Raw genomic sequence first — 60,616 nt, 5'->3', positions numbered from 1 at the left:
TCGAGAATTTATTATGGCGACCGTGAATTCGTCCGTTGCTGTCGTTAGTGTTGGAGTTTTGGCTCTGAGACGACGTACGAGCAATAGGAAGAAGAAGCGGACCTCCTGGACGAAAAATTGGTTGCTTAACCGTGATCAATTTTCTCATATGTCCTTGCTGAGGGAGCTCCAGGAAAATAATCCTGATGACTTCAGGAATTATTTGAGGATGACGGATCCCATCTTTTACCGTCTTCTTGCCCTGGTGTCCCCCTATATTCTGAAGCAGGATACTTGTATGCGGCTTGCAATTACTCCTGAGCAAAGGTTAATTGCGACGTTGAGGTATCTTGCAACAGGGAGAAGCCTGCAGGATCTGAAGTTCACCACAGGCATCTCCCCCCAAGCTCTTGGAGTCATCATCCCTGAGACCTGCTCTGCCATCATCAAGGTCTTGCAGAAGGACTATATCAAGGTATGTTTGATTTTTTACATTACATTACATGTATTACTAGTTTCACCCGAATTATGATGTTTTTGGATGTACAGCAATTGACACAGGCCATTATTTGTAAACTACCCTCTGTCCGCATGCACATAGTAGTAAAGATGTAGATTATCTTTAACCATTTGTAAAATTACCCACTAACCACCCCACCATTCTCTCCTATGTGTCCCTAAACGCATTGCCTGTTAACAGTATTTTGAATTTGGGTCATTTTATTGCTTTCCCTCAAACAATTATTCCTTGGCCAATGTTTTAGTACCTAGTTAATGATTTATCTAAAATACATCAGTCCATCCATTCCCACCTATGATTCTGTATGTTTATGTAATGATGTTAAAACCTTCACTGACCACAAGCCCTAATTGATGTATAAATGCCCAGTTTTACTTACCCATCCCCCCACCCACATGCTAAATCTCAAAGTCAGCATATACCAAAGCTCAAGTTCAGAGGTCTTCAAACTATGGCCCACCAGTTGTTCACGAACTTCAATTTCCATCATGCCTAGTCATGTCTGTGAATGTCAGAGAATTACAAGGCCTCATGGGATGTGTAGTTCTGCAACAGCTGGATGGCCGTAGTTTGTAAATCTCAGCTCTAGCTGGTGAGTATAATGGGCCATACACACTAGAAGATTGTCAGAACAATTTATCCTTCCGATTTACCAAAACCAAATAATATGAGGTCCAACAAACACTTTCAAATCCTATGCAATCTGGTAGGCCCTTGCACTACATAGAAAAGGTAAATCTGCACGAAAAAGTCTTCAGAGAATCTTCTAGTGTGTATGGCCCTTTACAATATAAGAACAATAGGAGGTTGAAAATAAATGTATGTAGATGTTACATCCCCATATCCAAACCTTTGCCTTCCTGTTGTATATTTTTTTAGCAAGTTGCATAAGCATTTAACAGACAACTGTGTGTGTAATTAATAATGTGATGTGCTCAAGCACTAATTTTTTTTTTTTTATTTTTTCCCCACAGTTTCCTTCAAACGCAGAGCAATGGCTGGAGATTTCTGATCAATTTCTGGAGAAGTGGAATTTTCCCAATTGTGGGGGTGCTATTGATGGGAAGCACGTCCGCATTGTCCCCCCTCCGAATTCCGGCACATTTTATTATAATTATAAAGGTTTTTTTAGTATAGTCATGCTAGCCATAGTTAATGCAAACTATGAGTTTATTTTTTTGGATATTGGCAAAAATGGCCGCAATTCGGATGGGGGAGTTATTGATCAGACGGAGTTCGCTCGTCGTCTAAAGAACGGCACTCTGAACCTGCCATCCAGGGAGCAAACTGTTGAGGGTATGAGCTTTGTGTTTATCGCAGATGAGGCTTTTGCGCTTGGGGAGCATCTCATGAAGCCCTACCCTCAGAGGAACCTCACCCCAGACCAAAGGATTTACAACTACCGGTTGTCCAGAGCTCGCAGAGTTGTGGAGAATGCCTTCGGGATAATGGCCAACCGGTTCCGGATATTCCTGACGTCCATAAACCTGGCACTGTACAAAGTGGATAATGTGGTCTTGTGTTGCTGCATTTTGCACAACTTCCTACGCAGGAATGCACAAAATTATGTCTTGCAGCAACTGGATACTGACCCTGCTATGCCAGGTACAAGTGGAGAGGCCCAACCTTCTAACCAAGTGGAGTCCATGACGTCAATGGAAGTTGGACGGTCAGCATTGGCATCACACAGGGCCCGTCAGATCCGCCAGGAATATCTGGACTATTTCGTGGGGAGAGGAGCTGTGTCCTGGCAGCAATCACTGTCACACACCCATTAATCTTGTTAAAGATTGGACACACAAGATAAATGTCAGAGATATATTATTTTTCAACACATTAAACAAAAATTGCAATGATTCTGTATTGTGGATTATAATCATTTGGGCACATATGCCAAACACAATTATTTGGGTTAATCATGTGTTATATATGTGTGACTTTGGAAGGGTTAATACATTCATCAGTGTGTTTCTTGACTGTAGTCTCTCACCAGCTGATCCAAAGTGATGATGGCCATGTGTTATTTTTTAGCCAGTGGTGTAAATACAAGGGCCTTCTGCACCCCACAAAATGTACACAAACCCTGTCACATTGAGAACTAGGTCACACCCAAGGTTCATCTAATGTCACCTTACATTGGTGTTCATTGTCCAGAAGTTGCCCATACTATATATTTCATATAATACATTAGGGTATTAACAAAGTACCTACACCTGTTATGTTGTGTTCATTTATGACATCCTTCTCACTGCCCACCAATGTTAGGATATGTCAGTGTTATGTGAAACTTGATCATTGTTCATCTCAAAGTGTTATATATATAGGTAATGGAAAGTGAACTAGAGCAACGAACAAGCAATACACTATAGATTACACTGATCTCCCTACACTGATTGCTACTGGCAATATCAATGCCATATTGAATCCTAGGACTGCTAGTACCTTGAGTGTTGAGTCACACTTATGCGATGCGGGAAGTCTGCGACTTTGCAGCCTTCCAGCATTGCATAAGGGTGACCCGCCACTTACTTTTTCCACAGGATTGTATTCCACAAGTGTTAAGCACTGTGCGATCCAATCCAGATACATCAGAAATAAAGGGTCATGTGCGACTTGTATGCGTGTTCAGTGCGAATGTAGCCATACAAAGTGTATGTCTCAATTCACACTGCACATCTGATGGCATGTAATATCGTAGCGCACTGCTCCTTTATTACATGCGATCAGATGTTCATGCGAAAATCAGCTATACAGTTTGTATGGCTCAATTCGCACTGCACTCGCACAAAAGTCGCACATGATGCATTTATTCAGCCGCATCAGGATAGGATCGCACAATCGTTCAAACTTGTGTGATCCGATCCTGTGTGAAATGTCAGATCGCACTGTGATATGCGTTAAAACTGGGGGTATCTTTAACATTTCATTGACACCTCCAGCAACTCGCATATGGCAGTGACCAAAATGCTTTCATTAACATGTAAATATGGGAATAGGACAGCCATCATACATTTAGTGCTTCTTTACACAGCTTTAGACCTCGACCCCCCAACTAAAGTCTAATAAAGAATTGAACACACATTGTTGAATGTAAAAACGTTTTAGTATCAAACATTCACAGGGTTAGGGTTAGGGTTAGGGTTAGGGTTAGGGTTAGGGTTAGGGTGTTGTAAAGTGCTTTTCCCAAACTTGGGTACACTCTTTAACATCTGAGTGTAATTAAAATGCCATAAAACATCATAAAAAATTTGTAACATCAGGAACATCCCAATACAAACATTAAAAACCTAGTAAAATTGTGGCTTAAAATTTGCCAATCATGTCCACAAAATTGCGCATTTTGATTTGTAATGCCGTTGCAGTCTCCTTTATTTGTTCCAGGTCTGCGCAGCATTGGAGAGCCTCACGGGTCAATTTGGCTAATGTGCAACTATGTAAAACATGGTCTGTAAAAATTAAAAAAAAATGAGTCAATGTGAATCACCTACATGAGGTCATAATAATAGAGAAACATTTGGTGTCCAGGTAATCTTAAATTCCTCTCGAGTTAATACCTACCCTGTTCTTATGCTCTTTTGCCCTAGGCTCTTCTTCTTCCTCCTGTCCTCCTCCGATGCTGTTGCTGATGATTCTGCCGGTCTCCTGAGCTTACTATATATTCATTAGGGGTGTGAACGCATGATGACGTCATTGTGAGGGCATGGTTGTAATGTATATATATTAAGATGCAGAGACCAGAGACGGGCAGAATGCACGGCAACAGCATTGGAGGAGGACAGGAGGAAGAAGAAGAGCCTAGGGCAAAAGAGCAGACAACATAAGAGCAGAAGATTGGACAGCAGAAGAGTGGAGAGGAGAAGATCCAAAGAGCAGAGTGGAGAAGACCGGATGAAGATATTTAAGAACATTTCATAAACGTCTCCTGTCGTTATTCACATACACTTCCATTTATGTGGTTAATGTGTAGGGGTACTATGTACCCCATACCCATTCACATAGTGATTGGGGTCTGGGATCTGGGGGCCACCCTTTGTTAAAGGTTGCTTCCAAAGTCCTAGGAACCCCCTGGCCGCATGACCCCCCAAAACCACCAGACAGGGTTGTGGGGATGAGGCTCTTGTCCTCCTCTACATGGGAGTAAGGTGCTTTTGGGTGTGCGGTGCAGAGGCCCCCTGGCCCAAAGCAACAAAACCCCCCCATGTTGAGGGCATGTGTCCTGCTGTGGTCCAGGGGGTGTTTGGTCCGCTTGCTCGTTCTCTTTCCTGGCCTGACAAGCTGCATGCTTGTATAAGGGTCTGGTAGGGGTTTTGGGGGTAACCCACGCTGTCTTTTTGTTGTGGGCATACCCTCAAACTCAATACCACACACAAAAGGCCTGGTTGTGAACTTGGGGGGACACCCACGGTGGGTTGTTCAATTTTTGGGTGTAGTTCCCCCTCAAAAATCTTCACAACGCAAGTGGCCCCGCAAGTCAGAGCATCCTGATCCGACTTACGGTGCGACTTCCATTCAAATAAAGAGGCTCCCATAGGGAACTAGTGTTGTAAATTGGAGGCTAAAAATAACACTGATAAAAATCATTATGAAAAAACCTACGTGGGCACACAATTGGCTCTTGGACACTTGGTCCTGGTTCCTCCACAGTTTCGGAAGTGGCTTCCATGCTGCTTGGCAAGTTGCCAGGAGATCGGGCTTCTGACCTGGCTGGGGATGCCACATCCTGGCATGATGCAACATCTGCAATGTAAATTTGCAAGGGAATACAAGAATATAAGGTTAAACAATCATTGCAAATACACATATTTCTATGATCCCACTACACAAAAATCTGTGACTACCAACCTTCTTGTTGCTCTGGTGTCTCATCACTTGTTGGCTCCACCAGGATAAGTTCAGGAATAATGTCTTCATCTACATAATACAAAACATTGGCCATATCATAAAAGTCACAAGAGGTACATTTGTTAGGACATGGTGCCCTGCTTGATAGCTCTTTTAGTAACAAATATGAAGACATGTACATGGTTATCTACGAAAAATATGGTACATTAATGTTTGACAGTGCATAGGAACCAATTACCTTTAGTGGAATCTGTGCCACCTTCTGTGCCCATGTCCTCATCTTGTTCCACAACTGCCGATGGAGCTGCCAAACCTCTCCTCCTCCTTTCCCATTGTTTGGCACGGAGTTTACGTTTTTCTCCTATTTAAAGGTTTGAATAATAATCTGTGATTAATAGGAATGTTTGCTGAGAAGATTCGTGCAGGAAAGAACGTTCGTTGCAACACAATACATATATTTTTCACTATGGCTTCCTGACTTTTAATGTCATATACTAAAACATCAACAATAGATCGATCAAATCACGACATGACAACTAAAATGAGTAATCTAACTTTTTACATAGACATTATAATCTAGACATGTTAATACAACATACACAAAATTATAAAAAACATATTGCATGATTAAAAAAATAAAGAAAAAATAAAACTTACTTTTTTTCAAAATCCGATGGATTTGGGAAAGCTGATCCTGCTCACGGTGTTTGAGGTCAGACCACCGTTTCCGAATCTGATCTTTCGATCGCTCGACACCGAATTTTTTGACCAAACAGGCCACCACCTTGTCCATGATGCCATCTTTCCTGGCATTGGGCCGATCGTAATTTGCCAACTTTCCATCGTAATCCATTTTTTCTAAAATGGAGACCATCTCCACCATTTCTGGCTTTGACATGGGTGTAGCCCTTGATTTTCGGGTGGCCCAATCACTTCGGCCCCCACTAATTGAGCTCCCAGATTGTTGAGACATGGTTCCTAATTAAACAATGATTATTCCACTGCCTCAGGTGTGAGTGCCGCATGTAGGCCTGATCTTCGGCACGTACACACCCCTGCACAAGCCCGCCACTGGAGGAGGAGTTGACGCCTGCGCTGTATTTAAAGGACGCCAGATCGTTCGGCCGACGATTCGCTAGCGGACATATCGAGAGTTGGAGCACGATCGAGCGGCGAATCACGACTTTTCCCCACAAACAAAGGTACGACTCTTTTAATAGAAAGTGTGTGTTTTGGGCCCTATACAGCTTTTATTAGGAATATCTTTATTATGTGCCAAAATACATGCTATTTTAATATGTTTTGTGTTGTTTTGTGTCTTGCAGGCATATACTGTCCTGCAATATGGTGGACAATTTCACCACCCACAACTTTTTAATAAGTTTTATTGATGAGTTCAGGCAACTGCCGTGTTTGTGGCAAGTGAAGTCCGCGGATTATAAAAATCGAAAACTCAGAAAACAGGCCATGGAACATTTGGTGGCCTTCTACAAGCCCGTCTGTCCTGGGGCAAATTTTGATTATATCCGCAAAAAAATAAACAGTATTCGTACTGCCTACAGGCGGGAGTTAAAAAAAATAGAAGATTCCACCCAGTCTGGAGCAGGGGCACGGAATGTATATGTACCACGGCTGTGGTACTTTGATAACATGCGGTTCCTGGCAGACACCATGGAATCCAGGCCGTCAATTTCAACACTGCCTTCTACTTCGGCAGAGGGCTCAGTGTCGGTAGATCCAAGCCAGGATGAGGATTTCCTGGAGGAGAGTTTTACTCAGGTATGGCATTTCACAATATATTGTCTGCTAAAATGTAATCATGTAACAAAATTATAAGCTAAACCATAATTGACCCTTTAGGTAAACGGGCATAGCAAGGGGTTGGCATGACAGGCAACCGCCAGGGGCGCAGGCCAAGGGGGGTGGGTCACAAAAACATTGGCATTGTTTTATTGTTTATTTTAACAATCCACTCAGCCTGCACACCCCAGAACCCCCAGTTTGCAGGCGGATTCATGCAGGTGTAAAACATTGAGAGCAGCTTCATGCAGGTGTAAAACATTGAGAGCTGCTTCATGCAGGTGTAAAACATTGAGAGCTGCTTCATGCAGGTGTAAAACATTGAGAGCAGCTGAGCCAAAAGACCAGGAGACTGAGACTGCCTCTCACTGCATCCCCAGCACCCCTCCGGTCTTACAAACACTGCTGCATCCCCAGCACACCTCTGGTCCTAAGAAACACTGCTGTAGCCTCAGCATTCCTCTGGCTCAACCTTTTTTAATACAAAACTAACAGCTCCTGCAAATGATCCATCCATCCTTGCTTCCATGTCTCTGGTCTCTCACTCTGGGTCAGCAAGGCAGGTGGCTTCCTTATTCATGTTTCCCTGCACTGCTTCACCCTCAATGCCCTACATCAAGTCCTCTGCAAGTTCAGGCCCCTCTCTCTCTGCAACCCCCTCCTCTCTCTCTCACACCCCCTCTTTCTCTCCCTCTCTCTATCTCTCAACCCTCTCTTTCTTTTTCACACCTGAGACAATGATTGCCCACTAGAGAGCTCTACACTGGGCAAACAAGGGGCAAATTAGAAACTTTTAATGCCCTTTAATTTTTTTTTGGGGGGGTGGGTTACAGTTTTACATTGATCTTGGGGGGGGGGGGGGGGTTGTTGCCAAATACAGCTCCTCAACAAGGGCACTGGAGACCCTAGATATGCCACTGTATGTAAAGTCTGCTATTTGTTCACAATAATATAACAAACATGCATTTTTATATACACTATAACATTCTAATCAATTGTTCATTTCATCAACAGGGAAGTGTCACTGAGGAGGAGCCAGGTTGCAGCCAGGAGCCTGGGGAGCCTGTGGAGCCTGAGGAGCCTGCGGAACTCTTTCCACCACCACCTCCTCCTGCCAAACGGAGGCAAAAGAGGAAGCACGTGGATGACATCACCGACGAGTTTATCCAGGAGGCCACCATAGCCCTCCGTAGGAAACCGGAGGCCAATGAGTCCTTCGGGAATATGACTGCCAAAATCCTGGATAAGGTGGACCTCAGGCAGTGTCAGTATGCCAGAAAAATTATTCTGGATGTGCTGCAAAACGCAGAAAACGGCATACTTAATGAGCACAGCCACGCATGCCAGGAGCACCCGTGCCCTCCACCTCCACCTCCACCTCCACCTCCACAACACCCACCACCTCGCCAAATGCCACATGGCCAGTGGCAATATGGCCAGCAGGATCCAAACCTGCCCTCATGGCAACCTGATTACAGTTACCAGCAACTTTAATTTGTGTAACCCCCTATTATTTATTTTACCCCTGTTTGCCAGTTTCTAGTTTAATTTTGTCCAAATGGACCTTTTTTATGTTTAGTTTATTATACAGAAAGTATTGATGTTTGCTTTGTTTTTTTTTTGCTGAGATCCAAAAAATAAAGAAAATTTAAAATAAAAAATGGCCTATCTGAATTTGTTAACATGTTTAATATTGTGCATAACCTGAAAAATATGTTTTAGACATTAATTCATACAAGAATAAAGGGTCATATCAATAGTTAGATCTTTGGTGTGAAAATACAAAAATAATGGTGAAGAGTTCAAATTATTTAATTCTAAAATTTGATAGAACAGATAGAATAGACAAACATTATCTTCATCATAACAGAACACATGCCTTTTTATTAGAAAAGTATGGCATTATGAGCAGCATCTTCCTTCTTCTCACATTTATCAAGATGAGCATGTGCTCCGCATTTCACCTATTTCTTGGACTTCCGCGAGCCGAAAGTTCTTTCTGAATAAAATGTTGAGTTTACTAGAGAAAATTCTTCCGGGAACTCATTTGGTTTGATCATGCGTGTTGGGATTTGTAGCTGTGTGTCGGCAGAATTGTGTACTGACAGGCGAACAATCGTCCGTTCTGGTGTCGGCATACAAATATTTTCATGTTTGCAAGAAAGACTTTTGTCCGCGGATTGTGCGCAGACATCTGTCGGAGGCACCATACTAACACGCGTACAATCGGCAGATCCTTCGTCCACCGACGTTTGTATGCCGACGATCGGTACGTGTGTACGGGCCTTTAGTGTAGCACAAAGTTCTCCTACAAGTTTAGTCAGAGAAAAAAGGCAACAGTGTCTGCATGCAGTGTCCTTTGTTATAGGAAGATGGGCAAGTGCCCGCTCACCAATCCCATCGACCTTAGGTATTGAAGAATGGCATGAGGGCTCCGCAGCAAGCCTCTACTGAGTCTGGCTCAAGGGACATCGCTCAACCTTGTGTCACACCACGCCGCAGCCCAGCTTGATCTGGCGTGGATGTGATGAGAGCGGCCTCCAGGCTGCCGCTGAACGACCAGAAGTGGCTGGCAGTGGATGCTCCCGCACCTGCTTGCGATGAATCTCTTTCTCTATGCTGCACAAGCTGCAACTTGGGCGCAACACAGTCTAACACTGAGTCACTGTTTGCAGATCTAGGCCGTGGTCCCAAGTGGGGGATTCTGTCCCCACACAGGTTTTTTATTACCTCTCCCAGCATTCTGTTCTACTTCCCCAGCCATCTGGAATCTGTAGTCCATAACAGTCTGACATAATATAGAACTTGGCTCTTTGGACTACATGTCCCAAGATGATTTGCTCTATTCTTAGTTCTCATTCAACCTGACTTCAGGATGTGATGACATGGAGTCCGGGCTGGGCACTAGGAGAAAACAGTCTCCCTGTAGCAATACTGCAGAGTGTCTCCTGAATATGCAGGCAATATTATCCAGCTCCTGGCTACACTGGCTAGAGTTTCTCTTTAGGCAATCAAGACTACCTACATGTTTTTTGTTTTCTCAGCCATCTTCTCCTCATCCAGCAAATAATGAATAGTGTTGCGCCTTAACCCATAACCCTGGCTGGTTGTGATCAGTCTATAGGCGCATTTTTACTGGTTTCTGGTAAGCAGATTACTTCTTGGTCGTTCGTTGTGTATATTTCAACTTACCTGCATTGTGCTGTGCAGTCTTACCAGAGAGCAGGATCTGCTAGCGAGGTCTACTCATGATGCTCAGGTGCAGCTCAGTTTGTGTAGCTCAGTTTGTCTGAAGTGTTTCACACTGGTCCAATAGGGAGGCATATGGGACAGTGGGAGGAAACCTGAAAAATTAGTACATAGGCATTTGGTACAGCCCTGGTGATTGCAAGAGGAAAGTGCTGCGGTGCATGCTGGGATATTGTATAAATGAAATGGCCCATGTTCTCGGGATCCTTCAGCTGGAGAGCAGGGTCCCTGAGGGAGGAGCCTTAGAATCAGAGAGGAACTGAACCCAGATGTCCTGCAGAGCTGACTGGAAGGGAGACACTGGAGAGGATCTGATTCTGCCTACAGAGAGTAAAGATCTGTGTCGTGGGGCCTGTTCTGAGAGGGCCACCGCTTCTGTGGAAGAGTCAGTAAATAGGTGTCAGTCAAGGGGATGCTAGAGAGTGTCCTGAAGATAATGTAGTTGCATCAAGTCTGCTGCTAGAGAAAGTAAGAGGACTTAACTCCTCCATACAAGTGGCAGTATGGTTAAAGCAGTGTGTCTGCTTCCACAAATAACCTGGTGAGGCCAAGTGAGAGTTGGTTGTCCTTATAAACTGTAAATAGTTCCAGTTGGAGTATCCCACTATTCCCTTCTTCCATCCAAGTTCCACAATAAATATAAAACAAAACCCCTGGACTGTTTATTGCGTAACGAGCAACTGAGAATAAGAATGTATGAGTGAACTGTCCCTAAGTGACTGTCTGCAGGTAATCCAAGGAGGCCCAAGAAGTCAACACACTGCAAGCCCTAGGGGACAGTGCTACAAAAAATGAAATGATTATGATACAGGCTAGGGGGAAGGGAGAGGATGAAGAACATATGCGAGTGAAAGTTTTCTCTAAATTTAGCACATTGTAAGTTACATAGCAAGATTCATTAGCTCACATCGGCGCAGTTCTATTCTGATACCGAGTCGAACTTCTGTGCTGTAAAGTACGCGGATAACTCACAGAAAGCAGCACAGCCCGTCTCCTGGGCAACAGTCCCAGGGAAATGCATCCTCCTAATAAGAGAGGCAGGATAGGAAGAACATTGGGTTGTAGTTTGAGAACAGTCCCTAACATATCTGTGGGAGTGCGCAGGGTGTGTGCCAGGTGTACCTGGGCACACCCTAATCACTATAATCGGTGCCAATTCCCACTGCTGTCCAGGCTTCCCCTGTGTTTGTGGGGGATGTTTCAGGATGGAGAGCAGGGAAGGAGCTAGTAAGTATGTCATTTACTGGTGCCTTCCTTTTCTAAATGAACACAGTGAACACACTCATTCACTGTGTTCATTCATAACTGAAGCAAAGTAAACAGTTTACTTTGCTTCAGTTTGTGAATAAACAGGAAGTCATTCAGCACAGATCACTTCCTATTAACCGGTTGCCGACCGCCGCAAGTACATATACTGCGGCGGTCAGCCCCGGCCAGGCAAAGTGACGTACCGGTACGTCACTAGCCTGGGAGCCAATAGCGGGCAAGCGCGCGCCGCCGGAGGCGTGCTCCCACCTCGGCTCGTTCACGGACACCTCCGTGCGTGTGACCGGCGGACCCAATGTCCGCCAGTCACTCACGATCGTCTGCTGTGAAGGGAGAAAGGCAGGCGGCTAATGTAAACAAAGCTGCCTGTCATTCTTCCCTGTGTAAAAGCACTGATCTAACGGTCCTGCTATGTAGGACCGTTGATCTGTGCTGTTACACACACAGCCACATCCCTGCACAGTTAGAAGCACGCCCCTAGGGATACACTTAAGCCCTCCCTCTCCAATAAAGTTAACCCCTTCCCTGCCAGTGTAATTTTTACAGTAACAGTGCATATGTATAGCACTGATTACTGTAGTAATGTCACTGGTACCCCCAAAAGTGTCAAAAATGTCAGTCAAGGGTCCGATCTGTCTGCCGCAATGTCGCAGTCCCGCAAAAAAAACGCAGATCACCGCCATTACTCGTTAAAAAAAACAACAAAAATGACAAAAATCTTTCCCTTAGTTAGTAAACGCAATAACTTTTGCGCAAACCAATCAAAATACGCTTATTGTGATTTTTTTTTACCAAACATAGGTAGCAGAAAACAAATTGGCCAAAAATTTAAAAAAAAAATAGATTTTTACATTTTTTGGGGGGGGGGGGGAATTTCATATAAATAAATGTGAAAAATATTGTTATTTTTGCAAAATTGTCGCTATTTTTTTGGTTATAGCGCATGATCAAAAAATCGCACAGGTGAACTAATTTAAAAAAAAATCGCACAGGTGATCAAATACCACCAAAATAAAGCTCTATTTATGGGGAAAAAAGTACGTAAAATTTGTTTAGGTACAGCGTCGCACGACCGCGCAATTGTCCGTTAAAGTCAAGCAGTGCCGAATCGCAAAATACCCCCTGGTCAGGAAGGGGGTAAAATCTTCAGGGGCTTAAGTGGTTAATTCACTGTCCCATGCAGCTGAGGCTGCAGAGAAAGGTATGTTTGTTTGAGCTTTGGGGTGCACACCCTAATGCAATAGGCTGCGCACACCTATGCATGTACCAAGTGTCAAAAGGGTCTACAGTTGCCTTTAGGTCTATAGAGTTGGTATAGAAAATAATCACCCCCTTTAAAATAATCACATTTTGTTGTTTTGCAGCCTGATAGACACAGTTTTTTTTTTATCTAGCTGTATTTACTCAGTGCAACGTTTAACATCCAAATAAAAGATACCGTATTTTCCAGCATATAAGACGATTTTTTTACCCCAGAAAAATCTTCTCAAAAGTCGGGGGTCGTCTTATACGCCGAGTATATCATTTTCAAGGTACCTTCAAGAGAGGAGATTGGAGCAATGCAGGGACTTTTTCTTCTATTTCGGGCGCATGTACATTATCGGCGCCGCGTCGCATGTTTAGGAAGTTCTGTCTGGTGGCGGAGTAATCTGACTGTCATGCACTCGGTATACTCGGACTACGGTATGTGAGGTGACTCGCAGGGAGCGGGAGATTTAAAACTAATCCCGATGGCGGCGGGTAGCATGGCACTGGCAGCACACAGTGAGTAGGGACTAAATGGATATTGTAATGTCTAATGTCTTAAGTACCGCACTGTAGAATCCTCAAAGTGTCTTACGATGATTAGCATTAGGACACAGAGCACTAGCTGTTGCATTACTCTGTCACAGTGTGCTACATGGCTTTTGGGTGCTAACTTTGTTAATTTATAGCTGTACTGAATGATAGACTATAACACAGTTTAGCAATAACAAAATCGGTACCCAAAAGCTATGTGGCACACTGTGACAGAGCCATGCAGCACCTAGTTTGCTGTTTGAATGGTTATCTCACTTTCTTACAGTACCTTGGAGACATACAAGAGATCTGAGAAAATGTTTTTCAATGGTGTTGCCTTGCTTCGGAAGGGGGGTAGTCTTATATGGCGAGTATATCCCAAAAGCAATATTTTAACTTGAAAAGTTGGGGGTTGTCTTATATGCCCAGTCGTCTTATACGCCAGCAAATACGGTAGATAGAACACATGTCAGGAAAAAAAATCCAAAACAATCACTGATTTGGAAAAAGGATCACCTCCTTGTGTTAGTACTTTGTTGAACCATCCTTTCCTTTAATTGCAGCCTTTAGTATGTTGGGATATGTCTCTACTAATTTTGCACATCTAGACTTTGCAATATTTGCCCACTCTTCTTTGCAGAACTGCTCAAGTTCAGTTCAATTTGATGGTGACCATTTGTGGACTACAGACTTCAAGTAATTCCACAGATTTTCAATGAGGTTTAAGTCTGGGCTCTGACTAGGCCATGCAAGGACCTTCACCCTTTTCTCCTTCAGCCAATGTGTGATCATTTTTGCTGTGTGCTTTGGGTCATTGTCATGTTGGAAGGTAAACCTTCTTCCCATTGACAACTTTCTGGCAGAGGGCAGCTGATTTCCCTCAGGAATGTGACAGTATTTTCCCCTTTCCATCGTTCCTTCTATCCTGATTCCTGATAAGTGCTTCAGTCTCAGTTGCAGAGAAACACAGCATAACAGGATATTGCCACCTCCATGCTTTACTGTAGTAATGATGTTACATGGATGGTGACCTGTATTGGATTTCTGCCAGACATTTTGTTTGCTGTTGAGGCCAAATAATTCAATTCTGACCACTTTTTTCCATGTGTTTTCAGAATCTTCAAGGTGCGTTTTGGCAAAGCTCAGTCGTGACTGCATGTGCCTTTTTTTCCTGCAACCCTCCCATACAAACCACATTTGTGGAGAACTTGTGATATTGTTGCTGTGTCTATCTTCATTTGAAGCTGATGCAACAACAAAATGTGATTCTTTTCTATACTTGCTATACTGTATAGCCTTTATACCTAAAGATGGCAAAGATCCCTCTCAATGCTGCAGCTGTATGCCTACTGCCTTGCTAAATGTAGGCTTGAAATTGTTCTCCAAAATATTGGCAAACAGACGACTTCCACACTTACATAATCTTGTATATACTAACAAGGCATGCTTCATGCCCCATCCAGAACCCCAGTACAATACAATCAGAGTCCAAAACCTTACCCATGCTGCCAGGACAGCCAAAATATTTGATAGGGTGGACTGGCAGTTCAAGCAGGCCACCCCCTGCCATATCAGCCCAGGGGTAAATGTGTAAAAAAAAAAAAGTAAAATCCTCCCTAATATTTGGCTCCATCGACGGGCATTAAAGTGAAAGAACTCTGATCTGATTATTTCCATATTACGAACGATACAAGGCAGGGGTGTCCCCTTTCCCCAATCATTTTTATTTTAACCCTAGAACCACTTCTATGTATGATACGTTATAACCCTGACATTGCATGATAAACCTTCAGTTATGCACAAGATCGCTGTTTTCACTGGCGACTCGGTTTTCTTTGTTTCAAAACCCCTCACCACGCTTACTAATATACTACATTCAGTAAAGGAATATGGTTCCCTTTTGACCTTTAAAATTACCCTTTCCAAATCTATAGCCCCCTATGTACTGTATATCAAGCCTTTCAGTCATCATACAACTTCTCCCTCCAAATTTCAGTTCCATTGGGCTGAGGAGGCTATATGTTACCTTGGAACAAACAAAACCAATAATTCTGCGACTCTTTATACTGTGAATTTTAAACCACTTCTCCTTAAAACCACAACTGATTTGAACACTGGCAATCCCTTACCTTTATTTGGTTTGGGAGGAGTAATTCCATTAAAATAACCATTTTCTCCTTTTACTATTCTAAGCCCTACTAATTATAATACCCTTCACCTTCTTCAAACACATCCAACGTCTTTTTTGGGAATTCATGTGGTCCCATAAAAGACCTAGGATCAGATGAAAACACTTTCTTTCCCAAAGATACAGGGCTGCATACATCTGCCATTAGTTTTTGCACATTACTGTGTGGCTCACTTAACCAGTATTGTGGACTGGTGTTGCAATGGGGCAGCCAAATGCTGGGTATCTATGGAGATGGAGGACTAAAAACATGGCTCAACTCCTCCAGTGGCTTTCCTCACCACTACCCCCTGAACTGTGAGACCATCCTACCCGAAATAGGTCCATCTCAATTGTTAGATAAGCCTTCTGTTCTTCCATGAAATCTCACTCTCCACCTCCTGAGTTCAGTCCCAGTATACTTAGCAAAAACCTTTGCAGACTGTCCTTGTGCAGCAGGATGCAATTTATGGATCTCCTGTTTCCAAATAATATACAATCCCACGCAGACTTGGCGCAGTCTTCAAGCCCCCCCTTTAGTTTTTTTGAGTTTTTCATAACTATGCCACTTTTTGCTTTTACTTTCAGAAAGGGAGAGGGATAATGCAACCTCTGATGGCATTTGAATTGCTCTACCATAAGGGGGAACCGTTTTGCCATGACCTCTCTGACATTTATGCATCCCTGTTAACACTAGGTACCAAGTTCATTACACTCGATCTCCAAAAATGGGAATTTGAACTTGACAACCAATTTACCCCCAGCAACGGGAGAAATGTTTGTTTTTTTCAACCATAGATCGTCTATGGCTAATGGGTTCCAGGAGATGGGGTAAACGATTTTACCTAGGTGGTACCTACTTCACTCTATAAAATTTTCCCTCAAGTTCCAGATAAGTGCTGGCAGTGTGGCGAGGAAAGGCTCACTATGTTGCACTTTTTTTTTTTTGGAAATGCGCTAAATGTCAATCTTTCTGGAAAGATGTCACTGACACAATTAAACAACTCACCTCTGTACACTTGAGCAATAAGCCGTGACTTCTACATTTAATGGAGTGGCCCATTATGAAATACAAGTCTTCTCCGACTATCCACCTGATAAATGTGGTGAAGACTTGTCTCTCTACAAAGGTTCTATAGTAATCTATAGTCAACGAAATTCTAAACGTGGAGGACTTTACTGCCACTTTGCACAACTCAGGGCAAAAATTTTGACCGTCTTGCCCTGGCAACACTTAATTTCACAGATGCTTATTTAAATACTCTTTCATGGACCACAAACCCCTAAGTATAACAGCTGCATTCTTAACAGCTTTATCCAGTGAGCCTACCTCCCACCGCCTCCCTCCAAAGGAGGAACCTTCACCCACATCTGCTGCTCCTACTGGGATCTTCTCAGTAACATACCCACCTTCTTTTCTCTTCCCCCAGGCCCCAACAGGATGCTTGCTTTACTCTTCATCTACCTCAACAATTTGTTTCTATCATTTTAGTTACTGCTATAATCATGCAATGGCTTACCACCAGCGCCCTTGTCTATTTTTAGCCAGTTCCCTGGCCAGGCTGGGGGAGCAGAATGGCATTGCTCTCTGTTTATTTTTTTTGTTTCCTACTTCATTGCATTCATCAGCTAAAGTGTGCATTTCTCACAATTATATTTGTTTGAGACTCTGCAAACCTTTGTCAAATTGTTCAGAACCACTATATGTCCTTTGGATCCGTATAAGATTTTACTACTTTTTTAGTTACTGTCTGCATCTGTACAGTCTAATGTGACACTAAGAAAAAAATAAGAAAAAGAGTCTACCATGAAGTTAGTTTAAGGATTTATTAATTCAAACATGCATGTAAAACACTAAACTGCATTAGCAAAAGATCAATGTAAAAACACTGTTCACTATTTTTTTGAAATATTCTCAAATATTGAATTTGTTCTTTGTAGAAAGGTTAAATCATATGTAATGTCTCATAGTATTTAGGTAGGAGTGTGCATCATTAATACTTGCTTTATAATTAAGACCTCGCAGACCCTATGGGACAGAACTAACAGAAGAAAAAAAAGATAATTTCACTGGAGGGGTGTCAAGATGACAGTAAGAATTAGCTACTAATCGTGTAAAGTACGATTTTATAGACTAGGTGAACACAGAAGTAACCAAAGGGTCCAGGCCTCATGCAATAGGCTCTTGAGTAGGGTAAAAAGACCAACACTTTCCAATTACTAATGGAAAAAGTTGCTGAGCAATACAGTTTTTAACCCACAATTACTTTATCATGTTACCACAATTACTTTAATATGTCTATACCCTTGATAAGTCTGAGACATCGCTTACTGACAGCCCCCCCCCCCCTCCAAACTGGTCTCCGGACAGGCTTCAAAGTCAAGCTTAGGCTTCACACAGACCCCAAGTCCCCAAACTTAACACGCCAAGGGCTGTGAAACATTAAAAATCCTTCTTTAGAAAACGGAAAGATTTTAACTGATCTTTTTTTAAAGTCTCAAAGCAGTAGTGTCACTTTTAAATACTGTTGCTTATGTTCGCTAATAAAATCCTGACACCTATTTTACATTTTTGCCTAAATAGTTTTTGTCCAAAAGAGCGGATTAGTACCCTTTAACCAAAATTGTATTTCTAACCCAAGCAGTAAAAAGATACATAATTCATCTAGCATTGCTAAATTGCAATTTTGATTTACAATGCAATACAGTAAATTAAGATTATTAAAGTGTTTAATGTATGCAGTAAGGCTCCTGCCTAATGTCAGGTTTTTTTGTTTTGTTTCCTCCATCCAGAAAATCAGATCTGAGTAAAAGTCTCTAACAGGTTCAATGGCTCATGTTTGTAGTAGAAAATATAGAAACTGAGCTAAGTGGGTGTTTTGGCAACATTTTATTTTTTTTTTTAGAAAAAGAAGGCTAAATAGACTGATCTATCATTCAGGAAAGGGGATTGGCATTTTTTAGTCTGAGACTGGGGTAGGAAACGGAATGCAAAGATTACAAAATTAGGCACTCTCTCTTCTTTTTCTTCATTGGTGGTGGGTTGTGAACAGCTCTTATTGCTTCATCAAATACAGACTTCAGTCCTCTTTGTGTAAGTGCTGAGCATTCTAAGTATTTCATGGCACCTGTGTCAGGAGAAAGCCAAAGTAAGACAAATGTTTTCTCTATGCATAAAATATGAAATATCAGTTCTAGGGGCAACTAACCACATCCGCATCCATATTGGTGCATAAAACTATAAAAATAGAGAGAAAACAAGGAGGGGCCAAATTGACCCTCCTGTTAACCACTAACAGTAGGAATTTTTAGGATGTGGAGTTGTCACAAAAAAGTGAGCACCATAGACTTGATTGAATTAAAAAGTCAAATTGTATTAATACAATGTTGAAAAAATATTTCATAAAAGGACTATACATATAAGGACAAAGGTACCATCAACATCAATACAAACTATCATTGCTGATTATAGAAACATGATGAGGCAGTCCTTTTATGAAATATTTTTTCAACATTGTATTAATAAAATTAGACTTTTTTATTCAATAAAGTCTACGATGCTCTCATGCTCACCTTGTGACATCTCCACATCCTAAAAAGTCCTACTATTAGTGGTTAACAGGAGGGTCAATTTGGCCCCTCCTTGTTTTCTCTCAATTTTTATAATTGTTTCCTCTATCTCTGGGGATTTCCATTTGGTATTGAAAAACATCTACTTAAATCCAAGGTTAAAGGTAATATTGACAACCCCCCCCCCCACCCCGAGCTATGGCAACGCCTTTACAGTGGTCAATGACTGTAAAATGAACTTCCTAGTTCCATTGACATCTTAGAGAAAAATAATCTTTGGCCATGCTAATGACAAAGTCTAAAACTTTGTTCAGGACTTCAAAAAATGAAATCCAAGCATTTACCAGAGAAAATATTAACCTATTCATTTAATACACCCATAATCTATTCAGCTACAGAAATCTTAAACAGTTTGGTGTAGTGGTGAACCGAGAGGGAAGGAAGGAAGGAAGGTCCCGCTCTGTGATGTAAGAAACCTGAAGCAACAAGGATTTAATCAATATTGGTACCGACTTGTAATTGCATGATCAAACTGATCTTGGAGGGCAGGGCAGAAAAAAAAAAGTTTTAAATAATAAAATTAAAAAAATCAGCCCCTGTCCCCTCATACCCAAAGTAAAAGCAAATGCATACATAAGCCCTGCACGCATATATAATGGTGAACGCACTACACGTGAGGTATCGTAGCAAACATCATACTGAGAGAAATAATTCTAGCGCCAGACCTCCCGTGTCACTCTAAAGTGGTAACCTGTCAAGGCTTTTATAAATGTTGTCTATGGAGATGACATGTTAGGTATGTTAGGTAACTTTACTTGCCGCAACACCATCTTTTATATTGCGTTTGTGTGCACTAAATTTAATATTTGTGTTTTAAATGGCTGGGCATATATTGTGCAACATAAAAAATGGTAACAGCCACCATTTTAATCTCCAGGGTCTTCACTTTCAAACAAATATATAATGTTTGGGGGGTTTCTATTTTTCTAGCAAAAAAAGATTATTTTTATGTGAGAAGTGTCAAAATTGGCCCAGAGTTCAAGTGGTTAAGATAATGGACCTAAACAGTATAAAACACGTTTTACAGGTTTCTAATTCCACAAAAAGCAAACATAAGTCAGAACTGAAATCCTATAAAATGTTATCTTTCCTTGTAAACTGACAATGTACAAAACGAAACTGTTCAAAAGATATGAGTCATAGGATGTGTATTAATGTGTTTACCACTGCAAAGTAGATTCTGTACCATGGCACATTATCAGCTGCCATTCAGCTGACTTCTGCTCTGCTGTCCTGTCCAAGAATCTGAAATGTCCCCTCTATTAGCATTCACTAGGCTCATAGATATCTATCTAGACAGTAAAAAATCCCATAATGCTTACTGGATGCAAGGGCCTCTAACTGCCTTTGGGCTTTAATACAGATTTTACATTACAATGCAAAATCGTTTGTCATCCAAAATGTCTAGGTGATTTAAAAAAAAAAAACTTGATTATAATTCTTCTTTCATTAGAGGGGGGCTCTGTGGAATAAAAATATGGCAGTTGAATTTTTATATGTTGTGCGAAGATTTAAAAAAACCCACACATTAAAAATGAATTTTAATGCACATGAACACAGCACCCACATTTTTTGTTCTAAATAAAAGAGGAGGTTGTGTTGAGTAAATAGACATCGAGTTGCTCTAAATTGCGTGGGCCTGCGAAATGACAAAGTAATGGTATCCAAAATCACTAATATGCAACACTTTAAATGTCTTTACAGCTCATCAGTTTAGAGTTTTTTTTAACAAAACAGGAGTGCTTCATTGCAGTCAAAAGCATTTTACAGTATACAAACGCAAAAAAGTGATATGTAGATATATCCATATAGATCCAAAGAACAATTACAACAGGAAATAAAACAGTCCAACAAGGGAAGCACAGTAGGAGCTACGTATGTCAATGCAACCACAGTTTGCATTTAACAGTAACAAGCATAATAAATGCAACAGTCCAATCCTTGGAGAACAGTGGGTAAAACTGGTATGTACCAAAGGGGGAGCAGAAGACAAAAAGGCAGGGTACAGTGCCTTGAAAAAGTATTCATACCCCTTGAAATTTTCCACATTTTGTCATGTTACAATCAAAAACGTAAATGTATTTTTTTTGGGATTTATTGTGATTTACCCCGGGGCGTGACCACGTGACCTCTGAGATCGTATGTTGGACGGAGCGGTATCACCCGGGTGTCACTTACGGCAAGTGAATGAGAGACGGAGCTGCATCGAGTGGGTGGGAGATGGGGTGGGTGAGAGACTGAGCGGTATCACTTACGGCAAGTGGGTGAGAGATACCGATCTGCCAGCAGATCTGCTAATGTGGAATTGCTTATATCTTTTGTACATATGTGAGTGGCATATTCAATAACATTTGCAAACGGAATTATGCTATGTGACATAATTTTACCCTTACATGAGCATCACCACCTAATGGTTGGAGGAGAAGACTAGTCTCAGACCCTGACATAGGATGTACAAAATATGTACAAAATATCGGCTGATACCGATACGTCATGACCAATATATCGTATCAGTATCGGCCCTGAAAGAACCATATCGGTCTATCCCTACTTTGAACTAAACTATTCCATTGTAGCTCTGGCTGTATGTTTAGAGTCATACATGCTGGAAGGTGAACCTCTGCCACAGCCTCTAGTCTTTTGCAGACTCTAACAGGTTTTTTTCTGAGATTGCCCTGTATTTTGCTCCATCCATCTTCCCATCAACTCTGACTAGCTTCCCTGTCCCTGCTAAAGAAAAGCATCTCCACAACATGATGCTGCCACCACTATGTTTCACAGTGGGGATGGTGTGTTGAGTGTGCAGTGTTAGTTTTCTGGCACACATAGCATTTTATTTTTAGGCCAAAAAGTTCAATTTTGGTCTCATCTGACCAGAGCACTTTCTTCCACACGTAAGTTGTGCCCCCCCCCCCCCCCACATGTCTTTTTGCAAACTGCAAATGGGACTTCTTATGGCTTTCTTTCAACAATAGCTTTCTTCTTGCCACTCTTCCATAAAGGCCAGATTTATTGAGTGCATGACTAATAGTTGTCCCGGGGACAGATTCTCCCACTTTAGTTGTGGATCTCTGCCGCTCCTCCAGAGTTACCACGGGCTTCTTGGCTGCTTCTCTGGTTAATGCTCTCCTTGCCCAGCCTGTCAGTTTAGGTGGACAGTCATGTCTTGTCAGTTGTGCCATACTCTTTTCATTATCGGATGATGGATTGAACAGAGCTCAGTAAGATGTTCAAAGCTTGGAATTTTTTTTATAACCTGCTTTAAACATCTCCACAACTTTTTTCCTGACCTTTTTGGTGTGTTCCTTGGCCTTCATGATGCTGTTTGTTCACTAACGTTCTCTAACATACCTCTGAAGGCTGCACAGAACATACTGAGATTAAATTACACACAGGTCGACTCTATTTACTAATTAGGTGACTTCTGAAGGTAATTGGTTCCCCTAGATTTTAGTTAGGGATATCAGAGTAAAGGGGACTGAACACAAATGCATGCCACACTTTTCAGATATTTACAGTTGTACTCCTAAGTTTACATACCTGGCAGAATTTATGATTTCTTGGCCATTTTTCCAGAGAATATGAATGATAACACAAAAACTCTTCTTTCACTCATGGTTAGTGATTGGCTGAAGCCATTTATTATCAATCAACTGCGTATGCTCTTTTTAAATCATAATGACAACAGAAACTACCCAAGTGACCCTGATCAAAAGTTTACATACCCTGGTGATTTTGGCCTGAAAACATGCACACAAGTTGACACAAAGGGGTTTGAATGGCTAATCATCCTCACCTGTGATCTGTTTGCTTGTAATTAGTGTGTGTGTTTATAAAAAGTCAATGAGTTTCTGGACTCCTGACAGACCCTTGCATCTTTCATCCAGTGCTGCACTGACGTTTCAGGATTCTGAGTCATGGGGAAAGCAAACTAATTGTCAAAGGATCTGCGGGAAAAAGGAGTTGAACTGTATAAAACAGGAAAGGGATATAAAAAGATATCCAAGGAATTGAGAATGCCAATCAGCAGTGTTCAAACTCTAATCAAGAAGTGGAAAATTAGGGGTTCTGTTGAAACCAAACCACGGTCAGGTAGACCAACTAAAATTTCAGCCACAAACCCAGGAAAATTGTTTGGGATGCAAAGAAAAACCTACAAATAACTTCAGGCGAAAGGACTCAGGCACTTGAAGAAAGATGGGCTGCATGGTCGAGTCGCCAGAAGAAAGCTATTACTACGCAAATGCCACAAAGTATCCAGCTTACAATACGTCAAACAGCACAGAGACAAGCCTCAAACCTTCTGCCACAAAGTCATTTGGAGTGATGAGACCAAAATAGAGTTTTTCGGCCACAACCATAAATGCTACATTTGGAGAGGAGTCAACAAGGCCTATGATGGAAGGTACACCATTTCTTCTGTGAAACACAGAGGTGGATCGCTGATGCTTTGGGGATGTGTGAGCTACAAAGACACAGGAAATTTAAGCAGAATTTGTGGCACGATGAATGCAGTATGTTATCAAAAAATACTGGAGGAAAATTTGCATTCATCAGCCCGGAAGCTGCACATGGGACGTACTTGGACATTCCAACATGTCAATAATCCTAAACACAAGGCCAAGTCGACCTGTCATTGGCTACAGCAGAATAAAGTGAATGTTCTGAAGTGGTCATCTCAGTCTCCTGACCTCAATATTCCTCGTTGTTTCACAGCAAATCGGAACCGATGAATGAAAATTTGTACGAAAATATTTGTAAGACAAAGGCTTTTTTTTTGTTGTTTATTGCAATGATCATGCACAGTCTTTCTTTTCTGATTTTTCTTTGTACTAAAACGGTACACATTTAACAAAAGTTCAATGAAGGGAGTTTAGCCCTTCGAGAGTTTTCGTATGAAAATACGGAATCGTCTGTCAAAAGTTGTGTACACACTATACGAAAATCGTACAAAAATTCTTTGGAAGAAAATGTTCGCCTGATTATCTTATAGTGTGTACTAGCCTTTACTCTATCCAAAATGAAAACGTTTTGCCTTTAATTCTACATTAACTTTTTTTGTCATCACATAGGGGCCAGCACCTGCCAGTTGTTAATAGTGATCAGGTCGCTCCACAGCCCCCTGGGTCACAATTCTAGTAAAGCCAGAGCAAACAGATAAAAACTGAAAAAAAAAGCACAGCCATGAGCTTGTTTTGTTCACGCACCAGACATGCCTGAAGAGGCAAACTAGTTACTGTAAAGCACCATCCCACATATGAAATCCGAATAGTTCACAGAAGACTGTCACACGGAACTTTAGGAAGCCAAAAGCTAGCTCTGTTAGTTCTTTAAAGAGGAGTTCCCGCCCCCCCCCAAAAAAAAAAAGAAAAATCAGCAACTGCAAACACTGTAGCTGCTGACTTTTAATATCAGGACACTTACCTGTCCAGGGTCCCCGCGATGTTGAAACCCCAGCTGATTTAACGGTTGGCTCTCGGGTTCTGCGTTTCTAACTGGTCTGGCGGTGGAGAAGGGAGGAGGGGGGCCGAACTTCCGAGAAATTTTGCCGCAGTGAGGTCTCCCAGAAGAGGGGCTGGGTACCTGTCAAAAACAGGTACCCCCCCCCCCCCCGAAAGATGCCAAATAAGGGAGCAAACAAGTGGAGTTTACCCTTTTGGGTGGAGCTCCTCTTTAACAGGAGGGATTATAAAACTTGTTCCTGGCCTGTTACATGACAAATTGACTGAATGAAATTCAGGATGAACTCAAGCCATTATTCTGCATTGCTGGAAAGCCTGTTTCACTAGTTATAATTATAAAAAAATAAAAATAAAAAAAAGACAAAAGCACACAACATACCAATCTCTTTTGCCATGGCAAGTCCCCGAGGAAACGTAATGGGTGTAAGATTCTGCCCTTTCAGTTTCGCAATTGTGTCTTTATCATCTCTCATATCAAGCTTTGTACCCACAAGGATGATGGGAGTGTTGGGGCAGTGGAGTTGTACTTCTTTGCTCCACTATTTAAAAATACACAACATATACACAGAATAAAGTTATAATTAAATGAAAGATCTAGTAAAGTTCCTCCAACCCACAGCTAAAACTAAAAGAACAAACATTCTTCGTTATTGCATTTATAGACAAAGTGGTTTAAAACTAACAAAATGACCCAGGTCAGGTCAGATGTCAGGCAAGTAGGCCATACACTGGTGTCTATGGTTCCAAAATATCTCTATTTAAGACAATGTACCATTTACCATATAAAACATCTTTACGATCCTGTAGTGTGGAAAACCCCAGGAAAAAAAAAAACACCATGTTTACCTTTTCACGGACATTCTCAAATGAAGCTGGGCTCACAATTGAAAAGCAAACTAGGAACACGTCCTAAAAAGATAAAGGCAAACAGTACATTAATAAGTATTTCAACAATATTCTTTGATTATGCTGCAAAAAATAGATCTTGCAGGAGGAAAAATAAATTAAAAAGTGCATTACATTAGAATCAGGAAGTGAAAACATTGAAAACATAGAACATGGACACTGAATTACCAGTTCCTCTATTTTTGCAGATCAAAAGGGACAAGAAAAGCATTAATAGTGCATTGCAAGCAAGGTACTGCTTGGATCTTGATGAAGGGGACATACCCCGAAAGCTTGTCCTGAAAAATTGTATGTTAGTGCAAATAAAAAAAGTATCACGGACAGTACTCAATTGTCTCTGTCGCTAGTGCACTAATACGGCTACAATGACCTCAAGCATAATGCATTGCAAGCAAGGCAATAAGCCCTGCAAATTGCAACCCACGCCTTCAGAAAGTGGCATGCATGTACGGACCAACAAATTTTAATTCCCTCTGCTAGCAGCAGGTATCAGCCTCTGTTCACACCGTGGTGCAACTTATCATGTGAATTGACATTTCCAAATGGCAAAAGTTGCACCCTATTGTCAGCAATAGAATAATTCAAATCGGTGCAACTCCGACTTTAAAAAAAGGGTTCCTGCACTATTTTTTTTTTTTTTGGTGATTTCAGGTGCGACTTGCATAGACATCTGTACATGAAGTTGCATAGATGTCAGGCAAGTAGCACCTGAAACCGCACTGACATGTGGCTTTGAAATCATGTTAGTGCATGCAAGTCGCATTTAGTGTGAACCAGAGCTAAACAACCTCACCAAAACATTGGAAGCTTAGGGGCTCGGGCTAAAAGTCAAGTAAAAAAGACTCAGATTCAAAAGAAGATTTTAGTGCTTCAAATAAGCTAAGCTTCCTTTTAATGGGAGACGGATATATTTAGGAAATATTTTCAGAAGTCAATAGGATGCAATTTTGCATTGACGTCAATAGGAAGCAATTTTGCATTGATGTCAATAGGACGCGATTTTGCATTGAAGTCAATGGGAGGTGATTTTGCATTAAAGTCAATAGGGGGCGTTTTTGCATTGAAGTCAATAGGATGCATTTTTGAATTGCAGTCGATAGGGGGCGTTTTTGCATTTAAGTCAATAGGGGGGCTTTTTTGCATTGAAGTCAATGGGACACAGCATGCCACCATCGGTACCTTTTTTTGGCAAAACGCAGATAAACCTATTTCGGTGCAATCATTTTCGGTGCCGATATATCAGTGCGTCCCTAATATTTACCTTAACCACTCCTTATACTGCTGAGGAAAAATGAAAGGCAGGCGCTAGCCCACACATGAAAAGGGTTGCTGTTGACATTAAGTCCACAGTATGATAATGAAGGGCATGGAAGAGGGCGGAAAGCCTTCTGGACTGTGACAGCATTTATAGCAACTGTTACATTGGCTACTTAACCACTGTGGGCAGCATCAAATATATTTCTTGTGTGCCTCTTTAGTAAAATATACATTGGAGGAACAAAGAATTACATCCAACCCAGAATAATCTGATCTATTGCATAAACACGGTGCTTTCACCCATGCTCACATAACTGTACAGAAGATCAAAACATGGATCCTTACCGTCTGTGGATAAGACAATGGACGCAGTTTATCGTAATCTTCTTGCCCAGCTGTATCCCACAAGCCCAAGCTAACTGGTTTTCCATCAATCATAACATTGGCAGAATAGTTGTCAAATCTGAATTTGGAATTTAAATGTACACAATCGACTTAAACATTTTAAGAAAATCACAATAAAAAGTCACTAAATAGCTGCTAAGAAAAAAATAAAAGACCACACACAAAAACAAGGTCCATCAGCAAGTCTGTTTTAAGAAGGCCATCAAGCCCCAACACTAACATAGTTCCTTAAACCACTTGCCTGCAGGGCACTTTCAGCCCCTTCCTGCCCAGGCCAATTTTCAGCATTCAACGCTGTCACATTTTGAATGACAATTGCGCAGTCATGCAACACTGTATACGTATGAAATGTTTATAATTTTTTCCCCACAAATAGAACTTTCTTTTGGTGGTATTTAATCACCCCTGGGATTTTTTTTTTGCTAAAAACATTTAAAAAAACCAAACGTTTTTCTTAGTTTCTGTCAGTAAATAAGTAATTTTTCTCCTTCAATAAAGTGCGCTGATGAGGCTGCACTGATGGGCATTGATGAGGCGGCACTGATGGGCACTGATGAGGCCGCACTGATGGGTACTGATGAGGCGGCACTGATGAGGAGGCACTAATATGCAGCATTTATGGGCAATAATAGGTGGCACAGATAGGCGGTACTGATGAGCAGGCACTGATGGGCACTAAAAGGCAGCACTGACTTGCAAAACTGAAGGGAACAAATTGGCCTCACTGATGGGAACAGACTGGCATCACTCCTGTGTACTGTTGGGGCCAGGGCCGGATTAAGAGCATCATGGGCTTGGTGCTGAGGATTTTGAAGGGCCTTAAGGGCCGTGCCTTGGCATGCACCCAGAGGAGGAAGGGTGCAGCCATGCATGCCTAATTCAACATGGGATGCTGTCTCTGAAGCCCATAAACACATCCATGCATCGGCAACTGTCCCTCCTTGTCCGGCCTTCGTGCTGTGTGGGGAGGTTCTGAGGGAGCTGCCTGGGGAAGCGAGTATAGAAGCCAGACTTCTGTGTTTACAAGTGACAGAAGAGCGGTAACAGTGAATATGGCCAACATATTAAGGTAGGGGCCTGGAGCTGCAGCTCCAATAGCCCCTATGTTAATCTGGCCCTGGTTGGGGCTGGACTGATAAACAGTGCCCTGATTATCTGTACAGGTCCCCCTTGTGAGGAGATACCACTGATTGGCTCTCCGCTCCTCACACTCTGCCATGTGATTGGATCCACCCAGAACCCTGAGAGGCTGAGCCAGTCGCTCCTGCCCCCTCCACAGCCCAGCGTTTCAGTGGGGGGGTTAGAGCAGACAGCTGCGACTAACAGTCACCAGTTTTTTGCACAAGGAGCTCTGAGAACCGAGCGATCAGTGGTGTTTGATCTCTCAGTTCTCAGTCTTAGAGCCAGCAGGGGACAGATGCAGCATCAGACTGATGCTGTATCCACCTAGGTAAGTATGATTCTTGAAAAAAAAAATCCTATACTTATATTTTTAACTGTCCCTAGAATCCAATATATTTCCATGTTAAATGCATGTCAAGTAACATATAAAATTATAGGTACTACATGTATTACCTCACACAACGCCATCAAATTTTCATTCCAGATAGACTCACATTTGCTCAATCACTAACTAGGGACAGAATCTACTTGGATCCTGGACTGAGATAATGGCTCAGAGATGACAGTCATGTAAATCCTAGTGTCAGTGAAATTTGTGGCTGTTATCATTGTTACACTTGCTGCAGTCTGATCAGGGCCAGTTGCCAGAATGTGGAGTGGGAAACCCACATTTCGCCTCGTTTCCCGCACTGCGTTTTAAACACAGTGCAGCTGCGATCTGCAGTGGGTGTTTGCCCATACCAGATCTCACAGTCATACCATGCAATGAGTATTGCAGTGAGTTTCCAAAAGTAGCGCATGCACCACTTTTCGTAAGGTGCGGTTTCAGCCCATTATAAAAAAAAAATATTTGAAATCGCACTGCACTTGAATCACACAGGAACTCGCTGTGCGTTCCGGTGCAATTCACATGCAGGGCAATTTTAGACCTTTTTTTTGTAAATGTTTTTTCTGGAATCGCACTATATGAAATGTAGTGCATGCACTACTTTTGGAAACTCACTGCAACTGCACTGCATGGTACTTCTGTACTGTATGATCCCGTACAGGCAAACACTGTGTTTGCAACCTGCATAGTGACCTTTTAGAAATGTAGTCACATAGTCTTGTCCAATAACTGACTGGTCCACTTTAAATGGCAGATTTGTCAAATTAGTTAAAGTATTAAATTCCCAATGTGAACCGGCCCTTTGGCTGGGAAAATTGACTTGACTGGAGCTCAATGATTGCTTTGTAATATTGAAATGGTACAGACATTTTAAAATTTACTGTTGCTAAATATAGTGACCCATCAGAAACTTAAGCTGGATACACACTATACAATTATCTTTAGATTTTTTTCCTTTAGATTTACCAAAACCATATAATATGAGATCAAACCTAAACACTTTCAATTTGTATGCAATCAGGCATGCCCTTACACTACATAGTTAAAAGTAAATCTAAAGGAAACTGAACAACAAAAGTTGTATAGTGTGTATCCAACTTTAGTCTTGTAGATTTCCACAATTTTTACCTGGTACACTTTAAATGGCAGATTAGTCAAATTAGTTAAAGTATTTCAGTGATTGGATTTTTATTTTTTCTTACTTACACAGTTGGGATGTATTCTCCAGGGAAAGCATTGCTGGTGTAACTGATGAGCAAACAAGTCTTACCAACCGCTCTGTAAAAGAATAGAAAATAACTCAAATGCTTTATTTCAATATTAATGTAAACAAAGAACTGACATCGCCAGTAAGCCTCTATCTGGTTGGCTGTTAGGCTCCGCCCGACGCAGTCCGTTCTGCTCAGCAGGGGATCGATCCGCCGAATTGGAAAGCATGAAAGGGGCCTACTTGTTAAGAACTATTTTTCTGTATTTTCAAAAACCTAAAAAGGGATAAACCTGCATGTATTACAGAGATGAAATGCATAGTTTTTTTGTTTTTAATTTTGTCTAGATATACGCTTCAGGCTCCCCTCACATCTAGGCTTCGCTATTTTTAGCAGGTTTTTTTGTAGGTGTTTTTAGGTTGACAAGTGACCAATGATGGAAAAAAAAAAAAAAAACGTCTAATCTGCTAAAAAAGAAGCTCATGTACTTTTTTGAGTGATGGGCGTTTTGCTTATGCTCCGTTCACATATTTGCATCCCAAGTCGCAGGCAGAACTGCCGCGATTCTGCCCGCCATTCCAAATCAAGGCAAATTGCGGCAAGCCTCCGCAATTTCCATCACTTCCAATTGCACCCCAAACACGTTGCGATTTTGCCACTATGGTCGCCCGAAAAAGCGCAGGAAAATCTCGCAAACAGAATCATGGGACTCCTGTCGCCCAAAAGAAGCTCTTTTTGGTTGACAGGCGTCCCGCGATTCTGTTTGCGCAATTTTACCATGATTTGTGGGGCGACAAAACGTGCTGCGATTGGGGTGTCATTGGAAGTGACGGGAATTGCGTGGGCCTCCCACGATTTGCCGTAATTCGGAATCGCAGGCAGAATCATGGCGATTCTGCCCCCGATCTGGGATGCCAAAATGTGAACAGAACCTATAGGCGACAGAACACTCAGATGTAAACAGGGGCCATTGAAATGAATGGGATTTGTCTTGCTTGGTATTTTTAGAGCTGAGGCTTACAGCAGAAAATCGCCCAAAAACGCCTAGTTGTGAATGGAGCCTTAAGGAAAGTGGCTTTATTTAGCTTCAGGATCCATCCAGCCAGCTTATATCTGAACCCAATGCATCAAACGTGGGGGAAGAAGTAGGAACATCAAATTGGAGCCGATGTTCAAAGAAGCCCATCAAATCTAATCATCTAATTATTATTTCATTGAATAAAGGTGAAAATTTTCCAACACCTGAAATTTTCTGCTTATTTTTTTATTCTACACTTTGAAGCCATTAGGGCTCATTCACCCAAAGGCCAGCCAGGACAGTCCCTAACCTGGGACAAGTAGGCAAACCAGGAATTTATCATTTTCTACGCCAGGGACATTGGGCACGTCACTTTTGGTTCTGTATGACCTCCATGGAGGACACAGCAGGAAGGTAAAACACCTGCTTGCATTTATCGCTCCCTCGCTGGCTGGATGAGCGACATGTCACTTTCTTGCTGGCGACCTACCTTCTGAATAGTTGTCGGCAGTGAGGGACTGACACCTCACTGAGTCACCCTGTCAGCAACACATACAAGCAGATGAATGTTCTCCCTGTCTGTGAATCTTTGTTTTTTGCGATTCTTGCCAGCAACAGGATAACAAGTGTGACAAGGGCCTAAGGCTTAAAGCCAGAGACAGCCAAGCAACGTATGTAAAATGCAGTTAGCATTTAAATATGCTTTACTCCCCTTCCCCTCCTTCTCCCAGCTATCCTACATAACCAGAATATAGAAAATATAGAAGAAAAAAAAAGGAGTACTAATACTTTTTTTTTGTTTCTTTAATATTGTATGGTCATGTGATCTAGCAGCTCTGACTCCCCTGTGTAATAGAAGTGTTCATTCTCAGCACTGTCACCAACCAACTCTAATTGCCCCTCCATTGTCAGTGCTTCCTCCTCTCCCCTGCAGCAGCCAATCTCTGACACAGGGGAGCTGTAGCTGCTGGATCACATGACCTCTTTGAAAATTGGTTTATTTACACTGCTCTTTTTTTTAAACGGTCCATGCTAAATAAATAGGAGGAGGGGGAGGCAGCATTTTAAGAATAATTATTAGCTTTATTTTCCACCTACAACACACCTTAAAAGTGACAGCTTTTTCTATTATCATCAGCAGCACAAAAAAATACTATTGACTCAGCTTCAGATAAAATGGACATGAATACACAAAGTTTAGGAGATAAGATCAATTCATCTTGAAATTACTTTCAGTAGAATGTAAGCAGAGAGAACTAACCATTGCCGGCATGCAGGGCAAAAACCCAACCAACTAGACAAACAAGTCTTGAATATAGAAACTTACTTCCTGATTCAAAATTTCCCAGTTCAATAAATAGTTTTGATTGTGACCTTAGGCTTAAAGTCAGCTCCAATAGGGTAACTGGTAAGTGACCAGTCCCTCACTTCCCTCTACTAAAAAACAGGTTGGGGGTTTTGGGCCAATTAGAACAATGGTATCTCAATTCATGCTGGAGGCTGATTGGAAACACTTTCCTTATCAACTGTGTTTCCTCTAATAAGCCAGTGTGCCCAACAAAATACACTTGCCTGCCTGTCTACAGTACCCTGTAGAATACACTTACCTGCCTGTCTACTGTACCCTGTAGAATACACCTACCTGACTGTTCACTGTACCCTGTAGAATACACTTACCTGCCTGTCTACTGTACCCTGTAGAATACACCTACCTGACTGTTCACTGTACCCTGTAGAATACACTTACCTGCCTGTCTACTGTACCCTGTAGAATACACCTACCTGCCTGTCTACTGTACCCTGTAGAATACACTTACCTGCCTGTCTACTGTACCCTGTAGAATACACCTACCTGCCTGTCTACTGTACCCTGTAGAATACACTTACCTGCCTGTCTACTGTACCCTGTAGAATACACCTACCTGACTGTTCACTGTACCCTGTAGAATACACTTACCTGCCTGTCTACTGTACCCTGTAGAATATACTTACCTGCCTGTTCCCAGTACCCTGTAGAATGTACACTAAGCTTTGCAGCTCAGTTTACATTGCAGCACACTGCCAGTGTGCAAGGACGTGCACACTTCTGTTCATAGATGGGAGTTCAGTCATTCAGTGCCAGCTCATAGAGATCTGGGAATGAGGAGCCTCGGATCCCCAGATGACGCTTATTACAGAAAAACGCGTTGGGAGGGGCCTCACGTCTGACGTCATTCCCAAGTCGGGCTGAACTCTTTGACCTGCTGGCTGTTTGTATTACACGCTGTGTAATTTCTTGTTGATTGTAAGTGTAATTTCATTATTTTATTAAATATTCGGTGAAATGCTTCACTATGTGGATCTCCCTCAGTACTTCAGTCCCTTCCTTAGAGTCTATTTTAGCTAAGGAGTTCAGGGAGCTCTTGTACTCTGGATCGTGGTATATTTGGCTGCTATGTAGTAAGGCACTTAGTGATCTCTTTGTGGGATCAGAGAAGCTGGTAAGAAGCTAATTTACCATTTTCACCGCAAGAGAGAAAGAATGTCAAAGTTTTGGAACTAAGCACTTGTTGCACTTTATTATTAATATTGCACCCTAATCGTTGCACTTTTTTTGCACATCAAATATGGACTTAATTATTTAATTTTTTTATTATGATGTATGGTTAACACCCTTTTATTATGTTTATTATGAGATGCATTTATTTTTGCATAAGGATAGCGCACTCTAGAATATTGTTTTATTTAAAGTGTTACTAAACCCAGAACCTGCATTCACTATATCTGGTCTCCCACAGTACACAGAACATGGAAATGCAATTATTTTAGTAAATATAAACTGCTAAATACCTTTTCTAGTCACCAGTATATAGCAGTCTTGTGACTTGTATCAGTTCCTAGTAAAGCTTGTAGGAGGAGTTTTCATTCTTCCCTGATCCTCTGTCTGGACAGTGCTGATTGGCCCTGTGCCAATCACATGCACTCTTTCAAGAAAAAAAGAAAAACTCTGTAGCAATACACACCAAAATGAGCATGTGCAGCCTGACTCCTAATGCTCTGTTCTATCAAAAGATGGTTTGGAGTCAGTTAACCACTTGCCAACCAGCCGCCGTAGTTTTACTGCAGAAGTTCGGCTCTATTACGCGAAACGATGAACCTGTACGTCGCTGTGTATAACAGATAGTAGGGGAGCGTGCTCTCCGTCTGGCCACCCGCGATCGCTCCCTATGGAGACAGAACAGCAGTCTGCCGATGTAAACAAGGCAGGTGGCTGTTCTGTCAGAGATGAACACAGGGATCCTGTGTTCCTCCTAATTAGGAACACAGGTCTCTGTGTTCATCCAGTGAGTCCATCCCCCACACAGTTAGAAATCATCCCCTAAGGGCACACTTACCCTTTGATCGCCCCTGGTGTTAACCCCTTCCCTGCCAGTGTCATTAGTACAGTAACAGTGCACATTTTAGCACTGATTACTGTATTAGTGTCACTGGTCCCTTCAAAAGTGTCAGTTAGGTGTCGGATCTGTCCGCTGCAATGTCGCTGTTCCGCTAAAAAACGCTGATTGCCGCCATTACTAGTAAAAAATAAATAAATAAAAATTACATAAATCTATCCCCTAGTTTGTAGACGCAATAATTTTTGCGCAAACCAATCAATATACACTTATTAGGATTTTTTTACCATAAATATGTGGCAGAATATTGGCCTAAATTGATGAAAAAAATGGATTTTAAATTTTTTTATTGGGAATGTTTTATAGCAGAAAGTAAAAAATATTGTTTTTTTTATTTTTTTCCAGAATTGTCGCTCTTTTTTTGTTTACAGCACAAAAACTAAAAACTGCAGAGGTGATCAAAACACAGAGGATGCACAGCTAGGATCTTCCAATTCTGACGGCGGCACACCCCCAATGCCCCTTCCCGCTGTGCCCCCCCTCCCACTCCTTTTCTGGAAAGGACACTGCTCCAGACAAGAAAACTTGAGGTACTTACTTTAGTGTACTCAAAGCTTGTGCCAAGCTGTAACAGCTTATCACACACAGCACAGTTATCCCAAAGTAACAGAACCTGTCAGTGCCTGTAAACATCCACCCACAGTGACTCATGCACCCAGCTGCAGCTGCTCTGTGTCCCATCCAGGTTCTGACAGAAGCTCACACTGCCGGGATCACTCCTTAAATGCCGCACCGTCTCCACCCCTTACTGTGCATGTGCGGCGTGCTACGTACACGTCTGCATGTGACGTGCACGCCAAAGTGTCATGGACACACCCCCTTCAGGCTCCACGTGCACACTCATGCATGTAAATAGGCTGAACTTGCGTGTGCGTGTAATCTCCCGCCGCAGGGATTGCCACTGAAGGTGCTCCCTGAACCTGACGGTAAGCGGATGCGCGGGCGGGATGTACAAAGTCCCGCTGCCTGCCAAGCATCAGGGGGGTTGAGAGCAAGAAAATGTAAGACACCCAAGGTACACATGTCACAGCTGAATACACATACTGCCTCTAGAGGAGACATAAAACATGGCAACAGTTATCTGTTAAATTAGAAGGTAACAGTGCATCATAATGAAAGTGAACTTACCATTCCCGCTGCAGGATTCTGCCAAAAACTAGAATCCAATCTTCACCCATCACTAGGGGTTCTGTCACTTGTCAAAGTTCAAAGACGGGGTCCCCCTAATTATTGGTGCCACACCCTTGGACCTGTAGGGAACCCTACCAGAACGCCTTTGGAGTTAGACTTACCAAGGGTCGGGATCCGAGGGTCCAGAGCCCAAGAGGATCGCATTACAGGCAATACCTCGTTTCCCTTTACCGAGGCTCAGGTACCATCCTTTAAGTCGTCCACTTTCGGATGGATCTGATTGCCAATCCCCTTGAATCAAGAGATCTTAACCAGTACTTCCTGTATGGGAGGGGTTAAATAGAGGGGGACTTCCTGTCTTTTTGGTTCCCAGTGTCCATTCACCTATAGGTGGTGTATAACCCAGATAGTAATTATTATGGCTGCTCTGTGTCCCGTGATGTACGATAAAGAAAAACGCTTGATGCTGGAAAATGTGTGTACCGTGTTTAGCCACATCAATCACTTGGGTGCTTATTAATTTCCTTGGCCAAAATAAATTATTTATTCTTGACATTGAAATGAAAAAACGCCCAAGTGCTAAACGTGCCTAGCGTTAACGGGTGTTTAGCGTTTTTTCTTTCAACACAGTCCTCACCTGAACGTGATTCTTTTGCGTTCAGGAGAGGAGCGGTTTACTGCCTCTAAACTCTGCTGCTCTTAAACTCTGGTAAAAGTCTATAACCGGCTGAAGGACACCCCCTAGGAAGCCGCAAGTAAAACGTGTATTATTTTACAGCGAACACATTGTTACAGCAGAAGCAACATTTAGGAGCCCCACAGGGCCCCTTTATCAGGCATGTAATGTCACATACCTGATGAAGGGGCCTTGCAAGGCCCTGAAACGTTGCTTCTGCTGTATTAATGTGATTGCTGAATAAAGCTTTGAGCCCACTCTAGGGAGACACATGGTGTGCTGGTGATGTTTTCTCATTCTATCTTCGGTTCCAGCTGTTGGTCGCTGCAGCACCCACTTATACACACACCCATTTTTTCTGGAACATGTGTGTTAGGAGTAGTGCATTGGAACAAATGCCTCACAGGCGCCCCCATGACGTTTACAGCATGTTTGATATGTGTTTAGAAAGCTTTACTAGCTGTTCCAATAACACAAGAATTTATACAACAGTAAACCAACACAGAGGAGGCATCTGGAAAGTGTTATTTACCGCAAAACACCTCAAAACATGATAAGAGTATTAAGGGGCATCATGGTATCTAAGATTTCAGAGCATGTCATAAATTAGCCATACCAGTGTGAGCGGGGCACACAGAGAACAATCATACAGATCACCAGACATGATGTAAATAAGTCCCACCTGACACAGTCTATGACCAGCCTGATGTACTGGAATAGAAGATCTCCAGCCTTCCCCCAGGAGATGAAATATGTCACCTCAGCTACTGACAGTATCTGTCCTTTAGTGTCTGGGGGTGGTATATAGAGGTAGATGGGATGGCAAAGCCTCTACTTACCCGTCTCCGACCACCACACACTTGATGGCCTGCATGGCTGCTTGCTGTCCGGGAAATAAAACAAAAAAAATAAAGCCCTGAAGCGGTGCAGAGGAGCCCTAGACAGGCTAGAAAAATGTCCCACTGAGGTGTTCCCTGGTCTGGTTACGCTGGCTCACCGTCTTCTCTAGATCTCCTCCAGGAAGTTCCGGTCTCTTATTATCATGTCAGGTTCTCAGAGAGGAGGAGGTTTGCTATGAGTGGTATGTGATGAGGAAGGGGTGGATTTCCCCCTAAGGGGTCATATTTCTCCTGCCAGGAAGCACAACACACCAGCATGCCCCTTGCCCACACTTTCCCCTATTACATCAACCCCCCCAACCAGAGAGCGGCCACGGTCACAGTAGCACAGCGCTTCCTATATCTCGTTAAAGTGTTTGATGGGCGGTGGCCGCATTCTGACGCTTCTCTTCTCTTATCAAGGAACAGCAGGTGTAGTATTAGCATTGAGATGTGTATGTTGTAAAAATATGTACACAGTATTAAGGCATACTGGAAATGATAATGAACACACACCCACACAGGTTGAACTGGATGGACTGGTGTTTATTCAACCTTACCCACTATATAACTACAGTATATATCCCCTGCGGCAACTGTTCATTGCCTGGATTCAGGCAAAGCGAGCTGAGTTGCTGCTGCAGAGATACCAATTGTCATGGGCTACAAATCTTCATGCTACAACGGGGATAACTGTGTATAAATAGCTTATAAGCCAGGAATAAAATGTATGCCTGGTCATAAATTAAAGCTAAATAGGGAACGTAACTCCTTTCCCACACTGTGTTCAAAAAGTACTGGGTGTACGATCTGTTACGGGTATCGATATAATCCTAACAACAGCCCAAACACAGATCACAAATGCAGTGCATTTGCACCAGATGCATTGGTACCGCATGCCCTAAGTACATGGTACATAATAGTAAATGCAGGCTCTGATTATTACATTGGGCCTGCCTCAATTTTGGCCTTAATGCACACATGCAGGCGGATCCACTCATTCTGCACGTGGAAGTACCTTTCGCGTGTGTGCCTGGGACCAGACGGGGACCACGATCATGTGAGAATCAAACATTATGGCGGTTTCCAACTTAGATATGCACCATATACTGTGTTCAGTAGTTGATTACACAGAGTCCTTTGTAGAGTGCTGTCCCATGTTACTACACTGGGGACACTGTTGAGCCCTTGCCCTTTCCACCAGTCCTGCGTACCTCAGTCACCTCACTCCACTGTTCACCTTGCATGCACTTTATGTGTACACTTAATTGACTCATTCCACTATCCCATACTATGAAGCTGTGGGTTCCCGTAACATGGGTTTATCCCAATACCTTCAGGTTACTGATAGCTGTGGAGGAAACAAGATCACTGACCCCTCGCTACTGGAGGACCCTTCACCATGGTACCACACTCCACACTGCAATGTATCTTGCACTAGTCCTTGGTTACCCATAGAAACTGCATTCCTCCTCCTTACCGAGTAGACCTTTTCCTAGTGGCTTTGTTCCATAACCCACAAGTGCTTTACTGACTCTGTTCTTTCATACTCCAGAAACCATCATGTACCCCTTTAAATTACTTCAGACTAGGCTTTATTCACTTGACGGCTGCCTCACATAAGAGTATGAAGGCAGAGCGCCTCTCTTGTGCCAGATCACTTATCTAATATGTGATCAAGCATTTCCAGGTAAGCACAGTGCCCGCACACCAGCTGTGCTGTAAATAGTCACAGCACAAGCCAATCAGCGGGTGGTGGCCAATGATTGACCAGCAGCACCTGCTGATATGCGAGTAGGAAGACAAGACAGAGCTCTGTCCTGTCAGCGGGGATGTGTCATATTTTTGTTTCCCTGCAAAGCAGGGAATAAAAAAACAGCACATCCCTTAGTAGAAGCAGCTTGCACTACACACATAAACACTGGCTAGGCACATGATTGCCCTAGATGGTAACCCCTTCCCAGCCAGTGTCATTAGTAGAGTGACAGTGTATATTTTTAGCACTGATCACTGTGTTAGTGTCACTGGTTCCCACAAAGTGTCAGTTAGTGTCAGATTGACCGCCATACTATCGCAGTCCCACTACAAGTCGCTGTTCGCTGGCCATCACTAGTATAAAAAAAAATTAATAAAAATTTCAGTATATATACCATAGTTTGTAGATGCTATAACATACACACAAACCAATCAATATAGGCTTATTGGGTTTTTTTTTTTTTTTTGGGGGGGGGGGGGGGTTTATCAAAAATATGTAGCAGAATACATATTGGCTTAAATTTATGAAGAAATTTGATTTTTTTTTATTTTTTTATTTAATGGGTATGTTTTATAGCAGAAAGTAAAAAATATCTGTCTTTGTTCATTTATAGTGCAAGAAAAAAACCCAGTGGTGATCAAATACTACCAAAAGAAAGCTATATCTGTGTGAAAAAATTATATTATTGGGTACAGCTTAGCATGATCACGCAATTGTCAGTTAAAGTAACGCAGTGTCAAAAGCAAAAAAATGTTCAGGAAGGGGGGGGGTAAATCTTCTGGAGCTGAAGTGGGTAAACAGTTAATGCAACATTTGCAAGGAAGTCCAACAAGTAAATTTCCAATGCAAAATGTCCCTCTCTAACTGAATTAGGCTGGCCAGGCATACCTCAACAAAGGTGGTTATCTATTCCTGGCATTCCCTGGGTGCAGCAGTCTCTCTTTAGTGTTCCATAGCTGTCACAGCATCTCCGAGAGCAGGCCGGCTTCGGAACCTGGCATTCCCCCATATTTATATCACAGGGCGGAAAGGCAGGGCCCAAAAAGCCCAGGAACTGAGGTGTAATACGTTAACCCCTTTCCCAGCCTGGGCCAGCCAACTACCTAACTCACATACTGTAGGCAGGTTGCCTACAGGAATATGGTTTTTGTCAGTGGCTGGTCCAGGCTGGGAGGGAATGAGTTTATGTGTGTGCTGCTGTCAGGGCCGGCCTTTGGGGTGTGCGAGCTGGGCAGCCGCACAGGGCGCCTTGGGCAACAGGGGCGCCGTGCGGCCATCACAGCTTGCAGATGATCAGGCCGCTCAGCGGGAGGTAAGCGGTGACCTCCCGCTGTGCGGCTGTGCCTCGGTCTCCTATAGCTGGAGGGCTGAGCTGTGTATATCTCACACAGCTCAGCCTCAGAGCCGCCGCTGCCAGAGGAAAGAGATCATCAGCTCCTCCTCCTCCCGCCCCTTCTCCTCCTGGTCTGCCCCCCCCCGGGGATGTGTGGGTGGGAAGTTTAAAGAAAAAAAGAAAAGCTGCAGACAGCGTGAACCTCCATACTGAGGTAAGTAAGCTCTCTCTCCTGCAACAAATGTAAGGGGGGGGGCTCTGATGTAAGGGGAGCTCTGTGTGGGGGGGTCTCTGATGTAAGGGGAACTCTGTGGGGGGGTCTCTGATGTAAGGGGAACTCTGTGGGGGGGTCTCTGGTGTAAGGGGGGCTCTGTGTGTGGGGGGGGTCTCTGGTGTAAGGGGAGCTCTGTGTGGGGCATCTCTGATGTAAGGGGGGCTCTGTGTGGGGGGGTCTCTGATGTAAGGGGGGCTCTGTGGGGGGGTCTCTGATGTAAGGGGGGCTCTGTGGGGGTCTCTGATGTATGGGGGGGCTCTGTGGGGGTCTCTGATGTAAGGGGGTCTCTGTGGGGGTCTCTAATGTAAGGGGGTCTCTGTGAGGGTCTCTGATGTAAGGGGGGGCTCTATGAGGGTCTCTGATGTAAGGGGGGCTCTATGAGGGTCTCTGATGTAAGGGGGGTCTCTAATGTAAGGGGGGATAAGCTATTAGTGATTATAAAAAAGAAAAGTAAATTAAAGTGCAAAAAAGGTGCAAGAAAATGTGCGGGGGGGGGGGCCCAAGGATTAGCTCGCACAGGGCTCCTGAACACCTAAAGCCGGCCCTGGCTGCTGTTCCTGGGATTTTTGAACCCAGCCTACCCACCGGTAATATAAATACAGGGGAAGGCTGGGTACGTGGGGAGTACCAGATCACATTGGGCAGGACATGCTGTGGAGGAGGACTGCTAATCTGGACTACTACCTTGAAGAGATATGCCTGGGCAGCCAAAAAAGGCGTGCCTCCTGGCCCTTTAAGAGGTTTCTAATAACAGGAGGCTTGGTTTCTGATCATGTGACCACCGTGATTGTTTGTCTCATGATCGGAAAGCTCCTGATCGCAAGTAGAGATTGGGAGCTTTCCATTACTGGTCGGTAACGCACAAGGCGCATGCTTTCGGCACAGCTTTGTTTACATTCTGGTATGCATATATGGGGCCACTCGCTTTCAAGGCCCAGCCACCGAGAGGCTGTATATATGCTTACCGCCGGCATGAAGAGGTTCAGTAAAGTTGCATCAACTGTTCTAAGCCTGGTCTGCAGTTATTAGAAAGGGGTGAATGTTGGTCCTGGCATATTAAAAAAAAACTTGGGTCAGTAGGGCACATGTGGGTATGAAGCACAGCTACAACAAGGTCTAGTCGGCAAGTCAAGCAGGAAGAGTAATGTAGTTGTTATGGGTAACCAAGTGTTAGAAGAAGCCACATTGCAGCCATAGGTGTGCGCAGCCTATTGCATTAGTGTGTGCACCCCAAAGCTCAAACACACATGCCTTTCTCTGCAGCCTCAGCTGCACTGGGCAGTAAATGAATGGGAAGTGCTCTGTGCTGAGCGGCTTCCTGTTCATTCACAAACTTAAGCATAGTAAACCTAGTTGTGTTCACAATGTTCATTTGGATAAGAAAAGCACTAGTAAATTATATATTTACTAGCCCCTTTCCCCACTCTCCATCCTGCAGCGTAGTGATTACGGTGTGCCCAGGCACACCTGGCACACCCCCTGCGCACGCCTATGATTGCAGCCAGTCGTGAGGCGAAGTACCTGGTATAGATGTTGAGTCTGGGTAAAATGTGAAGGTGCGCTGATTGGATTATGGGAAGCTGCAACCTTAGAACCAATTTATGGTGAACGTGAATATAATGTGTGTGTATCAGGTGCGCTAACCAATAAAATAAAATAAAATAAAATAAGTGCTGTTTTAAGCCAAATAATGCTCAAGTGTGTACAATGTGCACAAACTGAAGAGGGTCCTGAATTTACATAAATTCAAACAAATAACCCAATAATGTGCTCTATAAACTGGAATAAAAATATACAATCCGCCTGTTAATGTAACAAAAAAACCTGCTGAAATAACGTGAAGGAGAAAATGAATTCCCACACAAGTGATAAGTGCAACCGCAATAGTGTAGCAAAAAATGTAACAAAAGAATTGTAATGAAACGATCCCAAATAACAAACAAAGAAAAGTCCAAATAATAGTGTCCGTGATAGAAGCAGTTGAATCAGAATGTGGAAGCCAGATGAACTGTGCTCAATATCCCACCACCTGTAAAGCCGAGCAAATTAAACCATAAGGGCGTATCTATGATAGGATCCACAACAGGAGTCGCATGCCGAGAGAAAGGAAAAAATGTTGATCCACCCCTACCTACCAGTCCAGAGGGGTGAGGGAAGGTGAGCCTCTTACCAAATTTGCATATGTGAAGGGCTGTGGAACTATTCGAACCAGACGATCATCTTTTCCTTTCTCAGACGCGATAGTGGATCAATCCCTGGTGGTCAGTAGCTGCTCTTATCCTCAAAATGAATGGGGAAAAGAGGGACCACCAATAGTGTGTTATCTTTTTAAAACCATTTATTAAACAAGTAAGAATGCACTTACATGGATAAAAAAGAAACAGGCTGTCTGTCACCACCACAGGATATCTAAGAACGCGGCCGCTTGCAGTGCGGACCGCCGTGCTATGTTGTGAGTAATGATGCGGCGCCTCCTCTCTGATGCGTTTCCTCCCTATTGGGCATCCACTGAGATAGGAGGGAGCCCGCGTCATCACTACCGCCCTTATAAGTATATGTGAAGAGGTGTTTCCGGTGTCTGCGTGGAATGTTGGAATGGACAGTGACAACAAAGTGGCATTCTTAAGCTTTTTAACATAAACCTATTCCCAAAATGTATTTAAATGTGAATTGTATTCACACAATATACTAAATTGCTAAAAAACAAATAAAATAGGCAAAAATAAACAGGGGTTTTGTGGACCGGGATTCCATAAAAATATACACCGGAAACACTTCCCTAACATTTAATAAATGCCTAAAACACACAAATACCAATTGAACTTAAAAAGGTACATATTAAAAAATATACATGTTAAAAATTTGTATACGGACACCTCCGTACACTCTCCTTGTTTGAATTTATGTAAATTCAGGACCCTCTTCAGTTTGTGCACATTGTACACACTTGAGCATTATTTGGCTTAAAACAGCACTTATTTTATTTTATAGATGTTGGATCCTCCGGTAGCGAGGGGGTCGACATTCTGGCTCCCTCCAAAGTGGTCAATTTCCAGTAGTAACCGGAATCGAACCCGCGTTACATAGATACATGATCTGATCACAGGGTACAAGAGTGAAGGAGTTAACAAATGCACACATAAGGTCCATGCTATATGCACAGCAGGACCCCATTCCATTACCGGGTGTAAGGTAACAGAGGTATGCTGGACTGGTGGAGAGGGAACGGACTTAGCAGTGTCCCTTCTAAATGCAATCTACATTTGACAACAGTGTGTATTGACATGAGACAAAATCTTTCAGAGGAACATACCTCCCAACTTTTGAACTTCAGAATGATGGACACTTGAGGGAGGATGCGACCTGAGGCGCGCTACGTGCACTACAGCAAAAGTGGGTGTGGCCAAACTCTTAACAGTGGGAGGGGGCCTAATGGCCCTGGTTAAACAAACCCAAGGTTTCCTTGTACCTATAAAATATGCTTTGATTGCTGTGCTACAAGCAAGAGTCTCACGGACACATACAAACCACAGCACAATCATTTAAAAAAAAAAAAGAATTAAAAGCTTCCATTGCAATTGATTTTGCATAACCTATGGAGGTTTGAATTACAAAAAGTGTGGAAGGATTCAGGAGTGCATCACGCACAAAGTGAAGGGTTTAGGAATGCTCTATGTACAGAGTGCAGGGTTCAGAAATGCATTTCATACAGAATGCAGGGTTTAGGAATGAGTTACATACAGAGTGCCGGTTCAGGAATGTGTTTCAAACAGAGTACAGGGTTCAGGAATGCATTACGTACAGAATGCAGGGTTGAGGAGTGTGCTATGTACAGAGAACAGGGTTCTGGAGTCCAAAATGCACAGGGAGCAGGGTTCCGGAGTGCATTATACACAGGGTGCATGGTTTAGGAGAGTGCTTGATACAGAGTACAGGGTTTAGGAGAGTGCTACGTACAGAGTGCAGGGCTCTGGAATTCGTTATGTACAGGAGGGTGGGTTCTGGAGTGCGCTACGTACAGAGTGCAGAGTTCTAGAGTATGTTATGCACAGGGTGCAGGGTTCTGGAGTGTATTATGCCCAGAGTGCAGGAGAGAGCTAGGCACAGAGAGCAGAGTTCTGGAGTGCATTACATACAGAGTGCAGGGTTTTGGTGTGCATTATGTACAGGAAGGTGGGGTCTGGAGTGTGTTACGTACAGAGTGCAGTGTTCTGCAGTAGGTTATGCACAAGGGACAGGGTTCAAGAAAGGGCTAGGAACAGAGTCAATTCATCCATCCATATCTCACTATTGCACCTCTCCCCAGCTATAACCTCTGCAATCCCCCCCCCCCACAAACAACCCCCTCTCTTCTGCTCTTATCTTCCCCTTCCCCAAAGCTCCCTTTCCCCAAAGAAAAAATCTTCCACATGGTTACCTTTCTAAAAGCGCCTTTCTGTAGCTGGCTCTGCCAGTGCATACTCATTTTCAGCTCATGAACTCCCGGACCAGGTAGGAGATTAGGAACATGGTGCAGCTCACCAACCCCCTCCTGCCCTTAAACATGCTGAAATCAGCCAGAACAGCACTTGTCCTTGCTCTAAGTGCAGAGCAGGGGGGCTGTTGAAGGTGCCGTGAGAGAGCTGTTAAGCCTAGTACACACATCGACATCTGCCAGTTAAAAAAAAAAAAAACGGCATTTGGCCTGTGGCGGCTTCTGTCGGACTAGCATGTTGGAAAACCAGCAGCCGCCAGACTCCTGATCAGCACTCTCAGCCAATTGCCAGAGTATTCTGGTGGGGGGGGGGGTGGCTTTCCCCTGTCAGAACACAACAGCTCAGCAGAGGAGATCGCTGTACTAACGTCGGATTGTTAGCGGCTCCAACCGGAACTCTCCGTTTTTTCGTTCAAAAAGATGTTTTAGTGTGTACCAGGCTTAACTTTCAACTACAAAATCTGGGCTTCTGTATTTTAAAGTGAAAGTGGTGAGCTGTGAGAGCAGGGCTACCACAAGGCTGAAAAAAATCCTGGGTATGTGAATGGACAATTGATCCTTACCCTTGGCACAGTTCTCCAACCAGCAATGTATAAATGCGGGCTGTTTCTCTGTTCACTGGTTGCTTGACAAAGGGGGCGGGTATGGGTAGCAGTCCCACCCATCACTAACATCAAAGGTTGGATTTGACTGCTGCACTCTCTCATTGCAACTTCACAGTGCACACCCAGCCGGCTTGCTCGCCAATCCCTGGTTGTGCTGGATGTTCAAACTGCTGCAGGTCCTATTAGACATGAAGTTAACATATAATCAACAGATGGAGTTATCCGGGACAAGGCCCCTGTACAGCAGGACTGCAGGACAGAGGTGTAAATGAGAGAAAGTCCTGCCTAATCCGGGACCGTTGGTAGGTATGATTACTATTACTGCATACAGTGACGCAGCGCATCTCTAAGTATGGGAAATGCCTTGATGTTGGATGTTCACATGACTGCAGTACCTGCCTGGTCTTGGGCATTGGTGACCACGTTCACAGGAAAAGGTATCCCCACGTGCAAGGCGAGTTGGCGTGTCCACACTCCGCCATATCCACACTCTGCTTATACATTATTTTCCTCCATGTTATGGGAAGGGACTATCCTTAAACCCTGTTTAAATATTTGTAAGCTACCTACCCAGTATTATGTAGTATTTTTCTTTTTTGAACATCATACACTATTTATGTATACTTGGTGCCGTATTGCTTCTACATAGGGTCCTGTATTGCCTCTGGATACCCTCTCTTGGGTTGGTCAATCTGGGTCCCCTGTGGCCGCCCCCTAGACTGGAAGTTTGGAAATCCATAGACAGCCGTCCTTATTATAAGCTATTGTTAAGGAAATTGTAAAATCTTTATATAATTGTATTCTATTATGTATGTTTACTAATGCAATGCACACTGCACTCGACATTAATAATATTTTCATTACATGTTACATTCCTTTGAGTCCTGATTAGAATTAGCCTGCCTATGTTACGGCCCTTGTTACCATAAAAGTAGAATTGTAATAATAATTTTATACCTACTTAATCATGTGCAAAAAAAAAAACTTAAATTAAGCCAAATAAACAGAACAGTTGTTTGGAAAGATTTTGAGTGTACCTTTTGTGTCAGTTTCCTAATGCAGTAGTTAATATTTAATTTGGAACCACTAATCAATATGAGGATAGGAGCTGCCTATCTATAACATTTCCAGAACAGCTATGCAGTTGTGTAACATGTACTTAACACATATTGTGTAAAAATAGAAATATCAGTCTAATCCGTATTTTATTTATTTGATGATAACAGTGTTGCACCTTCACAATGAATGGTCCTGAAGAAGCTACTAAGCTAAACGAAATGCATTGACCATCTAGAACTGTACAAGAGTATCTGGAATGCACATATTAGTGACAGAATATTGCATACCCATATATACTCTTGTCCTGTGTCTTCTTTGAGGGCTTTATATGTAGGGGGTGTTTCCCTGTCTAATTGAGAAGCCTGTTTTACGAGTTTTTAACATTTGTATGAATAAAATAAATTTTTTATACTTGTACATACTGTATGTCTTATGTTGTGCCTTGAAATTCTTCCTTGATCACACAAGTTTTTCTTGTGAGGGATTTCTTTTTGCTAAATAATATTGGGTGTGGCACGCTTTTGAAAGCTTATTGGCTGCAGCTGGAAGACTTGATTCCCCATAACTTCCAGCTATTTTTTAGTCTGGACTGTTTTGTTATGCTGGAGGGACAGAGGAGAACTGACTTTTATTTTCAGCTGCTTTTTTGTAAATTTTCCTTTTTGTTTTTCTTTTAGTTTTTCTTTCCTTTTTTAAATCTTTTTGGGTTTGTACTGTGCAGTTTTCTCCTCAGAGACTTGAGGGGCTAACCATCAGGGATGCAATTTTTCTGTGTGCCTGTCTGTGTTTTGAGTTTTTTAGTTGTGCACAGCTTTGTAAGTGGTTCAGTATGGCTCCTGATTCCTTATGTAACTGGCTCCCCATCTAGTGGGCAATCTTGGTACTGCATACATACATTTCTACACAAATAAAAGTATTTCCTGGAATGCCAGGAGACAAAATTCTAAATGTAAGTGAGCGTTGGTCCTTGACTATCTCAAATCTCAGCATCCCCATATTGTGTTCCTTCAGAAGACTCATCTCCTAGGTAACAGAATCCTCGCTTTGAGGCGCCCATGAATTCAGAAAGCCATACACGCCACATACTCCTCCTATGCTAGAGGGGTAGTAATCCTTATACATAAAGAAGAAGAACAAGGCACCTCTAAGTGCAAAATAGACCATTTATTGGAGCATAGAGAGATTAAAACAACTTGCAGGAAGTTAATCAAAACAGCATGTCTTAGAAGTCTGAGGAGCCGATGCTCAGTAATCCAGTGTCCGGCCGGGAGACTGCTTCAAGGGTCGGCATGCACACAGCGTGGTGGGGCTTCCAGTAACCATGCTGGAACGCACGCAGCTGATTGTCAAAAGCGGGTGGACGGTAACATGTTTCAGAGCATGCGCAGCTCCTTTATCAGACAAATGGTCTATATTGCACTTAGAGGCGCCCTGTTCTTCTCCATATTTCTACAGAGATGCTTCTACTCTCAGGTGCTGCCCGAGTGCATGTAGATCTACATAATCTTTTGGATCCAGGGCTCTACCCCACGGAAGTGCCCAGATATACACTCTTTCATCTGTTTTTATCCTTATACAAAAAACCCTACCTTGTATCATTTATGTGGTTATAAATGATGGGGGGGCGCTATGTTTCCATCATTCTAGACATCCACTCCCACCGGTTAGCTCTAGTCAATATGTATATTCCCCCTTCTTTCTGCGGCTTACTCCTATATGAAATTTTGGGTAAATTGGCGCCCCATTCCCCATTACAAACTCCTATTGCTGGAGATTTTAATGACATTTTGGATTATACATTGGATACTTCCAACCCGAATAGGACAAATAATCAGGATTTATCTAACTAGGCTCTACTGGCAAACCCTACAGAAATCTGGAGATGGAAGAACCCTACTACCTAAAGCTATTCCTACCTATAGTTAGATCATGTTTCCCCCACCAGAATTGATTTGGCATTTTCATCCCATATGTTGTTGCCGGTGAGAGTGGATGCTACATACTTCTCCAGGGGTATTTCGGATCACAAAACCCTACAGGTCATGTTACAACCGGGGAGCGCAAACATTCTGGGGCCTAGTGCCTCTCACCTGTCTGGGTTCGTGAAACCTTGGTTGAGGAGGTGGTACGACCTTACCTCCAGTCCTATTGGCAAATTAATGAAGGGTCTTCCACGACACAGGTGGAATGGGATTCTTTTAAGGCTGCAGCGAGAGAGGTGTACATTTCTGCTATCAAGGTGGCTAGAGTTTTTGAATAACCATGCTACCTTCTTGCTACAAGAAAAGGCAAGGGACTGTGCTCTGACTCATGCAAATTCATCTTCCCCTGACATGCTAACGAATCTTTATTTTGCTAGGCAGGAGCTTCATCTACATTACCAGGAGCTTGCCCACATTTATCTACTTAAAACCATAGAATATGTTTTTAAAAAAAGGGATAAGAATGGGAAGTTGCTGGCCTTCCAATACTCCGCCCCTAATGTTCATCCCCTGTATCTCCTCTCTCTCTCGTGATCTCATAACCTTGTGGACTGGTATCCTCCAAACCTTAATATCATTTTATGTAGATCTCTATTTCCCTTTACAGCCCTATCATAGGGAAGATTTCTTGGCTTTGATAGACCTGCTTAACCTACCCACTTTATCAACAGAGGCCCATGAGATTTTAAATGCCCCCTTTATTGACAAGGAGATAGCAACAGCTATAGGTTCCTTTCCCAATGGCAAGACGTCTTGCCCTGATGGGCTTCCAGGTGAATGTATAAAAATTATGTTGAACTCCTCTCGCCATAACTTCTTCGTTTGTATCAAGATTACCTTCAGTGCGGTTGTCTTCCTCCCTCCTTTTACCAGGCCCATATTGTGCTTATAGCTGAGCCGGGAAAAGACACCTCCCAGTATGTGTCATACAGGTCCATTTTATTGTTGAACATGGTCCTTAAGGTTCTTACAAAACTTTTAGATAGTCAACTTATGTCAGTCATTCATCACGTCATCTCCCATACTTACCAACAGTCCCGAATTTGCCGGGACAGTCCTGCTTATTGGTCCATTGTCCCGTGACTTCTGTGTCCCGGGCTGCATGCCAGTTTTTGTAATGCGGATGCCTTTTTCCTACCTGTTTATTTTGGTCACCATGGTAACTGGATGCTGAGGCTGCGACATTGTAAAGGGTTTGCTTTCACCTGACTGCGGGTGTGTCTGCAGGCAGACTCCAATCCTTGCAGGGAGCTGTCACAAAACCACAACCCCCCCCCCCCTCATCAGTGGCACAGCATGCTCTTTTTTGTTTGTTTTGCTTGCTGCTGTTTACACCATAGGAGGGCGGTGCGGCTGCAGAATAATCTAGGCACTGTAAGTCCCACAATAATTGCAGCAGTACAAGTGGCGGCGGTACCCTAGTAATACTATCTGAATGTGAGAAGTGTTAGTTGTTACTGAGATGCTGGGGACGGGGGTGGTGGCAGAGGGGTATAGGAGCATGCTGTTGAGTATAGTGGTGACAGAGGTATATTGGGGGCTACAGAGGTATGCAGGGGGACATTGGTGGCAGAGGTAGAGGAAGGACGTGCAGTGGTAGCAGGGGCACAGGGGTGGCAAAGAAGTGCGGGGGAGTGCAGTTGTGGGAGGGGGGTACAGTGTGCAAGGGTGTTTGTGGGGGGTGGGGCAGTGGTGGCAGTGATGTGTTATGGAGTATTGAGGTTTCTGGGGGTGGACATTGGGGATAGATGTGTACAGCAGGAGTGCAGTTGCAGCAGAGGTATGTAGGGGGTGAGGAGTGGGGAGTGGACAGGTGGGTGCAGAGGTGTGCAAGAAAGTACAGCGGTGACAGGGTTGGGTAAAGGGACACAATTATGTCAAAGGTGTGCAGTGGGACTGCAATTGTAGCAGGGGAGTGCTCATGAGGTACAGAGGGGTGTGAGGTGGCTACAGCGGGGGCAGAGGTGTACAGGGGACGAGCAGAAGTGTCTGTGAGTGTATAATATTGCAGAGGTGTTTACATAGTTACCAACTGTCCTGATCTTACCGAAACATTAAATCTGTGTGGGCAGCAAGGTCGATCTCTGCTAGCTCATGTCTCTAGCCACAGGGATCTTAGTAGCTTGCATAGCTGCCAAGAATCTACACACAGCAAGCAAGGATCTTCTTGCTATAAAGGGTTAATCATGTCTCTGACCACCAGAGATCTTACTAGCCTAAGATCCCTGGTGGCTAGAGACATGATTAACCCTGTCATTGCTAGCATATCCCTGGTGGCTACACATGATTAACCCTTTTGTAGAACCACGTCCCTTATCAAAGTATATGCTTTTTGCAGAATGCCCGTCTCCTAATCAAAGTACATGCTCCGCCCACAGCAGCTTTCTGGACAAACAGAAAAAAAGTGTCCCTAAAAACTTTTTTGAAATGTTGGCAACAATGCATCTCCCCAGATCAAACTGGCTTTATGCCCCGTAAAGCCACAGATATCAACCTCCAGAGGGTCTTTACCCATTCAATTGGGCCAGGAAATCTCTAGTTGGGGTGTCCTTGTCTTTATAGATTTGGAAAAGGCATTTGATTCTGAGGATTAGCAGTATATGAGGGTGGTTTTGTCTACATTTGGTTTAGGCCTGAGTTTCCAAAAATGGATCCAGCTCCTTTATAAAAGTCCATTGACTGCAATAAAACTCCATGGGAAGATTTCGGAGTCTGTCCAGGTAGCTAGGAGCACTTGTCGGGGCTGTCCATTGTCCCTGGGGTTATCTACTTTTATGATTGAGCCACTAGCTGTGGCTTTAGGGGCATCCCCAGAAGTTAAGGGTATTCAACTAAGTAAAAGAATTTGTAGCAAGGGGGCTAGAAAAAGATTGGGAAAGAGACCCAAGCGGTATAAGCTAATGTAGTACTGACCCCCGAAAGGGCTGCTAGTTTGATCTGGGCCTGCACTCTACCAATAAACCCTACTAACTTGGCTCAATCCCCTTGGCACAGCTGTGATGCAATGCAATACAATACAATGTAAGATAGTACAAAATACCTGTATTGTCACTCCAGGAAAAGACAACAGCACAATGGATTTCAATATAAACAATTAGACAGAAACAGTATACATATATATATGTCTATACCTGGGAGCTCCCCCTACTTTATAAGCTATGTGTGAGATCTCACTTTTTGGAGTACTTAGTCCTGGATCTTCTTTTCTTCGCTAGCTAAAGTGGCTCCTTGTGATTTGTAATCCACGGTTTTGGTGAATTAAATTGAAGTGAAAATGCTTCTGGAGTAGCTGTAACAACTATTTTAACATTTCTTGAGACATCAAGGTAGATAGGCCTCAAACCTTCTTAGTATCAGTTGCTCTGCTCTTTCGTGGAACTATAATTTCCAGTGAGGCCTGTATATGAGTCTAACTGCATGTGAGATTTAACAAACTGTGGGCCGTGACCCGCTCACCCACTGGATAGAGGCTCTGTGTGGTGACTTTTGTCCGGTGACTGAAACTTGCTTTTCCGTCAGCTGGACCAATCGCTCCGTTCAGCCCCACTGGGTGGATCCCGTCCTCCGATGCTCGGATGAGTGTCTCTGGGTCTCTGCAATCTGGCCACCGTCTCCCCACAGGTCCTCTCAGGCAGGCCACACGATTCCAAGAGACCTAAAATGGCTGCTCCGGCCCATTTTATCCCCCTACCCAGCATGCCCTGCACAAGAAGGTGTTCATGGGTAGGTCACCAAACCTCCCAAAACCAACAGTCACTTCCTGTCTCTTTCAGAAAAAAAAAAACATATCTGCATTACCAGTATTTGGTCATTAGATGGCTCCAACTAGTCAAACATAGCAATGTCCATGGACGTTTTATTAAAGTATACAGACACACATCAACTTAGGAGAATATCAGCGCTACACTAAAAAAATGAAATACTTTATTAAAAGAATATACAAGATTAAACACATCTATCGGAAGAAGAGGTGATTTCAATAAAGTTCTGCTCCGCAAAAAAAAGTTTTGGATATATTCCTTGGATACATTGGTACCTAGGGGGTTAAACACTGAGTTCAATCTCAATGTGTTCTTCAATGACTGATGACTGGAGACCATCACCATCAATGTTTATAACTCCCTCAAAAGATCATTAATGTCTAAATGGTTCAATTATCCAGGCTAGGATGAATAAATAGGCTCCCTTTCCTCGTAAATCTGATGGACCAAAAATGTATTGTTGTGCTATTAATGGGACGCTATGATTCCGACTGATGTAAGATCAGTAAAATAACTGGATTTTGAAATAGTGTTGATGTTTAACTATTTGAACCATTGTTGTCATTTCTCTGTTCCCTCTTTCCTTTTCTCACTTTCTGTCCATTAACTAAACATAGATGTGCCTTCCAGCTGCAGCTTCTGAATAATATCGGCAATTTTATTAGCAGTCTAATATATGGATGATCTGCCAAGTTGCTATTTCCAACTAATACTAGCATTTTCCTCAAACATCATTTCTATCTTTATTTCTGCTTTCAGGTTCTTATCTCAATGAAGCCATATACCATATGTTTGTATATACATGTCTTGTTTTTACCTTATCCTGTGTGCCACGGTGCTACAATTAATCAATTAATTATTTCTGATGATCTACCTGTGAATGGGGATTGCTAATTAGCATAAGGGTTTTCTGTATAAAAGACAGACCTTTGAACCCCCACACTGATCTAAAGAAGTCTGCCGATTGGGCGAACGAAACGCATCATCCGTTGACGGCAGAAGTTCCCAGGTGGTGTGGCAGGTTGTCCTGTGATCTATGTGAGCCTGTTTGTCAGCGGGGAGAAATTGCCGGCATTACCTGTTAAGCTCTGGACCAGCTGACTACAATTGTTTCAGGCTCCTTTATCCAGGACCTTTGCAAACTGAACCTGCTACCAAATCTACAGCTCTCTGCTTACTACAAAGGAAGCTTGATGACATCTATCTTCAATCAGGAGAAACAGACGATGATTGGGAAATAAAGGCGTCTGAGCAGTGAGTTAATACTCCCAAATGATATCTCTTGCATATTGGTGAACCCTGTTGGGTTCCTGCATTTTTGCCTGTTCCCTTATCTCCACCAGCATGGATATGATCATTAACTGATACGGATTTTGCACTTTATTTTCATTAAAGCCACATATGCCTAGTCTGAAGCAAATTTGTGGAGGGACTACAGCAATAATCCCATGTGATAATTTATCCGTGCATCCCAGATGGATCTTTCACTAGGACAGTTTATTGTCCGCTATATGTACATCTGAATTGAATCAGCTCAGTTTTGGTCTCTTTGGCTGGATGCATCTCTAGCTGTGTATGGTGCCTACACTTTATACCTATTGGCAGGGACGGTGCTAGACTATTTTACGCCCTAGGCAAGACCAGCTACTTGCGCCCCCCCCCCCCCAAAATAAAAAGGGAAAGGGTTAAAAACTCCTCTATGTAATACCCAGTGACCCTGATCTGATGGTTCCTCCATGTTATGCTGTCATACCCAGTGACCCCCATATTCCTTCATGTCCCTCTATGTCACACCCAGGGACCCTGATGTTTTTCCATGTCACATCCTGGGACCCCAATATGCTGTCATACCCAGTGACCCCAATGTTCCTCTATGTCACACCAGGGGCCCCTGATGTTCCTCCATGTCATACTCGGAGAGACCCTGATGTTTTTACATGTCACACCTGGAGACATCAATCCCCCATGGCACACAATTTCTCAGGGCACACATGGTGACCCCGAACCCCTGTTACACCCAGTGACCCCTATCCCCATGTCACACCTGGTGACTCCGATTCACCATGGCAAACCTGGTGACCTTGATTCCCTTTTACACCAGGGATCCTCCATGTCACACCCCGGGACCCCGATCTCCTGTTCTGGGGACACCCACTAGGCAGTATGAAGAGAGTGGTCCGCACTCTGCCCTCCTTCACCTTGATTCCTTTTCCCAGGACGCCCTCTCCTGGACCACAGTGCTCACCACGGCTCCAACCGGCTCGTGGTGGATGGAGAAGCAGCAGTCAGTGTTTTGCAGAGTGCGATCACTGGGTGCAGCGGAGTCCATTCAGATCAGACATTGTAGAGTAAACAGGAACTGGCTTCTTTATTGGAACATAACACAGAAAGCAAAGATGTCACCTCATTGGGGTCGATATGTAACCTTTGACATTGTCACTGTATCCAACGAAGATACCTTCAAATGCTCTGTTTTGGAGTTTGGTGCGTTTTTCTTCAGGTATGTAGATAAATGCTTTGCATCCAAAAACTCTTAGGTGTTTTACATTTGGCTTCTCATTGTGCCAAAGTTCATATGGAGTTTTCTCTATTGTTCTGGAAAGAAGTCTGTTCTGCAAATATGTAGCTGTCATAGCTGCTTCACCCCAGTATTTTTGTGGTAGTCCAGAGTCTGTCAGCATACATCTGATCATTTCAATCAGAGTTCTGTTCTTTCTTTCAGCTACTCCATTTTGTTCTGGTGTATATGGGACTGTCTTTTGATGTTCTATTCCATTCTGTTTTAAGTACTCTTGTATCTTATATCCTGTGAATTCACCTCCATTGTCACTCCAAAGTATGAGAGGCTTCCTCTGAAACTTGTTACTGGTCTTTATTATATAGTCTTGTAATTTGTCAAAAACTTCACTCTTGTGTTGTATTAGGTAGGTGACTGTGTATCTTGAATAGTCGTCTATGAAAGTCACTATGTACCTTTTGCCTGCAGGTGTAGGTGGGTTTAGGGGACCACACACGTCACTGTGAACTAAGTCAAGTGGTCTTGAAGCTCTCTTCTGACTGACTTTGGGAAGTGTTGCTCTTGTAGCTTTGGATTTAATGCAACATTCACACTTAGCAGTAACTGGACAAGGGGATATTGTTAGATCCCTTGTCAGATTCCTCCTCTGTAGTTCCTGTATGCATTCTGGGTGTCTGTGACCTAGACATCTGTGCCATATATGTATACAGTCATTGTGCTTGTGTGTACATAGTCTCACCTTTTCCTTCACTATGTCGAGGTGATATAGATGATCATCCAGCTTGGCACTTGCTACTGTCTGGTTGCCGTTTAGGATTGAACACTTGTCACCTTGGAATGTTACAGTGAGTCCTCTGGCTGTTAGACGCTTCACAGTCCTCCTTCTAGATTAGGAACATAAAGCACATCTTTCACTGGTATGGCTAGATTGTGTCCCGCATCATCAGGGCATACAAGGGTTCCATGCCCATATCCTTCTGCATGTATTTTGCTTCCATCTGCAAGATAAATAGTTTCTTTGTTGTTCAGATCAAGTTCTGTGAAAAAACTTCTATCACTTGTCATGTGACTGGTTGCCCCCGAATCGATGCACCAGCCTTGACATTTATTGTTGCCTGTCACTTTAAATGTGGCATTCCAGTTTCCTTTCCATGGATCATTGATTGTGGCTTTGACCTTTTGTTTAGCATAAGAGGGACGCTGTCTTATTTGCTCTGCTTTCCATATCGTACAGTCTTTCTTTATGTGTCCCTGTTTGTGACATCTGAAACACACTCTGGTCTCTTTCCTGTGTAACCTTGCGTCTGTAGCTTTAAGAGCGGTTCTGGTGTCGGTTTGTGTGGAGTCATGCACTAATTCCTTTCTTCTCTGATACTCATCTATGAGCCTGGTTTTTACAAATGATAGCGTCAGATCTGTCTCAGGACGTGTCTCCAGTGCATTGATCAGTGCAGTATATGTATCGGGCAAACTGCATAACAACATGGCTGCTGCGTGGCTGTCTGTTATATTCCCCCCGATTGATCTGAGTTGCGCAATCACTTCCAGCATTGCGTTTATGTGCTCCTGCATGTCCTGTTCTCTGCTAAGTCTCATTCTGTAAAGTTTCCGCAGTAGAAACAGCTTGCTGTTTAAACTGGATCTTTCATGCAGTCTTTTCAGCACATCCCACATGCCTTTCGATGTGTCCTCATGGCGTATATGTATGAGCTGATCATCCTCCACTAGTAAGCTTATGGTGGCCCGTGCCTGTCTGTTTTTCTTGTCCCAGTCCTGATTATTGTCCTGTGGCCTCTCTGTAGTGGTAACCTCCCACAAGTCATCTCTAGATAATAGCATTTCCACTTTAAACTTCCATAGCTGATAATTGTCATTGTTCAGCTTGGCCACTGAGAGTTTAAGTTCTGAGTTTCCAGACATTTTTCCCTCCTTTATATATAAACAGTCTTACTTGTCTATAGGAGATGTCACTGGAAACCTTCCTTATGTCGATCTTTATCCGGATCCTGGGCCCATAACCTGTTGCAGAGTGCGGTCACTGGGTGCAGCGGAGTCCATTCAGATCAGACATTGTGGAGTAAACAGGAACTGGCTTCTTTATTGGAACATAACACAGAAAGCAAAGATGTCACCTCATTGTAATAAGAACAACAAACAGGAAGAGATAACCAACAAGTTCAGTACAGTGTACAGGATATTACAACACATCATAGAAAATGCATAGCATATCACTGAGCATTAGTGACATCTAGTGTCCTATTTGTGAACTGCAGTTATTCTGCTAAGCTGAAAGCTGTTGTATCTCCAACAGTCAGTGCCAAGCTCCCGCTCAGGTTCAGCTCTCTTCCGCTCCCTGCTTAATATCGACCCAGGGACGTGAACGGCTGCCCACCAGCTCAGTGCAGAGTATCACTTCCTTCTCTGGGTTTAGGCCACTCAGCTCCAGCCGAAGAGGATCATCATGCAGGCAGAACTCCGGTGGGCTCCCTTCCTGCCTATCGGGGCCCCCCCAAACAGCGGTGGAAAGCCAAGGCCTGGTAGTTCTGCCACTACCCCAGACACCTATCATCTTCCTCTGTCCCTTCTTCCTTGCCCACTGCCGCCTCTCCCCTCAGCTCACAAGGATCCTTAATGATGGAGAGAGAGTGCCGACTTGTGGCTGCGCCCCTAGATGGCAATGCGCCCTAGGCGGCTGCTTAGTTTGCCTAGTGGAAGCACCGGCCCTGCCTATTGGAGGAAGAAAGATACCTTTTTAGGTTCAAAATATGTGATTTAGTGGACTGTACCCATCAGTGTTTACTTACATATCAGCTGTGTTACCACTGGATTCATCATCATCTTGGATGATCTGTATAGAGCTTTAATTTCCTCATCTACAAACTGGTCAGCTATAATGATTCTTTCCATCAGAGACCTCCGTTAGCAGCTTAGCACTTTGATTGTACACAATACATCCAATTGGTTTCCAAACGATCCATACACTACACTTGACTACTGCTGATCGGATCGGATGTTAGCTCTGTGAATCTACCTGAGAGTGTCTTCACAGACGTTCATGACACCACCTAGTGGCCAGTAAAGCACTTTAGCTCACCGCTGCTTTCACATTACACCCAACTATATCAGCGTAGTGTGGTATCTTTAGGTCTATGAAATGTCTATCGTTCAGTTTACCTTTGTCATTTAACCTGCAATACCACCTGGGTCATTTTAGTAAATGTGTGTATGTCCTTGTTGTGACTTATTGCCGATAGATGTGTTTAATCTTGTATATTCTTTTCAATAAAGTATTTCATTTTTTTTAGCCTATACCGCCCGGGTCTCTTTCCCAATCTTTTTCTAGCCCCCTTGCTACAAATTTTTTGTTACAGGTAACTATTTATTGGGAACCCCACAACCCCTCTTTTTTGAAGGGGTGAGACGGTGAGGCCATTATCACCCTGCGGCACTCCAGCTTAGTCTGGGTCTAGTTGTCTGTTCAACTAGGTAGTGTTTTTTCTCCAAGAATCAGACACCGCACTTTCTACAGCCCTAACCATCCTGAATTAATTTTCCAAATATTAAAGCCAACTAAGTCCCATATACTCCCCCCTCCAACATTCAGCCCCCATATCTTTGCCCATTACAGTGGGTTGATAAGGTAAAATACAGTGGATAAAGGAAAGAATCCCCCCCCCCCCTTTAAAATAATCAAATTTTGTTGCTTTCCAGCTGGAAATGAAGACAGACAGTTTTTGTTTTATCCAGCTTTGCAACTTATACCATCCAAGTGAAAGATATAACACCAACATGTCAGAAAAAAAATAATTCAAAAACAGAAATTCAAGGACAGAAGTTGGAAAAAGGTATGAGTTGACAAACTTCCCTCGCATGGATGGCAATGATTGGGATGATATGTTGGATTCCTATTTCACCAGACTTGTGTCCGTGAGAGATCACCATATCCAACACAAATTCTTACACAGAATTTATTTAACACCAGCTAGATTGACAACATTTTTCCCCACACAATCATCTGGTTGTTGGCAATGTACTTCCCCTCATGCTGATTTCATTCATGTATTCTGGGATTGTATTGCCATCCAATAATATTGGCTGAATGTAGTGCAATGTGTAAAATCAGTTGCGACGATAAGCATTCATCCCTCTATGGAGATTCGCTTGTTGGTATTGGTAGAGCTTTTGGCCCCTACAAATGTGATCCGTACTCTCCTAACTCCTATTGTTTTACTATGTCAGGAAAATCATTATTCTTTGAATAAATTCACTGCACTGACTATCACAGGCCTGGAAGGCATTGATTAATAAAGACTTGCCCCATTATAAAGTTACATTTGCCAATCTTATGGGGATACATATTCCATTTTAATCTGTAAAACATATATCTGTACATTGTTTTTTGTTCTTTTTTCGGTGTCATAGCCACTAATTTCCCCCATCACCCATTTGTTTTTAAATTAATTCTGTTCTTAATAGAAGTGATTGTAAACAGTCATTTTTTTTTTTTTTAATATACCGGATCAATACTATGGTTTTGCACTGAGCAGCCTCGATCCTCCTCTTCTGGGGTTCCCTTTCAGCACTCCTGGCTCCTCCTCCCCCCCCCCCTCACCTGAAAGCCCCAGAGCAAGCTGCTTTCCATGGAGGCACTCATGCATGCTCGCTGCCGAGCTGGCACTGTGCGTCCATAAGACACACAGAGCGCAGCTCAGCCCCTCCCCCTGCCCTTTCCTCACTAGCTGTGATTGACAGCAGCAGGAGTTAATGGCTAAAGCTGCTGTGTCTGGGCCAATGAGGAGGGATAGAGACACTGTTCTTGAACACATCACTGGATCGGGATCAGGCTCAAGTAAGTATAAGGGAGCCTGGGGGGGCTGCACAGTGAAGATTTTTTACCTTAATGCTGAGAATGCATTAAAGAATATGTAAACCCAACATTTCATATTCCTGATATGTTCCTGCTGTACCATGTACTTGTATGAAAAAGTGTCCTGTTCTCTTTGGATTGTTTCCCTTGTGTGAAGTCCCTCTTGTGTGAAGTTCCTGCCAGTCCCTCTTCCTTCCTATTAACACTGACCACACTAGGCAGGAGAGAGAGCACAGAGAGAGAGCCCATTGCATGTCTTTTGTTTTATTTGGCTTGTAAGAGAGCGCTGGGAGCTCTCTTCCTGGCTATTTCTGACCTTTTCCCCACCTTAGGTCGGTGCTCACATGACCATTTGCCATGGTGGTGAGCATTACTAGAGTGTGTCTGTATTGGCTTTTTAGGGAGCAGTTTATCCTTATCTGCCTTCTATTTCTGCTAAACGTATCCTCTTATCCTACCCCCCGAATGTCCACCTGCTTTTTTTCCTTCTCCCTTTTTTTTTTTTTTCTCATTGCTGGCCGTTTCCTGGGAGATGGAGACATTTGCATTGTCTTTCTTAATGTTAAGGGACTTTATGTACCTGGAATGAGCTACGTGCTCCTTCACGCCTTGCGCCACCTCCATGTGGATATTGCATTCATCCAGGAAACCCACTTTAGAGATGACTGCCCTTGCTTTGGAATAGATTTTACCCTCTGAGTTACCATGCGTCCAATTGAGCCGCTAATTTGAAGGGAGATTCCATTGTGATCTCCATTAGAGTATCATGGACATGCTTAGACACTCTTGTAGATGTTGATAAATAGTACTTGTTCCTTAAGGGCTTGATTGTCGGAGTTAAGATGACCTTGGTGACACTTTATGCTCCTA

The 60,616-nt window shown here is 43.1% G+C and overlaps 1 protein-coding gene across 1 annotated transcript; it reads right to left on the bottom strand.

Moving 5' to 3' along the window:
* Positions 1-18,593: 18,593 nt before the first annotated feature.
* LOC309557859 (ras-related C3 botulinum toxin substrate 1-like) lies at positions 18,594-37,430 on the bottom strand. The gene is made up of 6 exons (XM_082260654.1): positions 37,079-37,430; positions 29,979-30,050; positions 27,203-27,320; positions 25,541-25,603; positions 25,074-25,233; positions 18,594-18,730 (listed from the first exon to the last, which is right to left on the bottom strand). Exons 1-6 carry the CDS (start codon positions 37,111-37,113, stop codon positions 18,600-18,602), a joined length of 579 nt encoding a protein of 192 aa, XP_082116780.1. The 5' UTR covers positions 37,114-37,430; the 3' UTR covers positions 18,594-18,599.
* Between the last annotated feature and the right edge of the window lie 23,186 nt (positions 37,431-60,616).

This window comes from Pelophylax lessonae (genome assembly GCF_965119305.1).
Source record: "Pelophylax lessonae genome assembly, chromosome: 6".
In the NCBI taxonomy this organism is placed as follows: domain Eukaryota; kingdom Metazoa; phylum Chordata; class Amphibia; order Anura; family Ranidae; genus Pelophylax; species Pelophylax lessonae.
Note: the sequence above shows the minus strand (reverse complement) of the source record. Positions and strands in the feature narration are given on the sequence as shown.

What these genes read in the sequence shown, in the direction of transcription:
- LOC309557859 (XM_082260654.1), bottom strand. Translation starts at nt 37,113, where the DNA reads ATGCAGGCCATCAAGTGTGTGGTGGTCGGAGACGG. An exon ending in GGAGAATACATCCCAACTGT is followed by an intron (nt 27,321 to 29,978) that starts GTAAGTAAGAAA and finishes TTCCAAATTCAG; the next exon opens with ATTTGACAACTATTCTGCCA. An exon ending in CATTGTCTTATCCACAGACG is followed by an intron (nt 25,604 to 27,202) that starts GTAAGGATCCAT and finishes TTATCTTTTTAG; the next exon opens with GACGTGTTCCTAGTTTGCTT.